This window comes from Tripterygium wilfordii, chromosome 12 (assembly GCF_013401445.1).
Source record: "Tripterygium wilfordii isolate XIE 37 chromosome 12, ASM1340144v1, whole genome shotgun sequence".
Lineage (NCBI taxonomy): Eukaryota > Viridiplantae > Streptophyta > Magnoliopsida > Celastrales > Celastraceae > Tripterygium > Tripterygium wilfordii.
In genome coordinates this window covers 5,826,840-5,898,928 of record NC_052243.1, presented here as the reverse complement: position 1 = coordinate 5,898,928, position 72,089 = coordinate 5,826,840, and the positions used below count along the sequence as shown (strand labels likewise).

At 38.0% G+C, this 72,089-nt stretch overlaps 5 protein-coding genes and 1 pseudogene across 6 annotated transcripts; 2 read left to right on the top strand and 4 right to left on the bottom strand.

The window, feature by feature from the left end:
• The first annotated feature begins 17,877 nt into the window (after positions 1-17,877).
• LOC120010046 (probable ribose-5-phosphate isomerase 3, chloroplastic) lies at positions 17,878-19,164 on the top strand. Its single transcript, XM_038860729.1, has one exon. The coding sequence runs from the start codon at positions 18,032-18,034 to the stop codon at positions 18,899-18,901; it is 870 nt and encodes a 289-aa protein (XP_038716657.1). The 5' UTR covers positions 17,878-18,031; the 3' UTR covers positions 18,902-19,164.
• A 2,360-nt stretch (positions 19,165-21,524) lies between these two features.
• On the bottom strand, positions 21,525-23,241 carry LOC120010506. Its single transcript, XM_038861296.1, has 7 exons — positions 23,148-23,241; positions 22,894-23,052; positions 22,460-22,540; positions 22,247-22,372; positions 22,025-22,108; positions 21,802-21,868; positions 21,525-21,636 (listed from the first exon to the last, which is right to left on the bottom strand). Exons 1-7 carry the CDS (start codon positions 23,239-23,241, stop codon positions 21,525-21,527), a joined length of 723 nt encoding a protein of 240 aa, XP_038717224.1.
• Positions 23,242-26,419: 3,178 nt separating this feature from the next.
• Positions 26,420-26,519, bottom strand: LOC120011610 (annotated as a pseudogene).
• A 1,100-nt stretch (positions 26,520-27,619) lies between these two features.
• LOC120010436 (deoxyhypusine synthase-like) lies at positions 27,620-31,836 on the bottom strand. 2 transcript variants are annotated; one of them, XM_038861234.1, is made up of 8 exons: positions 31,681-31,836; positions 30,126-30,349; positions 29,845-30,012; positions 29,195-29,413; positions 28,648-28,734; positions 28,348-28,453; positions 28,020-28,255; positions 27,620-27,792 (listed from the first exon to the last, which is right to left on the bottom strand). In XM_038861234.1, exons 2-8 carry the CDS (start codon positions 30,318-30,320, stop codon positions 27,700-27,702), a joined length of 1,104 nt encoding a protein of 367 aa, XP_038717162.1. In that variant the 5' UTR covers positions 30,321-30,349; positions 31,681-31,836; the 3' UTR covers positions 27,620-27,699. The 2 variants fall into 2 exon arrangements, with proteins under 2 accessions (XP_038717162.1, XP_038717163.1); XM_038861235.1 differs by having other exon boundaries at positions 29,845-29,968.
• Positions 31,837-32,745: 909 nt separating this feature from the next.
• Positions 32,746-36,085, top strand: LOC120010505 (protein FAR1-RELATED SEQUENCE 5-like). The gene is made up of 7 exons (XM_038861295.1): positions 32,746-33,481; positions 33,527-34,471; positions 34,532-34,929; positions 35,025-35,031; positions 35,487-35,565; positions 35,685-35,763; positions 35,876-36,085. The coding sequence occupies exons 1-7, from the start codon at positions 32,746-32,748 to the stop codon at positions 36,083-36,085; spliced, it is 2,454 nt and encodes an 817-aa protein (XP_038717223.1).
• A 10,930-nt stretch (positions 36,086-47,015) lies between these two features.
• LOC120011127 lies at positions 47,016-48,534 on the bottom strand. The gene is made up of 6 exons (XM_038862185.1): positions 48,245-48,534; positions 47,982-48,140; positions 47,813-47,893; positions 47,589-47,714; positions 47,429-47,509; positions 47,016-47,335 (listed from the first exon to the last, which is right to left on the bottom strand). Exons 1-6 carry the CDS (start codon positions 48,336-48,338, stop codon positions 47,259-47,261), a joined length of 618 nt encoding a protein of 205 aa, XP_038718113.1. The 5' UTR covers positions 48,339-48,534; the 3' UTR covers positions 47,016-47,258.
• Positions 48,535-72,089: the final 23,555 nt, after the last annotated feature.

Here is a 72,089-nt window from a genome sequence, read left to right as displayed (position 1 = left end):
CCTAGATTGAGACCGGAAGGAGATATCTAGGGTTTGCCTCAAGCCATAGATGACATAGGGTGCATGAACCATAGGAATATAGGTTTGTGACTTATGCAATTGCTAAATGATTTCCATAGTTCGTAATGAGTTTTTGATATATTAATCCAATTGTTAGGAATAACAGGGATTTATATTGAAAATACGTTTGATGTATCTAGGAATAGAACATTGAATAGGTTGAGAAATCGATTGTCATTATTGAGAGATGAATTAGGGATTAAGGAATCAAGGGAATTGAATTGGATAGGTGAGGTGAAGTTAAGTACCCTAGTGCTTTCCATCCTTGATTTCATATTTGTGTTTGATTTGTTTTTGTTCTTTTTAATTAGTTTAGTAAAAATCAAAACCAATCGCTAATCATTTTCTCCAATTTACATAATTGTAGCTTGTTTGACATTGATTTCTTTTGCCAACACATCCCTAGTGGAAACGATAATTTACTCATCTTTATATTACTTGTGCGATTTGTGCGCTTGCAATTAAATCCATATCAAGTTTTTGAGAGAAGAATACTAGTGTTGAGAGGACAAACGAAGATGGCTAGAAATTGAGAACAGCCTCAAAAACACCGAGAAAGGAAGGGTTTTAGGGAGAAAAGAAAAAGGCTACAAAGATCGCAGCAAGCACGAGAGAGTAGAGAGAGCAGAGGAGATGAAAACGCAGAGGAGAGAAGATTGAGACAGAAGCAAATTGAAGGGAAAAATCGGGAGGCTGCTGCAGGAGAAGGGAATCGGAGAAGGTAATAACCGACACTTTTTGGTTCTATTTCTCTGCAATTTTCTTTGGTTCCATTACTGGTCAGCCTCTGGTGTTGTTCTCTGAATGCTATGATATATATGCTTGGTTTGCTCCCGGTATTAGCTCTACATGTTTCGATACATGTTCCTAGTTTTACATCTGGCTGTGTTTCTTCAAAGAATGCATCTAGTTTTATCCCTGTTGGGTCTTGTTTTCGGTAACTGTTTCCATCTCTGCATCACTTAGTTATACTTCTACTAGGAAGGCAGTAGCATACACCCCTGGTTGATGTCCGACTTGATATATTATCCAGGTGTTAGATTATTCAAATCAGGTTAATATACTGTGTTGTACATATCAAGTTAAATACACTATGTCGATGTCAAGCTTTTAGTGCCCGGTTGTAATACATTGTTTTTGATGCTTGGGTTTTTGATGTTTTGATGTCAAACTTTTAATGCACGAGATCACTAGAGTCATTTCGGCTTGGCCAAAAATGTTTGATGAGAAATTCCACTTGGAGTGGTTTTTGATAAAAAAAAAAAAAGAGCATGATATCACTATGACCATTCCCGGCTTGGCCAAAAATGTTTGATGAAAAATTCCACTTGGAGTGGTTTTTAATAATAAAAAAAAGGTGCACGAGATCACGATGGTCATTCCCTGCTTGATCAAAAATGTTTAATGAAAAACTCTACTTGGAGTGGTTTTTGATAAAAAGGGTACACAATATCACTATGGTCATTCCCGGCTTGGCCAAAAATGTTTGATGAGAAATTCCACTTGGAGTGGTTTTTGATAAAAAAAAAAGGTGCACGAGATCACTATGGTCATTCCCGGCTTGCCCAAAAACTGTTGGTGTGATTTGGATGAAAAATCCCACTTGGAGTTGGTTTTGAAAAAAAGGTGCCAGAATCACTATGGTCATTCCCAGCTTGGCCAAAAATGTTTTGTTTAGTCTTGGTTGAAAAATCTCACTTGGAATGGTTTTTGATAAGTTTGGAAAAAAGGCTATTTGGATAAGGTTTGATGGAAAATCCCACATTGGAGTGGGTTTTGATGGTTTTGGAAAAAAGATTTTTGGGGACTTGATTGATGCACCAAAAGGCCCACAATCAATGAAAATGATTTAACTTAAGTCATACTTCCAATCATGTTCTTCATGAGAAAAGAAAGAATTCATTTAAGACCCACCAGATGAACCAAATATCTTTAAACTCACCTTTGGGTCCTCAAATAGATTCTCCTAATCCCTAAGAACAAATTTGTGTTCTGGTTCCACGAAATTCAAGTATTCTAAATAAATGCCACTGGTACCCCAATATATTGAAGGTTCCTTGGTATTTAAAAAAAATGCAAGGGTTCCATAATTAATCTTGGTGCACTTATTAAGATGAGACGGCTTGGATTATTCCTACAACTAACGTGTTGCATTTATTTTCATGTCACTCAAAGAATCCTAAAATGCATCTAAGAATCATGGCATAATGTGAGAATTTAAAGTCCTGAGCATGCATTCTAATGCAATCATCATTCACAAAATCAATTTCTAATGTCTATATGCTTCTAGCACCCTAAAATATTTGTGTATGCATTTTTCACTATTTTCGCTACACTATTACAAAGTTTACATCTTTACAATTATACATGACAAATAATATATATATATATATATATATATATATATATATATATATATATATATATATTCAAATGTACAAAAATCCAATATCGCCCACGGGACCCATTGCTCAAATCCGACCTAGATCCTCTAAGTATGGCCTCCGGCTCAAGTGGGGTCAAGCCCAATCCAAACCCAAAAATCAAACACAAGAATGGTCAACATAGATATTCAAATGTATTCAAGAGATCAAATTCACATCAAGTATACATATACACATACAACTTATCAACGTATATTCGATAATACCATATGCAACCAAACCGTGGATACATACACATATAAACACATGTAGACCCAAACCGTGCTATATACACGTACATATACACAGTAAACACCTATGCGATATTCACATATACACGCAGAAACATATAAACTCATATACATATATACACATATACATATATACATATAAACTCATATATATACACATATACATGTCTGAAAGAAACGAAGAAGCCACCGTTATCAAACATCAAAAACCCAAGCATCAAAACAATGTATTTCAATCGGGCACTAAAAGCTTGACATCAACATAGTGTATTAACTTGATATGTACAGCACAGTATATTAAGCTAATTTGAATAATCTAACACTAGCATAATATATCAAGTCAGACATCAACCAGGGGTGTATGCTACTGCCTTCCTAGTAGAAGTATAACCAAGTGATACAGAGATGGAAACAGATATCGAAAACAAGACCCAAGTGGGATAAAACCAGATGCATTCTTTTGGAGAAACACAACCAAATGTAAAACCAGGAACATGTATCGAAACATTTAGAACTAATACCGGGAGAAAACCAAGCGTATACATCATAGCATTCAGAGAACAACACCAGAGGTTGACCAGTAATGGAACCAAAGAAAATTGCAGAGAAATAGAACCAAAAATTGTCGGTTATTACCTTCTCTGATTCCCTTCTCTTGCAGCAGCCTCCCGATTTTTCCCTTCAATTTGCTTCTGTCGCAATCTTCTCACCTCTGTGTTTTTGTCTACTCTGCTCTCTCTACTCTCCCGTGCTTGCTGCGATCTTTGTTGCCTTTTTCTTTTCTCCCTAAAACCCTTCATTTCTCTGTGTTTTTACTGCTGTTCTCGATTTCTCGTCGTCTCCGTTTGTCCTTTCAACACAGGTATTCTTCTCTCTTTGTGGTAGCTCTCTCTGTGTTCTCTCTCTAACGATGACTCTCTTTTTCTCTTTTTTCTTTCACTCCTTTTCCCTCTCACACGGCTGCTTTGTGTTGCTAGTGTTCTCTCCTCTAAAACCCTATTGTGTGCTCTTTATATTGTGCAACCATCTCCCCACTAAAAGCCTAGTTCTTTCAATTTTTCATTTTTACCCCTACTTTTTCTCTCCTTTTAACCAAGATGACTACCCTTTTGGTCTTTTTCATTTTTTTTATTTATTTTTCATTCCCTAGATATTTTCTAGGGCTTTGTTTTTTGACAATCGGGCCAAAACTTGAGCTTATTTTGGAATTAAGTATTAAATTTTGAGTTTATAAGCCCACGGTCCTTTAAACAAAGAAAAGAGTTGGGATTTCATTTTTCTTGTTTTAATTTTATTTCGATTTTCATTTTTCATTTTTTATTTTATTATTATTTTTGATAGGACGAAAATTTGTTACTACAATTACCCATTTGATTGTTCGAGGTATTTGAGCGCCACAGCCTCCGATGAGGAATCTGGTCTGTCATATGCTGCCTTGAAGATCATTGTCTTCATTTGCTCTTGAAGATCATTGGTCTTAACAACTTGATATGTCAATTGTAAAAGTTTAGATTGGAGATTTTCGAGCCCATTATTTACTATCTTCTTTGATAATTAGCTTGCTTTCATTCAAAATACTAAACTTTTAACTCCTCTTGTCCATCTATTCAAAATAAACCTTTCTAGAATTTATGTTATGTCAAGCCTAATGAATACTTTCAAAATATGACAACACAAATCCCTTGAGATTCGAATTTCATACAACTACATGTGATAGAGTCATTGGTGGATCTACAAATTACTTTATACATCTTGTTCTCAGAACCATGAATGTAAACAATATGTTCACTTGTGCTTTCACTATTGTGTATTGGCTTTATTATCGCCATCAATGCAAGATTAAATTTAGTTTTAAAAAAATTAAAAATTGAAGGTGTGTACCTTTGTGATGCATGCCACAATAAAAGAGATCCACCTAATCTCAATGGGGGTACCCTTTGCCTTGCAAAAAATTCAGATTTCAACTCCTTGACCCGCCTTTCCTCCGCCACTCTATCAAATTGTTTAAAGAACTCAGAGATATTCAAGTTAGACTTCAAATAATTTTTCAGGTCTTTATTCAAGCATTCACTTAGTTGTGTACTTCGAATTCCCAAAGTAAAGGCATGCTTCATGAAGTACTTTGCCCACTTTTCTTTTAACTTATATATGCAATTCATGCAATCATTCTCCTTCAAGTTATATGCTTCAAGCATTTTTTACCAATGATCTTCAAATTCTAACTCATCAATATATTCAAACATGCACTTCTTCAAGTGCGTAAAGAAATTAGATTCTTCCTTCATTCTGTAGCCCAAATGTTTGATGCCATTTTGCATCATATTCCATGTGCACAAGCCATGATATGTTTCCTTCACAACCACATTCAATGCATTTGCTATGGTGGCATCTAGATCTGTAAAAATCATTCTAGATTTTTTACCACCATAGGCAACCAGAAAAGTATTAAAAAGCCACTTAAATGACTATTGTTTCATCATACAAAATGCAGCTCCAAATATTACCATCTTCTTATGATGGTTGAAACCGGTGAAAAAACCTAAAGGTCTACACTCCTTATTTGTTCCATACGTGATGTCAAATGTTATAACATCACCGAAGGCTACATAATCAACAATCATTCTCGCATTAGACCAAAAGATATTAGTAACCAAATCATCACAATCAAGTTGGTGAGAATAATAAAATGTTGAGTCTTTCTTCTTTTGTTCATAAGTAATATATAATGCAACCAAGATCACCTAACATCATGTCCCTTCTCTCTTTGATCTTACATAAGTATTTTGTTCTTCCATTATATATCCAAGATTGACCCTACCTCCTACTTCCATACACATTAACTCATGAGTTGCCTTCTGGGCGAGACCGGAATCATGTGTCAATTCAATTGCTAGAGCATCAGACTTAGTAATTTGCCTATTTGATCTCAACATAAAACATGTTTCCCTAGGTTCAAGCTCATGGTTATGTTGATCCACAAACCACTTTATCTTGTATTTTTCACTCTTTTTGTTTAATTTAACAATCAACTTGACTTTGCAATCAATCTTTGTTTCCCATCGATGCACATCACATACATTTCGTTTATCATATGCCTGTTTGACACAGCAACGGATCCACTATTCATTTTTTTTTCCAAATTTTTTATGTGGGTCCCACATAATGATTACACTTTTATTACTTTTTTAATAAAGGTTGGGCCCACATGCATTACAACATTAATTTTTTTTACTTTTTTGTTAATATTTATAACATTATTTTTTATTTATAACATTTTTAACTTAACACATTATCTTAATTAATTTTACATAAGTAATTATTATAATATTTAAAATATTTAAATTTTATACTTAACATTAATTTTATTAGTAAATTTTACTTAATAAATTAAATGTAAGATTAATAAAAATAAAAAATTATTATAAAATCATTATATTTAATATTTAATAAAAATAATTATTTATAAATTATATTTATTATATTAAATTTAATAACAAAATTTGATATAAAAATTATAAAATTTAAGATTATAATACTTTAATTCAACAGCATTTCCGCTAGCATTACTCACAACATATTTTACAGCTTTAAACTCAGCATATTTCCCACAACATTTCTATAAGCATTGAAAATCAATCTATCCGCTTTACCAAACGCACCCCATTTTTTCGTCAGCCCTCGTTACAACCTACAAATGCAGCAATTGTAGCTACTTGATCTTTTGCTATCCTATTAACATAATCCTTAAGAACACCAAACCCCATTTTTTGTCCATACATGAACCACATCTCCCATACATCATCAACTGTATGATGCATACTCCCAACCAAGGCCCAACCCGCACCCAATACACACATGGGCCGGCTGTAACCAAGGCCCGGGGCCCAGTCCTCTCGAGGGCTGGCCCGAAAACCTTGGCTGGAAGATTAAGGTTCCCCTCGCGCATATATAGCACTTCACCAAGCCCCATCTGCCCGATGTGGGATAAGGGAACCTGCAGCCTCACTGCATCAATTCCCCCCCTCCCCCAAGAGAACACGTGTCCCACGTGTGGCACCCCACCCCGTGGACCCACATGCACCCGCACCGTCAGCATGGGCACCCGCTCCGATACCAAATTGATGCATACTCCCAACCAAGGCCCAACCCGCACCCAATACACACATGGGCCGGCTGTAACCAAGGCCCGGGGCCCAGTCCTCTCGAGGGCTGGCCCGAAAACCTTGGCTGGAAGATTAAGGTTCCCCTCGCGCATATATAGCACTTCACCAAGCCCCATCTGCCCGATGTGGGATAAGGGAACCTGCAGCCTCACTGCATCAATTCCCCCCCTCCCCCAAGAGAACACGTGTCCCACGTGTGGCACCCCACCCCGTGGACCCACATGCACCCGCACCGTCAGCATGGGCACCCGCTCCGATACCAAATTGATGCATACTCCCAACCAAGGCCCAACCCGCACCCAATACACACATGGGCCGGCTGTAACCAAGGCCCGGGGCCCAGTCCTCTCGAGGGCTGGCCCGAAAACCTTGGCTGGAAGATTAAGGTTCCCCTCGCGCATATATAGCACTTCACCAAGCCCCATCTGCCCGATATGGGATAAGGGAACCTGCAGCCTCACTGCATCAATTCCCCCCCTCCCCCAAGAGAACACGTGTCCCACGTGTGGCACCCCACCCCGTGGACCCACATGCACCCGCACCGTCAGCATGGGCACCAGATGAAGTTTCGTCTTAAGGAGAAGTACATGCCTACTGATTATGTCGATGCTCTACTTCGCGAGCTATGGGGTTTTAAGCAAGGGACTACCTCGGTGACCTCGTACACGGCCCGCTGGCAAGAACTAACCATCCGCAGTCAGATTGTCGAACCAGAGCGCCAAGCCATCGCCCGCTATGTCGCTGGATTACGTGAAGAAATTCAGCATGAGCTTTTGTCTATATCGTTGACCTCTGTTGATGCTGCCTACCAAGCGGCCCTTCGCATGGAAGCGCATCTTTCTCACCAGAAGCGGCCGTGGCTGACATCTGCCTCAATTCCTACTGTTTCGTCCCGAGGTACCAGTGTCAATTCCAATTTGTCCACTAATAATCCAGCTTCTTTTACAGGATCTTCTGCACCCTTTCGTGCGTCAACAACTCCAACATTCAATGACAACCGTCGACGGGGAGGAGATAGCACGACGGGCAGCTGTTTCATTTGCTGGGGCAAACTATAGCAAAATGACCCTTGCCCCCGCAAGTGAAACAGCTGCCCGTCGTGCTATCTCCTCCCCGTCGACGGTTGTCATTGAATGTTGGAGTTGTTGACGCACGAAAGGGTGCAGAAGATCCTGTAAAAGAAGCTGGATTATTAGTGGACAAATTGGAATTGACACTGGTACCTCGGGACGAAACAGTAGGAATTGAGGCAGATGTCAGCCACGGCCGCTTCTGGTGAGAAAGATGCGCTTCCATGCGAAGGGCCGCTTGGTAGGCAGCATCAACAGAGGTCAACGATATAGACAAAAGCTCATGCTGAATTTCTTCACGTAATCCAGCGACATAGCGGGCGATGGCTTGGCGCTCTGGTTCGACAATCTGACTGCGGATGGTTAGTTCTTGCCAGCGGGCCGTGTACGAGGTCACCGAGGTAGTCCCTTGCTTAAAACCCCATAGCTCGCGAAGTAGAGCATCGACATAATCAGTAGGCATGTACTTCTCCTTAAGACGAAACTTCATCTCCACCCAATCCGAGAGTGGAGGTCTTCCCAATCGATGGGCCTGCTCCTCAATACTGAGCCACCACATTCGAGCGCTGCCTTTCAGTTTCATTATGGCATAATCCACCTTGCACTCAACTGGCATTTTATACCACCGAAAATAATCCTCAACGGAGATCAACCAGTCATGGAAGGTTGTGGGGTTGAGATCTCCCCAGAACTCAGGAACATCAGTACGGACAAGCCGTTTGACATCATCGACAGGGTCAGTACGACGGGCCGGGAAGTTGGGTTCTGGGTTACCCGTGGTGCGAGTGCCACTTCGGTATGGAGGTGGAGTCCTCTCCGCAAGAGACGTCAAGCGACCGCTGCCGGTGGAGGCTGCCAGATCTGGCTCAGCGAGGGGTTCGGAAGTCGAGCCCGACGGAAGTACCTGTTGACACACTAGATCAAGACGCTGTGAGATGTCTTGAACATGACCGCCCAACGCTTGGATCTGTTGGGTAAGTGCCAGGATAGCATCTTCCTGTGTGGAATTAGTCATAGCGGAGTAAGTGCGACCACTACGAGTGCACATAGAAGAGCCTTTATGCACGGTGTGCTGCCTCTGATACCACTTTGATGCAGCTCCCGTGGGAACTGGTCCAGCAACAGCGAAAGACACAGATCTGGAGTCAAGAATAACACTCAATCTCAAAGCTTCACGCTCTCGGTAACAAAACAAGATGTATAAGACAAAGAGCACAATATTCCTTAGAAGATAACAAGCACAAACTACACTACTACAATAATCTCGTAAGAGACTTTGTTTCCAAATTCTGATCTGCCCAACGGCTACAACGAGAACACTTTAAATACCAAATCAAACTAGAGACAACGGCTACAAACTTCAATCAAAGAGAAAAGGAGCAGTAAATCTCTAAGAGAACAACGGACAAAAAGAAGACTCTTTAAGAGTCACGTGACTTGATCCAAGTCAGCTACAACAATGCTTGGTTGACCATCCTCCACGTCATTGGACTTCAACCTTGCATGAGACTCCACTGCATCACTGTATTAAACTCCATTCCAATTTGGGGAATCATATTCAATTTGACATTTGTGTTTACAGAAGCATCCTCAAGACCAATCTCTGGACAATAATCAAATCAGATAGCCATGTAAGTGCTTTGCCCATCTTCTAGCCATATGAGGGTAATGGTAATCCCAGGTTTCTACACTGCTATTTCTCCCACGATAACGTTCACATCCCTTGCTGAAACGGCTTATGAACTGACAGCATTTTCTTCTCTCTTGTTGCCTAATACTCTTGCTAAGAAGTCTTCAAATTCTTGCGTGACAAACCCATTTGATATTCATCTCCGGCATTTTATCGAACAGATTTCGAGCTTCATTTGGCTGACTTATCGAAGACCTTTCTTGCAAGCCCTATTCGGCCTAGTCTAGCAAAGTGAGCAATTAAGGAGCTCGTGAGTTGCAAATGCTTGCCGTAGAGCTTGCTAAGAAGTCTTCGAATTCATGCATGACAAACCCATTTGATATTCCTCTCCGGCATTTTATCGAACAGATTTTCGGCTTCATTTGGCTGACTTATCGAAGACCTTTCTTGCAAGCTCTATCCGGCCTAGTCAAGCAAAGTGAGCAATCAAGGAGCTCGGGAGTTGCAAATGCTTGCCGTAGAGCTTTTGTTTGTGATGAACCTGGCATTAAAGTCTTTCATTCTTAAGCACATGCATAGAAAGTCACTCACAATCGTTGCTATTCATAAATTGTATTAAACATGAGAGTGATAATCCATAAACCCTTTAAGCAGCAGTAGCCTCCGTTTGGTTTGGAGCTCTTGTAGACCCTACGTGCCCAAGCTTGTCCAAGCTGATAAAAACTTGCCTCTAGAAGCAGCTATGGTTTTTTCACTGTGTAGTCCATATCACAGTGAAAAAACTTGCCTCTAGAAGCAGCTGATAAAAACAAATGTAGCCAATATATTTGCTAAAAAAAGATTTTATGTAGAACAACTACGAGGAACTAAGAAAGGTCATTATTTGGATGTAAACCTGAAATTAATAATGATGAGTGTCCCTCTTACAGTAGCTTAAGTCAATAATGCAGCAATGATAGGTGAATAGTAAAAATTGAAACTGTAATTTCTTGGCAATTTTGCAGAGATTTAATAAAGACTGATTTCCTAACCGATTTCTTGGCTCTTGGTGCTTTCTTCCCTTGTTGATTTCCTTTGCTTGTCAATTTCTTATTAGGGTTTCCTTGGCACGAGTCATTGTTGTCGATGAGGGAGATCTCTTCGACTCTTCGTCTGGTCATCAGAGAAAGAAAGCGACGAAGCTTGCGTGAGATTTTTGGGGAGAGAGAAATTGATAATTTTTTGGCTTTTAAAATATCAGCCAAGAGGATCTAATAAGATCACATCCGACCATTCTCGGCCAATCAATAATCAACCATCAATCAACCCACAGAGTCGGATCGATAATGACAATTGACCCATGCATATGTAGGTCGATTGATGGTTCTTAAAATACTCAAATATCGGTTGGTCGATATTATTGACCAACTGACTTTTATATGAAATTGGGCCAAAAGCCTAGAAGTTGGCCTGACTATTAAACTACATAGTCTACATTGTGCCAAAAGCCCAGCATTGAGAAAATTGAGAAGCCCCATAGCCCTTAGGGCTTAGTTATCGACTACATGTCTAATTATACGTTTTTTGTATACACCTCAGTGACCCGACCTCTTTGCTGCTCATCTCGTCTCTCATCTCAATCTCTCTCTCTATCTTTCCTCTCCATCTCATCTCTAGCTCGGCTACTCTTCCTGCGATTAGTTTTTTTAACCCCTTTTTGCTTTGGATATGTGGTTTATAGATCTATTTGTTCTTTCTTCTTGAAATTCCTAGTTATCTACTGGTGGTCCTTGCTATTGGTTGCTTCGGCTTGACAAACATGATTTAAGATCAAGCTTTGACAGAGAAGATCGAGGTTGGCGATGATCTCTGTGTTGTGAATTGTGATAATATCAAGGTTGTCAAATCGAATCAAATCGTATGAATCAATTTATCGAAAGTTTGAATCGTGAATCATAAGATTAACTTAATTTTTGATAATATATTATAAAATATATGCATATTCATAAAAAAAAAAAAAATTTGATGGTGCTAAAAACATATTTATAAAAATCTAATATTGTGCTAGTATAATTCCTGGTCAGCTTAGTATGCTAGTGTAGATAATTCTAGAGGTTGGTTGTTTTTTATTGAGTGTATCACATCCAAAATTCAAATATAATTTGGTTTGGTAAAAATAAGAGTTGGGCCCAAATGTTCAGCTTTAATGGACCGAGAGTTTTAGTCACACCTCACTCTTTACTAAATATACCTTTATTAATAACAACTTAATTTTTTTAAAAATTTTACTAATGGCACCAAAAGTACATAAAATATAAGACATTTTAGAAATACAACCCATGCCCCAAAAAATAGGGGATTTAGTACCAAAAACAGAGCACAACATTCACATCAATAATCACAAAAACAAAGCAACGTACCCAGCATGACAAACATATATAGCCCGACCTTTCCTTAGTACATAATCTCAACAATAGCCATGTTTGTCATCCCCGTAGCCATGAGAAACAAGAACTCCAACTGCTACCCGCACCTCACCAATAGCAGCGTACGTAAGAGTTTGAAGCCCAGAGACATCTGATTTGGAGTCAACTGCAATATAAAGTGTCAAGAGGCCAAGAATTGAGGCTAATCATGAGTAACTTTAGTAAGATAGGACAGGAAAGATAGAGAAATAGGGATATCGGTAAGAGTAAGAAAGTCATACTGCCCTCACTTGTTGAACTTGAGCAATCCAATCTCTTTCTATCAGTGCCAATTATGCCTCCCCTCTAGCATTAGAGCTACCACTAGTGCCTCCCATCTAGCTCTTTTCCTTGTTTTTGTACTCGTAAATGGAAAAGACAATTGTGTGACAAAACATTTAACAAAAAGAACTCAAGGTGGGGGTTCTTGGTGAACATTACCTACATGATGAGAAGATGAAAAGCTCGAGAGGACCAATAGTACAACCAGTGGGGGCAAATATCGACACAACAAGGTTGGGGCAAAGATCAACAGAACTATGAGAGGCAAAGATTGGCACAGCTATATGAACGAAACAAGTTTTGTAGGCCCACTTTAGCAACGGTCGACCATCAAAAACTATTTCGATCATGAATAGTTGCAAACCAACCATACCTAGATCTAAATCTAGAATACCTAAGTCAACTCTTTTATGAAGGTTCAAGAGACAACTCATCTAAAAACTTGTCAATCGACTAAGAGGGAGCTTCAAAGTGGAGAGGTTTCATACCACCAGAGGTGATCTACTCTTCGCCCTCTCTACCGTCGCAATCCTCTAGGCCATCGTAATGCCCTGTTTAGTTCTTCGAATGGTTGTAATGGTTGGAGTGTTATTAGTGTTGCCCTAAAAATGACATAGTCAACGCAAAGTCAAAGGAAGTCGGGGTATAATTAAAAGACTTGTTGAGATTGTTTGTATTAAGTATTTTCATTAACATGGCAAGAACTTTACAGAGACAGATATATATATATACACAAGTTATATGACCGTTGAACTAACGGTAACATTGAACAATTATAGAGAAAGGTTTGTACAGGCAGAGATAGACTAAGTAGGTAGAGATACGTGTCATGAGATCTTGGACTTGTCCTTGTCTGAGTTAGGTTTGCTTTGACCATTGGTTTCTATACGCCCCCGCAAGATCAGGGTCCCATCGTGGAGACTGATCTTGGCACGTAAATCAAGAAAGAGTTGACGAGGTAACGATTTAGTGAGAATATCTGCAAGTTGATGCACAGTAGAAAGGTGACGAACTGCAAGGATACCTTTTTGAACAAGGTCTCTAATAAAGTGTATATCAATGGCGATATGCTTCATTTTGGAGTGAAGAACATGATTGTGACTTAAATGAGTTGCACCCAAATTGTCACAAAGCAGCAGCGGTCTGTGAATAAGAGAGATATGCAATTCACGCATAAGATGAGTGATCCATACAACCTCAGCAGCAGTGGCAGCAAGTGACCGATATTCAGCCTCAGTGGATGACCGGGCTATGGCCTTTTGTTTTCGAGATCGCCAAGAAATGGGATTGGAACCAAGAAAGATAATGTAGGAAGTGACAGATGATCGATCGTCGGGGTTCCCAGCCCAATCAGAGTCGGAGTAGCCACGTAGACTGTGGGAAGTATTGGCACGAAGAAGAATGCCGTGATGAATGGTTCCTTTGAGATATCGAAGTAGACGTTTAAGAGTGTGCCAATGGCTTGTTGTGGGATGTTGAAGATACTGAGCTAAACGATTGACAGCGAAACTGAGGTCTGGACGTGTAAGAGACAGATATTGGAGACTGCCCACCAGTTAACGGTAGAGAGTGACATCAGATAGCTTAGTGCCACTCTGCTGAGACAGATTGAATGAAGATGGAAGAGGAGTATCAACAGGTTTAGAGGCAGCCATAGTCGCACGTTCGAGAAGTTCCCGAATATACTTATGTTGACAGAGAAATAAGGTGTCTTTGGTGCGGATAGCTTCTATACCAAGGAAATAGGAGAGGTCACCTAAGTCCTTAAGTGAAAACTTGGACCCCAAGGCAGCGGTGATCCTGTGTATAAAGGAGAGATCAGAGCCAGTTAATATAAGATCATCAACATATACAAGAACATAAGCAATTACAGTAGGAGATTTGTAAATAAACAAAGAAGTGTCAGCTCTAGAATTAATAAACCCAAGGTGAAGAAGAGCAGCGCGAAGGGCTGTGAACCATGCCCGAGGGGCTTGCTTGAGCCCATATATAGATTTGTGAAGCAGACACAAGTGTTTAGGATGTTGTTGATCAATGAAGCCGGGGGGCTGTTTCATGAGAATTGTTTCAGTGAGAGAACCATGTAGAAAAGCATTGTTAACGTCGAGTTGCTTCAGCGGCCAGTGATGCATGATAGCCAAGGAGAGAACAAGCCTAATGGTGGTAGGTTTTACTACAGGGCTAAATGTTTGTTGATAGTCTAAGCCAGGCCTTTGAAGATAACCTTGAGCAACTAGACGGGCTTTGTAGCGGTGGATAGTGCCGTCGGGATTGCGTTTGATTCGAAAGATCCATTTAGAACCAATAGGTTTGTGAGATGGAGAGGGTGGTACGAGTGTCCAGGTGGAGTGATGGTGAAGAGCATTGAGTTCTTCGACCATGGCTTGATGCCAATGGGGAGACTTAAGGGCTTGATAAACTGTGTGAGGTTCAGGGGAAGCAAGCATCGGATGTAAAGTAGTGTGATTAAGAGTTTTAGGCTTATAAATATTATTCATAGACCTTGTGACCGTTTTGTGTGTGCGAGGAGGAGTGTCCGAGGGAAGAGAGGGTGTAAGGGAAGGGAGTTGTGAGGAATCTGAGATATTGGAATTGGGAGATATGGGAGTTGGACACATGTCATGTTGAGGTGAAGGATTGGTGGAATGAGATGGTGGAGGCGCAACAGGTAAGTCTAGGGTATGTGAAATGGAGAAGTTAGGAGTAGAAAAAGAGACATTGGGAGGAGTAGGTAAAGGACCTTGCATTGGGTCAGAATTGATGGCAGTAGGGATGGGTTGCTCAGAGGTAGGAGAAGACAATCCAGGAAAAAGATGTTCTCTAAAAAGCACACGTCTAGAAAGATAGAGTTTGCCAGTACTAGGGTCATAACATTTAAAGGAACTTTGGGAGGTTGTGTATCCGAGAAAGATGCAAGGGGAGGATTTGGGATCAAGTTTACTGTTGGTATAGGGTTTTAACCAAGGGTAGCATAGGCAACCAAAAGGCCTAAGTTTTAAATAGTTAGGTGGGGTTTGAAAAAAGTAACTGAAAAGGAGAGTATGGTTTGGTAGTAGTTAAAGGAAGACGGTTTAAGAGATACACAGCTGTCTCAAAGGCAAAAGACCAAAATTGTGGAGGAAGGTGAGCATGTGCTAGTAAAGTCTTCCCAGTCTCCACAATATGTCGGTGCTTCCTTTCTGCCAGGCCTACATGTTGCGGAGTATAGGGTGGTGATTGTTTCCAAGAGATGCCTAGCTGGTTCAAAGTTGTTTGAAGTTTGACGTATTCTCCTCCATTGTCTGTATATAATGTTTTGATCTTTGCGTCAAATTGTCTTTCAACTAGTCTTTGGAACTGTAAAAATATATTCAGAACATCAGACTTATGGAACAAAGGATAGAACCAGGTGTAACGTGTAAAGTGATCTATAAATATAACATAATATTTGTGTCCTAATATGGATGCTGGAGAACTAGGCCCCCATACATCTGAATATATAACTTGTAGTGGACGAGTGGTATGAACTGAAGATATGCCAAATGGAAATTTGTGAGCTTTATTAATGTCACAAGAGTTGCATAAAACAGGAGTAGTAGTAGAAACAAGAGGACATAAGTTTGCAGATTTTAACAAATAAGATAGTAGAACTGAGTTGGGATGCCCCAATCGTTGATGCCAAGTATCAAGACTAGACTTGTGAGCCACCATGGCTGACTTGTGCTGCACTGAACCAAACTGATAGGTGCCTTCAACGCATGGACCCCGAGCCAGAACAGTTCCTGACTTCAAATCCTTAATGACAAAACAGTTAGGATGAAATTCAATTAACACATTGTTAGTTTTAGTAAACTGATGAACTGAGAGCAGATTACGTTGAATATGAGGAACACATAATGTATTTTCAAGAGTGAATGTCTTAGTGGGTGTGTGTAAGTGACAAGTGCCGTGATGTGTGACTTGCAAACCTGAGCCATCTCCTATCTTGACTTCGTCTGTGCCTCCATATTCGGAGTTGAGGGAGAGATTGCGAAGATCTGAGGTCATATGATGACTGGCTCCTGAGTCCACAAGCCAAGGTTGAACATTGGTGTTGTTGGATCCGTGGTGACTGAAAGCATAGTTGGCTTGGGGTGGATTTTCGGATGCATAAGCCTTGAGCTTCCTACATGTACGAGCTGAGTGTCCTGGTTTTTCACAGATTTGACAGAAAATCCTTGGCCTTGAACGATTGCCGCCATAGTTGGAGTATCCAGATGGTCCATTGGTTGAGTAATGGTTGTTCTGATATTGGGAAGAAGGTGGACGATTTCCTCCATTGTTGAATCTGTAGTGACCTTGAGACCTGGAGTTGGGCCCTCTTTGATTGTTTCCATAGTTCCTATACTGTTGAGGAGTTTGATTTTGAGCAAGGTTAGCAGTGGCTAGCAGTTGTGATTGTTGTTGTTCAAGTCGCTGTTGATAAGCTTCTTGACTTAGGAGCAACGATCTGAGGGCCTCATAGGAAATGGGATTTTCTCTCCCATTTACAGATTCAACTGTTCCTTTGTATTCAGCTCCTAGGCCATTGAGTATGAAAATGACGAGATCTTCCTCCTCGATTGGATTTCCAGTTAAGGCAAGCTCATCAGCTATTTGTTTTACCTCACTTAAGTATTCTTCAATCTTCTTGCTACCTTTGTGCATATTGACCAGATTTTGTTTGAGTTGAACGATTCTAGATCTTGACTTGTTAGCAAAAAGACTATGAAGTTTTGTCCAAGCTTGATGGCTGGACGTAACATCACCCAAGAGTGGAAGAGTAGTTTCATGTAGTGAAGCAACTATTGCATTCACTAACATGCTGTCTTGACATTTCCAGTGTTCCTTTTGTTCATCTTCAGTGTCGGGTGGACAGGTAAGACTTCCATCCACATATCCCAAGAGCTTGTATCCTCTCAGAACACTTACAAGCTGCAATCGCCAGGCTGTGAAGTTAGTAGTCTTGAGCTTCACCGCTAGTTGTGAGCTCGCATTAATGGCGATGATTGATTTCTCTGTAGCTACCTGAGTTGTAGATGCACCATCCCCAATAAGCCCAGATGTGACTGTAGCCATGGAGGTAGAAGATGATTAAGTTGTTTGGAGTAGTTCTCGAACCTGCTCCGATACCATAAAAGACTTGTTGAGATTGTTTGTATTAAGTATTTTCATTAACATGGCAAGAACTTTACAGAGACAGATATATATATATACACAAGTTATATGACCGTTGAACTAACGGTAACATTGAACAATTATAGAGAAAGGTTTGTACAGGCAGAGATAGACTAAGTAGGTAGAGATACGTGTCATGAGATCTTGGACTTGTTCTTGTCTGAGTTAGGTTTGCTTTGACCATTGGTTTCTATAATAATTAGTAAAAACTGGAGTGTGACTAAAGCTCCCCTTACAAATTTTCTAATAGGCCCGAGACTGAGAAAATATTAGGCCCAAAATTCTAGTCCGGGCCAGGCAGCCAAGTTAGGCTAAGGTAACCCCGAGTCTGTCTCTCTAAAGAAGCTTGAACAGAGAATACCCACATTTGCTATGGCTGAAGTTGGACGAAACTGATAGCCAAGGCCCCACACCAAGAGCCAATCGTCAAATCAAAGAAAGAAAGAAAGAGATCATTTTTGGTATTTCCAAGAGGGAAACAAAACCACACCAACCTCTCAATTCCACCACACCAACCACTTCCACCCAGACTCATGGCCTCCTTATCCCTCCTATCCCCTCCTTCAGCCACCTACCACCACCACCGCAGCCGCCGCAATCTATCCAATCCCCTTATCCTGCGAACCCCTCCCTTGAACGTACGCAACCCCTCTAAAAACTTCTCCATCACTGCCAAGATAGCACCAACTTCCCTCACCCAAGACGACCTCAAGAAGCTCGCCGCCGATAAGGCCGTCGACTATGTTCAATCCGGGATGATCCTCGGCCTCGGAACCGGCTCCACTGCCGCCTTTGTTGTCGCCAAGCTTGGCCAACTCCTCTCGACCGGCGAACTCGCTGACATTATCGGAATCCCCACTTCGAAACGCACCGAAGAACAGGCCAAATCCCTAGGGATCCCTCTATCGGTCCTCGATGACCATCCCAAAATTGACCTCGCAATTGACGGCGCCGACGAGGTTGATCCTGACCTTAATCTCGTTAAGGGACGCGGAGGGGCACTGTTGAGGGAGAAGATGGTGGAGGCTGCATCGGAGCAGTTTGTGGTGGTGGCGGATGAGACGAAATTGGTTTCTGGGTTGGGCGGGAGTGGGTTGGCAATGCCGGTCGAGGTTGTACAGTTCAGCTGGAAGTACAATCTGGAGAGGCTGAGGGATTTGTTTAAGGAGGAAGGATGTGATGCCAAGTTGAGATTGGTTGATGGAGGAGGGGAGGAACCTTATGTTACTGATAATAAGAACTACATTGTTGATTTGTACTTCAAAACCCCCATTAAAGACGGGTATGCGGCAGGGAGGGAGATTTCCAAGTTTGAAGGGGTGGTGGAACATGGGTTGTTCCTGGATATGGCGACTGCGGTGATTATTGCCGGGACAAATGGAGTGGAAGTGAAGACCAAATGAGGTGCAATGTTCTACTTTGTGTCTTGTTCTCGAGGTAGTTGTTTATTATTTTGAGTTTTAGCATTGCAACTTGAATAGGAATACTACTTTGAAATAATTGAAAACATATTGTTTCTTGTTTGAATAATTTTTAGGTCCGTCCAGATGTATTTGACGAAAATCACTTATGTAATTTTTGTTTGCTCTGTATCTTTCTGGTATACATCAAGTTATACACTTTTTATCCAGGGATTATTTAAACACTTAGTGAGTGGCTTCTCTTAGTCAGAGTGATTTTACAGAGATGATTAGCTTTTGTTAGTGTCAATGTACTGACAATTTGAAATTCTTTGGCTATGGATAAAATAATATTAGAATTTGAAGTGATTACACTAAAAACTTAACAAACGTAGATGCCCCTGAACCAGTTACCTCAGTATTATTGTCAGTAAATGAGGTAAAGTGCAATGTCTATTTGGTGCCTTGTTTTGATTTCGTCGTTGTTCTTGTTTATTATTTCATCTAATGATGGTTTTAAACTATAATGTTGGGACTGTAGAGATTTTGTGTTTTGATAGTTGTGGGCTGATCATTTGGATCTAATATGCATATACTACTTTTGAAATAGTTGAAGTAGATTGTTCTTGCTTGAATTATTCTAGGTGTTCTCAGATGGATTGACCGTAATTGCTTGTAAGTTTGCTTCTCTGTATCTTGGTATACTCCAAGTTGTTCACTTTCTATTCCTTGGTTACTTACAGCAGCAGTTTAAATGGATTCTCTCATTCTAAGTGCTGTTATAGTGATGATAAGCATTTGATGCTGTCGATGCAGTGTGTCAATTTGAGAATCTGAATGCTAAAAACTTGAACAAATTCAAATATTGTGTTTATATTTATCTTTCTTTCTGAATGACAACTCTTGCAATATTAATAGATGAATGTCCACATAACCACTTTCTGCCCTTAAGTTTATGTGTGCTGCCAAGGGATTAGTAGCTTGTAAAATGAGCAATAATGTAGGAATAAGCTTATTTTATTAATCATAAACAATGAGACTTGTAGAGTTGCAGGGGTGCAAACTAAAAGTCACTGGTTCAATTCTTGGAAACAATCTCTCCACATATTATGTTAGGAATAAGGTTTGCCTACATCCTGCATGTCCCCTTCGACCCTGCCCACTGTGGATCTTTGTGTATGGGAGTTGTTTATCTTTACCGATGAAGACTTTACCTGTTGGCAGTTTCCAAGTTCCTTGAATAAAAGCTTTGTAAACAAATCAAAATTAGGAACTGTTTTGGAGGCTCTGAAAGGGGATTCTGCAAGAACATAGATTGGCCAAGAATGATTTGATCACTTGACTCATGGATTAGAGGAATTGTTTGATCTGGTGCTTCTTTGGTTTTGCTAGGAAGTCCTGGTTTTGAAAAAACTAAAGTAGGTTGTCTGACAACTATTGCCTAAGCTTTTGTCTAGATAAAATGACTTGATGGTGTGAACATCTCAGAGCTTTGTGATGTGTAGTTCCCTTAAACAGCCATATTATCTAAATAAACGAGACGTGAAATTACTGTCACTCTTACTTATATAACAAATGGTGGATCTTTGTTTTACACAGGAAGCCTAAACTAAATACTTGAGATATGATCAAGTCTTGGTTGCTTGATCTTTGTGATGCATAGTTATCCTTTTAAAGGACATCTTTCTAATTGAATTGAAATGTGAAAACTACTTCATAAATGATATTCAGATGACAAAAACAACAGATGGAATGTCTAAAAGTGATGCTTTATTTTTCATAGACTGATGGAAGCCTTAACTTTATGCTTTAGATTATGAATTACAAGCCTTGTGTGATTAAAATTCACTTGACATGCATAGATATTTGTCCTGATTATGTTATTTTTACTCTTCTCTCTGCTGGTAGAATAAGTTTTATTTGTCTTGTTGGAGAGTCAAGTGGGTATTGACTGGTACATTTTGGAGTTGTGGAGCTTTTCCTGATGATGATGTTCTTACTTTGACTTTCTACAGTTAAACTGATTGAATGAATCAAAATACAAATCATTGTGACTCCTATCAATCTGATTGAGCTACCCTTCAGGGTTTCTTTTTCTTTTCTTTTGATTTTGTTAATACGTCATGTGGTTATATTAATTTCTTAGTTTTTTTTTTTAGAGTGGAATCCAACCTTACAGTTTACGCTACTGATATTGTTTGCATTGGGTAGTACAAATCAAATGATGTCTTACATCTAACAAAAAAAATCAAATGTCTTACATCTAAAAACATCATGGTGATTCATATTAAACTGGTTGACCTACACTTCAGAGTTTTTTTTTTCTTTTTCCTGATACGTCATGAGGTCATATGGTTTTGTTTTAAAAAATTTTGGACAGAGAAGTGGTGTTATTTGATTTGTTTGCATTATCTTAAAAAGGGAGAAAAATTGAAGGCACAGATTTATTACTGAATCAAACAAAACTACTATGTGTAATTAAATTTTACACTAGATAGCTTTCTTATATGATAAACAACAAGAACAAATCTCAACTAAGATTTGCTGTGCATTTTATGTACTGTACTACTATGAGGGATGAACTTAAGAAACTGAGAAGTCATTCTACATAATGATACAACCAAATTTATGAACTGAGATCTTGCTTCAACACTTGGAGTGCTACTTCCTCATTGCCATAGCCATGGACATTATCAACATAGTCATCTGGTGGAACTTCCCTGCCTGAATTGAGATTCCTGCATAACAGATAAAAAAAATGGACACTGTATGGTAAAAGATGATTGATACAAGTGTTATTATTGCTTCAGCAGTTGACAAGTTTTCTGAGCAGTCTCTTAAATCAACAAGAGGTAACTGCATATATAGACTTTCTTTATGACTAGCAGGAGAAGATTACTGACTTGAGGAGCTCGTAAAACAAAATTTCCCGAGAATAAAACAGAGGGACAAGAAATGAAGAGGAAATCACTGGTAGAATTGAATAAATTCTCCAGTTCCCCTGCAATATTAACCAATGACGTCTTGTGTGGACCCTATACTGATAAACTGGTTGCACATCTGTGATTAAAATTACAGGGAAGCTGCAGTGACTTTTATTGTAGGGCCTTAACACTAAATTCTCACCTTGACTCCTTGTCTGACCATTTGTTGTTGTTTTCTGATTTGCCACTTTAATTCCAAGACTTGAACAATCGGATCCAATTGTACCTTCAAAGTAGAAAGTGTTTCAGTCTTGTACAGTTAGTACTACCACTATGAACATACAGTGAGACCCGTATGCCCCGAGTATGGAGAGATAACCAACTAGACATACTAAAAGTTTAAACTGACTGTCTGTTTTCTTACAGTCGCTGTAGCATGGGAAATAAGAGTTGTGGAGAAGATTATAAAACCCTGATTTGCAGGAGCACTTGAACGTATAAGTTCTGTCCTTTGTGCAACTTCCTTCTCCACAATACGCCCAATAACAAGCTGAAAAACAAACATAAAATTATCAATCTAGCAACTAAATAACATGGTTACGATGATAGAGAAGGAAAAGTTATGGCGGAAATCTACGATCAAAGAAAGATATATTCAGTGGAACTTGTGCTTCAGGTACAGGAGGTGGTGCTGGCTGGCATGAATAGTCTAGACTACCTGCACAACCAAATATCATCATCAAATTTGGTAACCAACTTTTCGTGGAAAATTTTTTTTTGGTAACCGAGGAACATCCAGTTCAACATGCCCTTTGGACAGCTAAGTGGGTGTAAATCTCAAGCTGCCAGAACAACCCACATCACGTTGGCGACTAAACGAAGTCTATGCGGGCAGGGTCCCGAAAGTGGGGCAAGCTCATGAAACTAAGATTTCACAAAGAAGTATCCCAGGTAGTTAGTTCGAACTCCCGACCTTAGTCACCGTACGCCCCAAGTCCGAAGGGATAATCAACTAGGCTTTCACCAAGTGATTCATGAAAAAAAGACACTAAATATAAGAAAATTACTAACAATTTGGGATGACACAAGGTAAAAATGGTGCAGCATCATTCACATCATCATATTGAGTTCTCTTCCAACCGCGATCGCATTCACAGATGTAGTTGAATGCATATCCTATACCTGCTTTGCAATTCCCCTTCCCACAGTTCACTTCTTCACACACCTTCTCTGTAATCACCATCATCAACACAACAAACAGTTATTTAAACCAGACTCATAGTGTATGTCAGTTTGTTTGATATACAGGGAGAGGCTTTTAGTACCATAGAAATCAGACAGCCAGTCATCTCCTATAGCAGTAATGGGAAGCAATACGAGAAGCAAAGCTAGGAAAGCTATGCCTTTGGAGGAAGCCATGGTTGTATTCTCAAGAAAACAAAACTTTTTTTCTTAGTAACCAAACAAAAGTTAGAAAAAGACCCACTAGGTGGATTCCCAAGTCTGGGATGTGTAGTTTTTGAACTTCTGATTGAATGAAAATCCTATCAATTATTTGTCACTTATGAAGGCACTAGATATTATTAATGTTATTTTACTATCTTTAGATCGGTTGACTTCATTTTCTTTATCATTGTGACATTGTCAATGAATTAGCCACATATGACATACCATGACTCAAAAACTTACAAAAGTTGTTTAGGGGTCATTAGATACTGACACCTTTGCTTCCAAGAGACCATGAGAAAGAAAAAATGTTTGAGACCCCCAATTTATGACCTCCACTTTTATCTGAGTTCAGGTGGAGTGTTGAATGTTAAATAAACCCTATGATTGGACCTCTATTTTGAGGTTCCAATGTCCTTTAATTAGGATGTTCTAACACTTAGCTAATGTATTTAATTGCATTTTAGCTAAGTTTTACACTTATAAATGTTTCCTTTTGGTTTTGTAGGAATCGAACCTTGTTTGGGCAAGTTGGAGCATTTTTTGGGCACTTTTTGCTGTGAGGTGTCGGGACACCTCCCAAGGTGTCCGGACACTTCCTTTGAAAAATGAAACAGAGCCTACAACAAACTCTTGATGAAGCCCAAGTGTCCGGACCACCTTCCGAAGCCATCCGGACACCTACTGCGGACCTGCAATTTTCTGCACCAAAATTTCAAGGGCATTTGGGGTAAATCATGTATGTAACCAATGGGGAACAATTTTATAAGGGTAGTTAGGTATTTTCCATTATGAAAGGAGGGGAAAACCCCAAGATTTAGGTTTCTTTCTCATTCATACACTACACAACATCTAGCCTCCATAGTTTTTTCTCTCTTTCTCTCTCTAGGGTTTTACTTTGTTCTTGTGATCTTGATTGTAAACATTGGTTTTCATCTACAAAATTGATGTTTATTCTCATTATAATGAGTGGCTAAGTTCCCTTTCTAGTTTCTAGTCCAGAACGGTGGGTGCAAGGTTTCGATTACTCAAGGTATGTTCAAAGGGTCGTAGCTTCGATCCTTCTCTTTTAATTTCGTGATAGTTGTGTGATTGGATACATGAGAATGACGTATTTGATTGTATTCTTGGATTGTCTAGTCTAGGGATTGCATCTAATGTGTTTGATTGAGAATTGTTAAATCCATTGCATGATTTCCTTAATTAATTGAGTTTTCCATTACATAGCTATTAATTATGTGTATTGATGATGGGGTTTTGGGTTAATTTAGGAATGTGCATGGGAGAGTTATGGTTAATTGATCTTTGAGTGTGAAACTAGAGTGTTAGCCAAGTTGAACCCCAAGGGGGAACATTAATCCATAATATTAGGTATTTATCCCTTTGCGTTCATTGTAGATTAAGAGACCCGAAGGCCTACATGTATGAATTGAAGTCTTATATCCCAATTCTCTTTGCATATGCATGATTGATAGTATCACACAATGCATTGTGTATGGTTGTGTGTGTTTGCAATGATACCTTGAGTATGAGAACTGAGTAGCCACCGAGACGGATTAGAGACTGGATTTTCAATTAATTGTTTTAAATCTAATTCGTGCTTACTTTGATTACAAAATTGCTCATGCTACCGAGTCATCCGGCCATTTTTATTACTCGTCTTTATTTTGATATTCATTGCGTTTAGTAGTGTTAGCTAGTTAGTTGCATATCATTCACCTTTAAATTTGCATTGCTTCCTCGTGGATCGATACCGGACTCGCCGGTTTATTACTTGACGATACCCTACACTTGGGGTAAGTATATACACACTTTGCTGTCGGTCAAGTTTTTGGCGCTATTGCCGATGAAGCGAGTGTCAAAGACGGAGCCGGGTGGCTTGTAAATGCTAGCTTTATGCTATTAAACACCATCAAGTAAGGAAGGAACACAGTCACGCTTCAAGGGTAACTCTGTTCCTCCCTTTTACTTGCTTTCTAGTGTAGTTGAGTTAGTGTAGTTGTTGAAAAGAGAGAAAAACAAATTTGTGAGGAGAACTTGGCGGATGGGGCTAACTTAGATTCCTGTGGGCAATGGATGCCACCTTGTTTGTTGTTTTTAGTGATACGTTGCTTGAGAGAGCTTTGCGCATTTTTATTTCTATCAATACTTGCTACATCTTGGTGTGTTTTTGTTCCTAAGGTTGATTGTTGTTCTATTCTTCTATATGCTCTTGTTCTTGCTTGATATTGTTCTTGGTTGTTCATTGATTGAAAAAGAATCTTGTGTTACTTGACTTGGTTGATTGCTACTTTTGTGTGCTACTTGCTATTTTTCCTTGCCATCATGTCTCAACCTAGAGATAATGTTAGTGGGTGTGGGTCTAATAGAGACGGGAGAGGTAGTGATATAAATGCAAGTGATGCGAGGAGTGTTCGTGGGGGTGATATGAATCTTGATGCATTGCGTCGTCTTTTGCAACATGTGAATATTGATGAGTTGATGAATCCGGTGCAAGGGTTAGATGCCCAAGTTGGCAATGCCCAAAATGTGCCAAATGCCCAAAATTTGCCAAATGTTCAAGTTGAGCATGTTTTGCAAAATGTACCTCACCCACTTCAACAAGACAATGTGGCACAATTTGCCCCACAAAATGTCTACCAACCTCCCCCATACCATATGCCTCCCCCATACAATTATGTGCATCCCATGTATTATCAAATGCCACAAGTGCCACAATATGCTCCCTATGGGCAAAACATTCATGCACCTCCTCCTATGGAGTACATTCATGCCCAAGCCCAAGAGCATCGCACTTTGAGAGAGCTTACACATCCCGCAAGGCAAACCCAACCTTCTTGCATCATCATGCCACCAAACCAACAAAATGTGAGCCTTAAACCATCCATGTTCCAAATGATTCCCAAATTCCATAGAATGGAATCGGAACGACCATATTCACATGTGCGTGATTTTGAATCGGTGTGTACTACTTTTGGTGATGTCACATGCACACAAGAAATTTTGAGACTCAAACTTTTCTCATTCTCTTTGAAGGATCATGCAAAACAATGGTTTGAGAACTTGCACCCCCAATCCATTGCGACTTGGGCGGCAATGCAAGAAGAATTTCTCAACAAATATTTTTCCTCCCACCGTACCATTTCTTATCAAACACAAATTATGAATTTTCATTGCAAAGAACATGAAACCTTCTTCCAAGCATAGGAGAGGTTTAAAGATTTGCTGTTTATGTGCCCTCACCATGGATTTCAAAATTTTCAAATTGTGAATTTCTTCCACAAATCTTTGACTCCATCTTTGAAGAAATTGGTTTCCACAATGACTCAATGTGACTTTTTGAATAAGGATGCTCATGAGACCTTTACTTTCTTTGATGGGTTGGCGGATGAATCCCGATCTTGGGAAGCTCCTCCACTAACCCGACATGATGTTGTGCCAAACTCTAGTGACAAGTTTGTTTTGAATGAAAATGATAATGTGCATGTTAAACTTACTTTGTTGTCCAAAAAATTAGAGTCCTTAGAGTCACTAAAGGCCCATATAAATGTGGTTGGTTTTGATGAATATGTTGCTTTCACTTTGTGTGAAAGTAGGGATCATAGGACGGATGAGTGTAATGCTTTACCGGCTTGTAAGGAAGTCTTATTTGGGCAAGGTTATAATAAGAACAATTCTCAAAACTTTAGGAAGCCATACCCTACCAATAACCAAGGCAACAATTCTTACAATGAGCATTACCCTTGGAGGAATTATCCAAATTTTGGGGAGAGGAATGATGGGAATGATCAATCTAAATCACTTCCCAATCCACCCCAACAACAATTGCCTCCTCCAAGTATTGAACAACCAACGCAACAACCTTATATTCCACCCCCCAAGAGGTCTCTTGAAGACACTCTCAACATTTTCATGCAAGCTCAAACTGTGGAGAATCAAAAGGCCAACAAATTTCAAGAACAAACCAATAGGACCATTGAGGATATTAGGAGTCAGATGACCAAGGTCACACAAGCTCTCACCACCTATGAAAAGGGGAAATTTCCGGCTCAACCTTACCCCAATTCTTTAAAGCAAACCAATTTGATAAATTCATTTAGTGGGAGTAGGAAGGTCAGTGGACATGAGCAAATGCAATCCATTCTTACTTTAAGGAGTGGAAGAGTTGTGGATAGACCTATACCCTTTGAGAATAGTGATGAAAATGATGTGGTGCAAGACTTAAGTAATGGTGTGAAAGAGAAAGAGGAAGAGAATAGTGAAAATGAGAAAATTTTGCTTGGTGAAAAAAGAGTTAAGCAACAAAGAGAGCTCGAGGATAAAGTAGAGCCAGTTCAACACCATTAGCAAATTAACATCTTGATTGAAAAATCTTGCATTTAGCTATTAAATGGATCAGTATTGCCAAAAGATTGTATTACACATTTACACCTAAGCGTCAAGGCTTGAAGGCTTGCTCCTTGCCCTGGACGCAAATGTTTCTGCAACCAGTAGAGGAAATGCAATAGTTGCGTCACAATGTACCTGGAAAAGATAAAAAAAGAGACATCAGTCAGAATAATATGTTAAAAGAGCAGCTGATTTAACACATGAACCGGGATAATAAGTAACGCATAACTCATACACGCAATTGAAAATAAAATGGAGATACAGCAATTGCTGTTTATTTATGAAAATGTTAATATAAGAGTCGTTGGTAATATAAGTCATGGAAACAGACAAAGCAAAGACGAGGGATAAATAAATCATACCTTGACAATTTTAGCAGAACTGCGTATTTTTCCCCAGGACACAGCCTCGTCAGGATGGGCACCAGAGTCACTCCCATCAAACTCTTGTGCGGTATTAACAAAGACAGCATAATCTGCACCATTGCGCATCATGTTGGCATTGCAGATGTGATGCTTAGGAAGCCCCCCACCAAGAATTATCATTCCAGTTTTTTTTGGGCTTGCATGGACAGCTTCACCATTCATGGCCCTAATATCTGGTAAAAGAGCTACCTGTTATAGGTTTCAATCCACATCTAAAACTCTAAAACTATCACCATGAAAAAACATGTAAGCAGGAAACACTTACCTTGCACTATGTCAATAATTAGACCTTCACTACGGAAGGAGTGAAAATAAAGCATGTCACCAAGAGATCCATCAGTTAACCCAGGACAAAATACTGGAATGTTGTTCTAGAAAATATCAATAAAAAGTATCATTGGATCTCCAGATTACAATCCCAGTATCCATTATAAAACCATAAATGCCACAAGAGAATCAAAAGATTTGAAGTCGTGACACAACAAAACACAAAGGGTTAGGTCATGGTTCAGTGCTTTACTTCAATCGAAAACAGCCATTTTAAATGAAGCTGGTGGAAGCTTACCTTGTACGCCCAATAAAGATAAGAACTCTCATTATTTATTTCTCTTCCCAGGCGAGCAATTACTTTGGATGGTGTCCATGAAACATTCTGTGAAAGCAAAAGAAAGAAGGGGGGACAAACTAAGGTCACAGCTAGTATTATAAGATCCATGTTCCTTTATATATCAAGACTGCAAAAGCAAGCTCAATTATTCAAGAGCTTTGGAATTTATATCTCAGTATACAAGGAACTCAAGGATCCTCATCCAAATACAAAAAATTGCACAAAGATAAATCCTATTCGATCCTCTGCAACTAATAACTAATCAGTTGTGGATAAAAAAAATTTATTGAAGGCCAAAAAGTGTAATTAAGTTTGCAAATGACTGAAATTTAAATCTCGGTATACAATGACCTCAAGGATCCTCATCCAAATGCAATCTATTACAGAAAAATCCTAATTGATCCTCAGCAACCAATAAGCTAATCATTGGCCGTTAAAAAAAATCATTTAAGGCCAAAAAATGTAATTAAGTTTGTGAATTAGGAACTGTGAGGGGAAAAAGTACCTGCTCAATTTGATCTTTCAACATTTGGTCAAAAATTGGAATGATCCAATCCTCAAATTTGCAGTAGTTGTCATTAGGAACCAACAAGTTCCCAATACGGTTCAATCCTTTTGAGCGCAGCTGAGCTCCAGGAAGCGAAAAATCGCCTTTGTAAGTGGGTGCAAGGCACTTTATAAGATCCTCTTCTATACCACCAGCTGTTGTAACCACTACATCAACCTATAGTTGCAAAAACATGAAACATAACTGCTTTGAATAAATAAATTGTTCAAGGTATTACCTGCCAAATTTTGCTGGCAGGAGGGCAGCCATACTTGGTACCTAAGTATCCAATCAAAAAGCAGGCACACGACTAAAGATGGCAACAGAGGCATTTATAGTACCTCAATAAAGAGTGCAAACCAAAAGAAAATATGAAAATCTAAGCATGCAAACACAGTTGTAACTTACTCCTTTCTTAGGTTCATCATTTTTTCAGAAGGCATTCCAGCAGAGCTGGCCTTGCTATGAACAAGAAATTATGATTTGAGAGCTCTTCATTTCCACAACAATATACATATAAAAGGACAATGTAATAATCTAACTACATGCCCTCAGACAACTGGAAGACAATTATATAAACAGTGCATGTATTGCTAATTGTATCTCACCATATGATGCCGAACAAGATAGCAAATTGTATCTCTAACGCCAGAAGAAATAAGATTGGAAGTAAAACCCAGGAAAACTTTGCATCTCACGGAGTCTCTATAGGCTGAGTCCCTTTCCTCATCGCTGCAGTTTTCAGTTATATTCTCATCAGCAAGCCTCCAATCAAGCTTCATTCCCAATTACCAAATAAGTTATCATAAGTGATAAGGAATAGGTCGAAGTCAGATGTCACCAACCATGAATCTTTTATATAAACAGAAAGAGTGTTATAGGAACTAACCATCTGATTAACAACTTCAATTGCATCTCCAAGATTGGAAGCCTGAAAGCCGGTGGAGACCATCGATTTGAGAAGCTGAGGATAGTTAACTCCCAGGTTGAAATCATAACCCTCAATCTTGATGCATCTGCCTTCCAGAGTTTCAGATTCTTTAAAAACAGTGGAGTGTATGGATGCCAGTACATTCTCTTCCATTGCTTATGTTGTTAACTTATTAATAGAAACTGCAGGAAGACATAACACAGCATTTGTAACAAAATAACAACTTGTCCTCCACAATCCAATATTCCATATCATAGCAACATAATATTCAAGAAAAAAGGTAGTTGGGTAGGAGACACCAAATTTGTGATGGTGCTAATCCATTTTTACTATAATAGAGTCAAAGATAAAAGTACAAAAAAAGGAGGAAAAAAAAAAACTCTGTTGAGCACCAATAAAATATTTTTTTCTGGCTGGAAACCAAATAAAACCAATTCATTTCATAAACAGAAAAACAAAATCAAGAGTGTAGATGAAGCGCTCTTCCCTGCACAGGATGCCATTGGTAACCCCCCACTCACCCAGTTTTTAAAAAAGGGAGAGAAAGCGAAGCTTCAAAATCCAAAGATGCAAGCCCAAGGAGAAAGGTATAGGCATAGTTACATTTCATCTACTATTCATACAGGCAAGACACCCATTTATTTTCCTATGCAATGCAAACACATGCATATACGTAAAGAAGTAATTTCTGGCAGCATTTGAATCTGGCTGGCATTGTTAGAAAGCATAGCCAGAAGTGTGATAGGAGGGGTTTGATTTGCTTCTCTGACTTCATGGAAACTGAACATCACAAGCATTATGTCCCAAATCCAAAACATCAAGGTTGGCATAAAAATAATTTGAGATTCAATGGATTAAAATGAAGGTTGAATTGGATAGAGTTTCTCACCTTACCAAGAACAAATCTTTATTACGAAAAAAAACAAATGTACAACATGACAAGATAGTTAAATTTAGTTAACTACTGTCACTACTATCCTTCTATAATCTATGTTAGAAAATAATGTATTTTGCAGCACAGTAAATGGCCATATCTTGTTCATTTTCTATATTAAAAATTCAATCTAAACTTATCATATTTGCTCGCACTCAGATGAATAGAAAGGAAGAAACTATATTGGTCCAAAGACAATAAAAAAGAGAGAGAGCATGTAAACCATTAACACAATCAAGGACAGAGAAGAAATTAACAAAATATGGCATAAAGAATGAAATTTTAATGATGAGAATTGAGGGTTTCTCGCTCCATGCGTGATCAGAAACAGTAGCAGACGGGCATGGTTCTAATATTGCGTTCTAGGACTTGGAAAATTTTCGATATAAGTCCAACTGTGTGACTTGTTCTTCCATCTGCAAGTCTCTTCATACCTTGCTTTGCCAAATTCGAATGAGAAATTTCTTTTGACATCAACATTTATGGAGTAAGCAAAATTATACAGCAGCAGCGCGGCGGCAGCCAAATTGGAAAAAGAAAAATGAATCAGTTCATCAAATTATGTAATAAGGCAATTACCTTAATTAGGGCAGCTTTTGATAGAAGAAGACCTTTGATTGTTGGATAGATGGCCAGAGAGACGCTAGAGAGCGACACTGGCAGGCTCTAGTGGTCGTCCGCCGTCACGGACTCTCGGCCGCCGTCACAGAGTCTTGGAGAAGCTAGAGAGTGAACTATTTTGATCAGTATTATGAACTAAGGATATATTTTATATTTGAAACAAAAAGCAACAACAAATGTAACTTAAAATGTACGAAAATGTTAAATGATCCAAGTTATTTCAACCCAACAAATCTCAATATGATGTGACGCTGAGTTGGAAGTCCAGTCATGAAGCCAGCATGGATTTACATAGGTTTTCGAGTCTGGCTCAATTTGTTTCCCACTTATATCACGTACGATTCTGCTTCTTCCATTTTACATTCCCCAACCTAGTTTCTTCTCTCACTTCTTCCCTTAACGATTTCGCAACATTTTTTCACTCTCATAGTCTGTAATGTAGTTATAGTTCACTGCCTCAAAGAGAAGACACATCTCGAGAAGTCGATTTGCAGCTGGAGGGTCATTTAGCAGATTTTATGGGTTTCGTCGATGCGGTATGTGTTCAATGTTGATTGTCCTCTCACTGTATTCCGTGGGTATGATATGTTTTGCATTGTTTTGTATGGGTATTTTTTAGGTTGCTCACACATACCAATAGGAGCTTGGCTACTGCCTTTTAAGGATTGCATTGTTTATTTTCACAGGGATTTATCGAATGCATTACATTGTTAATTGGGAAAATCATTGATGTCTTGTTAAATAGGATTGTTTTGGTAGGTAATTGAGCTGTTTTCTATGGAAATGTTAGGAGTTAGTCTATTTAAAGATAAATCGGTGAATATCTCCCTATTTGGTCATATGCATGGTTTATGTTATGATGATTGCAGTGCATTTATTGGTACATCGATAGCTCGTGCATTGTTTATCTAGTTCATTGCGTTGTTTTTTACATTGGGATTTACTGGTTCATTTTTGATATGAATCACATTGTTCGTTTTACAATGTAATTGCAAATTTTGGAAATTTTGATTTGGTCTAGTAATGGAAAGGCATGATAAGGCATATCATGGGTGGGACGACCAACAGATTGAGGGATCGAACATGGTCATGAACAATGATATATCTAGTTCAGATGATAGTGTTGAAGGTCTGGGAAATTTTGTTTCAGAAGAAGCTGAAGTTCCGTTGATTGGAATGTTTTTTGAAGATGAAAATCAAATGTTCCAGTATTACAAGAGATACGGGCAACGGACGGGATTTCCTATGAAAAAAAGGACTGTAAACAAGGATAAGGATGAATTGGTTAAATATTTGACATTCACATGTGACACAGCAAATAAAAGCAGTACACATACTAACAATTTCATAAATCATCGGTCAAATGCGAAGGTTGATTGTAAAGCTAGGTTGAGAGCCCGTTTATCTAAAGAGTGTAAGTGGGAAATTACAAATTTTATCGATGAGCATAACCATGTAATGAGTCCATCGAAGTCGAGGTATTTTAGTTGCAATCGGTTAATTAACCCTCATATTAAAAGGCATCTGGAGATTAATGGCATAGCTGGGATTAGAGCCAATAAAAGTCACAATGCCCAAGTAATTGGTGCTGGGGGCATGAGAAGTTATTGTTTTTGGAACAATATACTAGAAATTTACTTGCAAAAACTAGATGATTGCGACTTGGCGAAGGGGATGCCAATGCAATTCAAAGTCATTTCAGCAAGATGCAATCACAAAATGATGGGTTTTTTTTCACTAATTGATTGGGATGAGAAAGGTAGGTTGAAAAATGTTTTTTGGAATGATGCAAGGAGTTGAGCAGCTTGTCGTGAATTTGGGGATGTCATTACGTTCGATATGACATATTTGACTAATAAATATGACATGCCATTCGCCCCATTTGTTGGTGTCAATCACCACGGGCAGTCAATATTATTAGGGTATGGGTTGATTTCAAATGAAGACACGGACACTTTCATATGGTTATTTCAGACTTGGCTATCATGTATGCATAATGTTAGTCCTGCTGGGATAATAACTGACCAAGATAGGGCAATAAAAAATGCAATTGAAGTTGTGTTTCCTGCAACTAGGCATAGATTATGTTTGTGGCACATCATGAAGAAGGTGTCTGAGAAGCTTGGTTCGTATAAGGAATATGAGAATATTATTTATGATTTGGGTGAAGCTGTTTATGATTCACAGAGCACATATGAGTTTGAAAGGTGCTGGGAATCTATGATTGCTAAATTTCATTTGACAGATAATGGTTGGTTGAAAATAATGTATGATCTTAGTGAGATATGGGTTCCAATATATGTGAAGAACTTCTTTTGGGTTGGTATGTCGTCCACTCAGAGAAGTGAGGGGGTGAATGCATTTTTGGATGGTTATGTAAACTCGAAAACTACTCTTAGACAGTTTGTGGAGCAGTACAACAATGCATTAAGGGACAAAGCTGAAAAGGAAAGTAAAGTGGATTTTAATTCATTCAACAAGCAACTCAAATGTGCTACTTCGTATGGAATGGAGAAACAAATTCTGAATCTGTACACTCAAAACAAGTTCAAAGAGTTTCAAAATGAGTTGACAGAGTTGATTTATTGTGGCATTAAATCTGTGGTTAACAATGAAAATCTGGCACATTTTTATGTTGAAGAGGATGTATTCTTTGGAGATAAAGGAAGGAAGAAAGTTGAATACAATATGTGCTATGACAGCACTTCATCGATTGTCTTTTGTACATGCTGCAAGTTCGAGTTCAGGGGTATATTGTGAAGACATGCTATAACCGTGTTGGTTCGCAATGGACATGATCTAATCCCAGCTCATTACATCTTTAGGTGTTGGAGAAAAGAGATAAGGAGACCTTATTCTCGAGTTAAGGTAAATTATGATGGAATGGAGATTACAGGCGACCAACAACGGTATGATAAATTGTGTAACATGTTCACATATCTGGCAGATTTGGCGGCTGATAGCGAACACAATTTCAATTATGTTGCGAACTTGATTGAAGGTGCGATGAGTACTTTTAGTGCGTTGAGCACTGCCACACCTGTTAGTGCATTGAATGTGGCTGGTTGCTCGAATGATCCGTTAATTACAAGAGGCAAAGGACGTCCTTCATCTGTGAGGAAGAAAAGGATTTTCAAGAGGTCTGCTAGGAGCAGCAAAAACAGCAATGAAGTGCTGCCAGCATCAACTGGAACAAATGGAAGCATGGTAAGTTTTCTTCGATTTTTTAGTGCCAATTTTTTCCTTCAATGTAATATGTAATTCATTGACCTTTTATTTTTTTTGGGCTCTTTGATGTGCAGGACACAAGTGAGGTGGATGGGTCAAACTTCATGTATTGAGGGGATGAATCAGTTTATATATGTTTATGTTTATGTTGTTGAAGGAACAAATACATTGGTGTTACATAGACTATTTATATATTAATTATGATTTCAAGGAACAATGTGGTGGATTGCATTATTTTTTTCCTAATGGTTTGTTGGTTGATTACAAATTTATTGGTTTATTACGTTTGCATTGTTTTTTTGTTCATGCTTTCGGGTAGGATTGGACACTCAATTGATAAGACCACAAATTTTGTGGACATTGCATTGCTTTTACATCACATTGCATTGACACATTGATAAGGGATTTTTGAGGTAACCTACAACCTACTCAAATTACATGTATTCATTGGTTAGTAATTTCAGATGACACATACACCCAGAAGTGATGTAAGAATTTTACAATTGCATTGTTTTTTTGGTCATGCTTTGTGGTAGGATTGGACACTCAGTTGAGAATACCACAAATTATGATGGACATTGCATTGTTCTTAGCTCAAATTACATGTATTCATTGGTTAGTGTGGCCAAAATGCCACACTAAAAACAGTGCAATTGACTACATTAGAGATGTGGACATACTGCATTGTTTTGCATGATGACTTACAAAAATTTTTTGGTCATGCTTTATGGTAGGATTGGACACTCAGTTGAGAATACCACAAATTATGATGGACATTGCATTGTTCTTAGCTTAAATTGCATGTATTCATTGGTTAGTGTGGCCAAACTGCCAAACAATAAACAACGCAATTGACTACATTAGAGACGTGGCCATACTGCATTGTTTTGCATGATGACTTACAAATTTAATACTTCAACTGTAGTACCAAAAAAAATTTACACTTCTTGTAATTCCTAACCCAACCTTTTCTCACCATCCCCCATACATGGCCTTTGTCATTGAGAAGCAAATGAACAACATGAGCTCTAAACTTACGAATATCTTCCTCTTTCAAAGTCTGCGGGATTGGTTTGTTGGTGAATATGCACTCCATTATGAGCATGACAATGATGCCACAATCGACGCTATTTAAAAAAAACTGCAATTAAAAGAAGATAATTATTAAATTGCATTTAAGTTCAAGTTCAATGCCTTACAATTTGTTGGAGAACTTACGAAGATGCTGGTTGTTGGGGTGCGTCCCTAACTGTTGAGAATGATGACTCTGTATTTGATGAGACATCGGATGGGAAACATAGTAGTAACTAATCTGTTATGTAAAAAAAAAAATTAGGTACATAAATAATAAAATAGATACTGTGAAATTAAGTAAGTGTACCAATAGGTTTGCGTCTTCGAAGAATGGATCTTTTTCGTTTTTTCGACGCGGCAGTAAGGAATTGTAATGTTTCCAACTTCGCTCTTCAAGGTTAAGGACAAGTAATGTCCAATGATTTGCAGTTGCATGTGATCCCGTGCTATGAAGTGGAAAGAGTATCTTCTTGTAATCCTTAACTTCCCTCACAAGCTTGTCTGTCAACTTTTGCTTCACAAGCTCATCATTGTTTGTTCGGATGTATGCCTGAGTATAATGCATTTGATACTTATTGACATTGTTTTAATGCATGCATTAAAAATCAATTAAATTGCCTACCAGACAAGAGCTGGTCACTGCCAACAGTCGCTCAACAGTTTCATCATCTACTTGTTCCCTTGTTAGCAACTCAGACAATGCATCAATAATCTATAAGTTTGAATGAGATATGCCATCAATATAATCAAATCAATGCAAAAACAATGCAGTTAAACTAAATAGTAATTCAATCAGTTAAAAACCAATGCAATTCAAAATAAACTGATAAACCCACTTGTTAAATGGGTGTGCAAAAACCAATGCAGTTCAACTAAAAAGTAATGCAATTCAATTAATAACCAATGCAATTCAAATACACTGATTGACTCACTTGCTAAATGGGTGTGGAAAAAACCAATGCAATTGACATTCATATACTTATACTTACATTATTTGATGCTATGCCACTCCCCGCCAAGGATAGTAATTCAAAGAACCAAATTTCATTCTCCCCCGCTCCAGACCATACAATTGTGCTGCAAGAAAATGGCGTCAATCAAATATTAAGCTTGAAACCAATGCAAAAGATGAAACTAATTAAAAAGTAGGTTACCCCTCTTTCGCATATTCTGAAAGTTGGGCAAATTTTTTTTGCTCTTCATTTGTCAGTAATGGTATTGTTGACAGTGGGGCTTTCTTCATCTTCTTAGTAACATTGTTTAGGGGTACGAAACCTTCAAGATCTTTACATTCATTTTTGGCAACTTGTTCCTCATCAATCACCCTCTTTGTTGTGTACAATGGATTATACTTCTCTTTGTACTGAAAGTCTGAAATTATCAATGGTCTTCTTGATCAAGTCTGCATATTTTTTATCATAGATCTTGTCTTCTCCTTTTGCTTGCAAGCCCTTTCGTTCCTGTTTCTCTTTGGTGTAGGAGTTAGAGTTGATGGTGCAGTTTTTTTCTTTTCTTGTTTAGCCCTGTCATTTAGACGCTCAACTAGCACCCGGTTTACTTCTCTTAGATGCCGCAAGCTCCCAGACATCTCATCAATTTGTTTTTGTTTTTCTTTGTTATCAGTTCAATTTTTCATTTTCATCTCTCAAAGCATGTAAGCGAAGGAAAACATCCTTCAAAATATCATTTTTATCCTTCAAAGTTCGCTTCAATGTAGCTTCTTCATCATTAAGCACATTGTCATTTCTTTGATCTCCATGTAAAACTAGAGGTATTAAAGTAGTGCATTGTACACCACTTATCTCATCAATGCAGACTTCAACATCTTCATTAACAATGTAATCATTCACAATTTCTTGTTCATTGTCATAGATGGTTTCATTTGCATCTTCATCATCAACTACTCCCTCGAATTCACCTTCTTTGGTATCTCCATCAACTGAAACATTCCCAGAACCCCCTTCATCTGCATATTCATCATCTTTACCTTCATCATTTTTCACTTCCTCATCATCCACTTCATCTTCCCCTTCATCATCGCTTGATTCATAGCTCCCAAAGCTAACTTCTTGCTTTGAGGCTTCAATTATTATTGTCTCCTCCTCAATACGGACTAGTTCAGATGGATACACCTGGTATAGAACAATGACATTGTTCTAATTTAAGCCTCTGACATTGAATACAGGATCAATGTAATTACAGAATTTGTAAATAAATAGAGGTAGTGTTACCTGTCCATGCTTTAATTTGATGATGTATTGAATTTTGAAGTCCTTTGGAAACTTCCTCACGTCCCACTTCAGGAATCTTGGAAATAGGTCATTCTCAATTGGAGTGATAGTAATCGTGTGCTCGCAATACCAATACTGCACATATGCAAATAATTAGTTCAATAACTACTTCATATATATGTATAGGCACATGATTTTACTTACCGACATAAGCGTAACACATCCATTTACTTTTTCAGGAGCATTGCCACATTTTCTAATTGATTCCATCAAATAATTAGCAATGGCCTTTGACCAATTGAAATTCTTCATATACTCTAGATCTTCAACGTATAGGATGAACCCCCACGACAATCCATGCAAGAATGTGGAGAAGAATAGTGTCAAGCATAGGTATAGCATTATCAACCTAGCAACATCCTGCGCATCGACTTCACATACACCTTCTATTGCTTTATGTATTGCAGACTTAAGAGTAGTTGCTTTCATAATTTTTACTTCCTTTGCAAAGGCCCTTTTCACAAACTCTGAATCAATTAGTTTCCCTTGTCTAGCAATGGCCATCTCAATATCTCCCGAGCATACCCCAAATATAAGTTCAACGTCATTCGCAGTAACGTTTAACTTCTTTCCCCCCAACATGAAGACTTCTCTTCTGCTGTCATATGTACGAATGATATCACAAATTATATTATCATTCTTCCTCATCTTTACTTCTGGTGTTCTTCCCACCCATTGCTTTAATAAATTCCAACATGGTGTCTTTTTCAACCACTTCTTATACTCCCTTCGCAAAGTCAAATTCTAAGTACCGTTGCTATTGTCCCAAGATTTGATTTGTACTGAAGCGGATAATCTTTGACCATGTTGATTTGACAGGTTTGTAAAATAAAGATGTTAATGAGATCACATTGTCATTTAGAACAATGCAATAAACATTTCCATGCAATGCAGTAAGTTATATTTAAGTCATTGGAGAAGCGTAGCTTCGTGTGATGATCCACCTAAAAAATCTCTACCCTACACATTTACATGTACTGCAATTCAAGTTAAATGGGATTGTAAAACAATGCAACTAACAAAAGGAACAATGCAAATCAGTCAATAAGTCTCCCTAATTAAAAATTGGTGGACCAAAAATTGGTGGACATGCTCAGATAGGTCTGAGTTCCCTCAAAATCCCCTACCAAAATCAACACTGCAGTGCAATGCAATTTTAGTGAAATGGGGCAGTAAACACTGCAATTGACAAAACCAGCAATGCAAATTAGATGAAAGCTTACCTTAAAACAATGCAATTAAGTACATAATCAATGCAATTGAACTTAATGTTAAGGCCATGCTAAGAGGGTTGTGAGTTCCCAAAAAAAAAACACTAACCAAATAAACATTGGGGTGCAATACAATTCACTGGAAAAACTCATTTTGGTGTGACCACCTAGAACATTCCTACACATTTCCATGCAATGGAAATCCATTGAAATGAGGCTGTAAAAGCATAAATGTGTGTCTTATCAGTCAAGAAGCTGCCCTATTTAAACAATGCAATTAACTAAACATTCGTGGACAATCTAAGATGGGTGTGACTTCCCCAAAAATCCCTTAGCCAAATCCACAATGTTATGCATCAGAGAAGAAAGCCTCCCGTGAAGAACAATGCAATGATTTAGTGAAGCACATCAATGGTTGAGAAATGGTTCATCCACAAATTAAACCCTAAACCTACACAAAAAAACAATGCAAGGCAGTTCATCTTGGTTGATTATGTCAGCTTCAGTTGGCAAACATCGAAAAACCATACCCATATTAACAATGCAACACACAAAATTGATTGGACAATTTCAAATTGGTGTGACCACCTAAAACATTCCTACACATTTCCATGCAATGCAATTCCATTGAAATGAGATTGTAAAAGCATAAATGTGTGTGCTATCAGTCAAGAAGCTGCCCTAATTAAACAATGCAATTAGGTAAACATTAGTGGACAATCTAATATGGGTGTGACTTCCCCAAAAATCCCCTAGCAAAATCCACAATGTTATGCATCAGACAAGAAAACCTTCGATGAAGAACAATGTAATGATTTAATGAAGCACATAAATGGATCAGAAATGGGTTCATCCACAAATTAAACCCTAAACCTACACAAAAAAACAACGCAATGCAGCTCATCTTGGTTAATTATGTCAGCTTCAGTTGGCAAACATCGAAAAACCATACCCATATTAACAATGCAACACACAAAATTGATTGGACAATCTCAGATGGGTGTAGGTTCCCCCAAAAATCCCTAACAGAACAAGCAATGCAAAGAAAGATGAAACAGCTGAATAAAACGTATAACCTTGAAGTTTTTTCATCGTTACCCTTATTTTCAGCTAAAAATGCATCTACGTATAGACACGAAAGTCATCAACGATGAAGAACCACAAGTATCTTAAGGTTATCACTAAATATATCACAATACCTTGAAATTTTTCTTCCCGTTGCACTGATTTTCACCTGTATAACAACCTTTAAATAAGGACAACGACTCTGATCATCTCCATTAACATAATCGATGATGAAGAACACAAGAAAGAGGAGGAAAAGCTTCGAAAAGGGCAAAACGGGAGGAAAAGCAAATGGGTTTGGGTTATATTTTCAATGTAAGAGTGATTCTGGGTATTAAATGATCTCCCCGATTCTCGAGCTTCATTTCAAATTTAATATTTCAAATTTGCATTGTTGGAAAGCTGACTAGGATTGCCACATCGACTTGGGCAATGTTGGGACCAATTTACTTGGGCCATTTAGCAGCTCCGTAAAATGTATAGTGGGGCTCCTATATGCAGGCGACAGACCCTTATACTTTTGATAATTTACTGGCTAAAAATCTCAGCCGTTGGATTAATCTAACGGTTGAGATGAACACCACTATTCAAAACCAAAAACCAGACATTCCAACCCAAAAACGAGACATATTTCAACTAACAAATCTACAAGAAAAAATCTGCAAGCAACCAAGAAATCTACCTTCTCTTAACCAACTTAACTCTACAATTTCTCTTTGCATTTGGCATGCAATTACAGTGAGGGAGAAGAAGGAGGAATTTGTCTGGCTTTTGCGCGAGGAAGAAGGGCTGCGTACGTATAGGTTGAAATCTGTCTGGTTTTTGTTTTAAGTGATGGTTTTAATCTCAGCCATTGAAGTTATCCAACGGTTGAGATTTGCAGCTCAGAAATCATCAAAAGTAAAAAGTCTGCGTATAGTAGCCTCATTGTATTTATATATATATATATATATATATATACACACACACATACTTCACACGTACGCACCAACTTTACTTACTTGCTTTTCAATTATAGATGCAGCGAATTGTGGTTGATGGTTTAAAATCTAGGAGGTAGTTCCCAAAAATCATGACTGTCTGAGATTCAGTGGCCAAAAGGCTACAAATCAAGAAATTGTGGTTTAGCGAATTATTCTTTTCAAAAGTGGTTCCTTGACGGATAAACAAGATTTCAGCAAGATTATCTCAAAGAGAGTCCAAGAGAAACATGACTCTGTTAGCCGAACATTTCTGATTTCTCTAAATCTGTTTCCAGCTAAAACACGATGCTATGAAGCTTAAGTCACGTTTGTCCTATACATCAAACAAGAACATATTTTTATACGATCTTTCATGCATAAGCATCAACAGAATGGCTGTTGTTAGCCATGTTCCTACATATTCAGGCATAAAGCCAAAAGACCTAAAAAGTGGAGACAACCACGACCTCCAAGAATGCCAACATCTTCCTTGAAGAAGACGCATGTCCAGAGAGAGGTTGCCATGATCCCCACATCCAGGAGAGAGTTGCAGTTGAAGACCATGAACTTAGCAATTCAAGTCAATAATCTCATGGTAGTTGTACCACGATCCCCTCGACAGGAGTTCATGGAGTAAGTACTAGAGAAGCAAGAGTAAGACATCACTTGAAACTATAAAATAAGAAGAAGAAGAATCAACACAGCACCCCGCATCAAACACGGGACTCAACGTCTTCAATCTTTTATTGCTTTCTTAGGCATGGCTCCGGCTACTTATCTTTTTTACTTAGCATGGCTCCAGCCAACTAGTTCTAGATTTGTCTTTCCTTTCCAAAGCCTCTGCTGCTATGTCTTTATTTTAGCTTATAAAGTATGCCTACATCCCAGGATGTATCCATTTCCAATGAAACTCTTGATGCATTCCAATAACGTGTACTTTTTTTATTTCCATTCCATAGAAGCCCTTTCATTCCCGTGATAGTCTTTTGTTTCTTGCTTTTTTTGAGATTGACACTCTACGAATTTTATGTCCTTTTTTTGGAAGGCAAAGCTCGAGCCAACAGCCTTGTGTTCATTTCATTGTGCTCAGTCTGTTTGGTATAGAGGTCAGACTCGGTGTAAAATCCTATCAAATCCTTTGGGCTGACAGCAAGCCTTAGCACACCTGCAAATTCATCATATACATCCACAAAACTCCTGTCCCTAACAACCGAAATTGTAAAATCTCTGATCCAGAGCAGAAGATAATCATCATATTTTTGGCACACCCGATGGGACGTGAAGTGTCAATTACTTGTAGTCATGACAAAGAAAGCTGAAAAAGTAGCAATAGGTGAACCAACAGGAGACCAGTCTCTACCACTTTCAACAAGAGAATCACACATGGAAAGGATATGGAATGAAGTGATGAAAATATCCCAGGATATAATGACAGATGTGGCGCGACATTGCATAGCAATAGCACCAACCTATCAAACCAACACAAATGCAAAACATCCTAGAGAGGACATGACAAAGTGACTAAAAAAGGCCCAAAAGGTTTCTTAAAAGCATAGTAAAATTTTATGCCCCAAGTTCCACAGGAAAAAGGCACAAGAGGAACAGGCAAAAATATCCTGAAATCATACGGCGGAGGTGGTGTAATATTACATAGCAATGATGCCAACCTATCAAACAAATCCCAAACCTGAAAAGTCCTAAAAAGGACATGACAAAGTACGTAAAAAAGAGACACAATTTCTCACAAGTATAGTAAAATATGCAAACCAATAAACCTACATAACCCATAAAATTTAAATACCCAAAAACAGGAATATCCCAACTGGTGTCCAAAGACCACATATGACATAAGACATATTATCTATATGAGATATCCAGAATACCCTCACATATATCAAAATATGTACTACAGTAGAAATAATCAACAACCTAGTAGACAATATAGTTCTACTAACAAAATTAAAGTATAGAAAGAGTAAAGTGGACTATGCTTGCATCACGTGCCCTGCAGTTGCTCCTCAAACTACTCACTTGAAAAAAAAAGATAAAGCAAGAACAAGGAAAAAAAGGGTGAGGCAAATGCCCAATAGAGTATAGAAAGCCAATGACATGTTTAAAAGGAAAATAAGTATAGAATCCCAAAGACACACGAATAAACTGGATATGATGATCCAAGAATGATAATAATGCAACAACATGATTTAATCAAATGCACGCTCAAATCCAATGCAATACTTCAATGAAATAAAATACATTTTTAAATAATTACCGATCACCGAGCATAAAAATAATAACTCAACTGGTCAATCATTCTTTAGTCAATTTGTGATCCCCTACCACACTTTCACCGAAAACTGATCACAAGTTATATAGTTATACTTGTCGTGATCCTCCATCAAACTTTCACCGGACACCCATCACCAGTGATACTTGCCTTGATCCTCTATCGGACTTTCATCGAACACTGATCACCAGTGATGCTTGTCGTGATCCTCCACCCATAGTTTTTAAATTCGACTCGTGCATCGACCCATCAAGGCTGAAGGTTCGAGGTTCAATCGTTACAATAAAGGTTGAACCGTAAGTTTTTAATAAATAACAAATATTTAGCTATATAGACATATAGACAATTCCATATCGAGTATAATCGTCTATGAACATGATGAAATAAATTGCCCCATGCATAGCTCTTACATTCATTGGACCATAAATATCAAAATGGATTAATTGAAATGGATCTTCAGCTCTGGTTCCTTTTTCAAATGGTTTTCTTGTTGTTTTCCAGCTAGGCAACTGCTCACACGTGGGCAAATCAACCTTGTCAATATTATCCAATAAAGCCTCTTTGGCTAATCGATTCATTCATTGTTCGACAATATGACCAAGTCGATCATGTCAAACATTTACATCAATATTAGAATCATTAGAATATGTAAATAGTGAATAACTAACATTAACAACATCATCACAATTGTATAAAACAATAAAACCATCTAGAAAATATCCATAACCATAATGACTTGTTCTCAAAGACAAGACAACCCATTGTTATGATAGTGTAATTCCAAACCTAAGTTTAACAATACTAAGATAGAGACTAAGTTTCAACGAATTCCAGGGCATATAACACATCATGTAGGAATAGGGATCGACCACCACGCATGTCTAGACAACAGATGCCAATCGCTTTCACTTCCACTTTGAAATTATTTCATACATAGACTCATCTTGTTCTATGCAAGACTCAATGAAACTCCACAAAGATATGCCTATCTTTCGCTACGTGGTTTGTGGCACTTAAGTCTACAATCCACAAAGGATGAGATTCAGTTAGAAAGACATAAATAGATACAAAACTAATACTCTCAAGTGCACAAAGGGTTTTTTACTTTCTTTGGCTCATTGCAGTTACAAGCAAAGTGACCCTTTTTGTCACGATTATAGCATTTCACCTTTACTTTTTTTCTTTCTTTTTATGTAATGCTTGGATTTATCCTTCTTGTATCTCTTGTCCTTAAATCTACCTTGGTGCTTGTGCTTGAAGCCTGAAGCTCGTTTAGAGCTTGAATTGGTCACATAGATTTCAATATTAGGTTGAGCCACTTAAAGGTGGTCTTCTTCCAGTTCAAGATGACGCACAACATCATAAAAAATTTTGAGGTTTTTTTTTATGTGTCAGGTGGATCTTCATATATTCCTAGTATTGAGGCAATGAACGAATAACAGCTTGCAATTACTGCTCATCAGTTAGGATATGACTAGCTTCTTTCAACTCCCTTATCATATTTGATATATGTCTCAGACGCTGCTTCATTGTCTGATCACGAGGCTTTTTGTAAGAGTCAAACATTATAATGAGCTGACAAAGTTTGGTTACGATCATGCCATCAAACTTCGCACCTAAAGCTTCCTATATTTCCTTTGTGTTTTTAAAATGCTTAAACTATCTTATAATATCATTATCCATACTACTCAACAACGTAATGTGAGCAGTTGAGTTCATCTTTTTCCAGGCAACGTATGCCTTTTTGTCCTTCTATATATGTTGAGTAGTAGTGCCATTCTTGTGTTCATCCATTGTTTTATTCAAGGCTTCAAGAGCCTATTGTTCTTCCAGCACATACTGAATTTTCATACTCCATAGTTTTTAGTCATCACTATTCAGTTTTTCTCTTCTGTTCAATTCAGCCACTATATTTTTGGATGCTGAAGCCATCAATTAACTAAATTATTTAATAAGTTCACAGTAGATAAAGATGACATAATTGATTCCCATGTGACTGATTATTACAAATTTAATTAATTATGCAAAGTCTTGGTTCTTCGAAAAAAAAGTTACACAAACTTTATTGAACCTTGACATAATTAATATTCATCATTCATAATCACAAAGATTAATGTACTAAAATAACATCATATATATCATAATATCTTGAGTACAACACAACAGGAAAAAAAAAATACAATTTATGTACTATAAAACAACTCATGTGCCAAGACAGAGAGTGGGCTCCATCCACCACTTTCTAGGCCATCGTTCGCCATCACATTTTCACACCCGATTAGAGTTGTCGTTGTAAATTTAATAGTGTGTTTGGATTTGTCAAAAAGCAATCGTGGGTATGACAATTTCACCCACCCGAGAATGGGCTTTGCATTTTGTGTCTTCTCCAACCTTAAGAAACCCTAATTTTTTGAATTTTCTAACTGTTTTCGAAATGATATTTCACTAAATTTGGAAGCCCATATCTTACTCATTTTGAAGTCCAAATCTAACGTATTATATATAGTTGGAAAGCTTGAAATGTATATCTAAAAAATAGGACTCAAAGTTCTCTCTTTGGTCATGTTGCTGAAATTTTCAAATTTCAACCAAACATGCTTAAATCAATTTCTTTGTTTCATTATCTATATATACAAGTTATATAGATGATAATCACCAAAAAAAACTTGCTAGAATACCAATATAAGATGATCTAAGCATCAAATATAAGCAAAAACCAATATTTGACAATTTTCCTAGATCAAAATGCATGTTAATCAAAGATACATCACTTGAATGGAGTGTAGCTTGGTGGCCAAAGATTAATTACAATCTTTACATGAATTTGGAGAGAGTGCCTTGAGATAGAAATTTCTCTTGTGAAGTTTTTTTGTCTTTTTTGTTGGAATTGAGAAGTTTCCATGTTTGGAGGGTTGTAATCACTCCATGAGGAGTTGTAGTTTCCATGTTTGGAGGGTTGTAACTACTGCATAAGGAGTTACAACTCCTCCATATCTTCGTATCAACGTCCCATGGCTGTTGAGTACGTAAATGGGTCGGATTGCCCCTTGACCCATTTCAAACCAACGGTTTACCATACGTTATTCAAGGCAGAATTGCGTGTTTTGATTTTCGATAATGATGTCTTCATTGACCTTTTTTTTTGTTACTTTAAATTTTGTGAACCATTCCAAACATCTACCTCATCAATATTTGTAGCATAGCAAATAGAACAAACAAATCCATAAAAGTCAAATATTCAATTATAGCATGTATAACAAACAACAATAATGTTGTCCACCTAGGTATATGCTCTGCCTTATTCATACCAACTATAAGCACAAGAATCTGGAAGACAACAATAATAATCATAAAATATCAATTCCATAACGAAACGCGGATGCTCGAGCTGGCTGGACTAATTGCATCAAAACATGGTGTACTAATTCTTCAGAAACAAAGCCATTGACATGACCAATATGATCATCCAGTGAAACTTCCCTGGCAGGATTGATGTTGCTGCATACACAGAGCAAAATTTGACATCGTGAGTACGGAGTATGAATACTTCTTTAAAATCAATGCACATAACATGTTCGATAAAAGTTCTACCTTGGCTGCCACCACTTCCAGGGGTTGTTTCTTGATTTGCAACTTTAATTCCGAGACTTGAACAATCCGATCCAATTGTACCTTCAAAACCCAAGAACAAGATTAGACCTTTTGTTTCAATTCAATCGAAGCTTGCAAGTTGTGCTTATTGTGTTCTTACAATCGCTGTAGCAGGGGAAGTAAGTGCTGTTGAGGAGATTAAAGAACCCGGATTGGCAAGAACATTCGTAGTTGTATGTTTTGTTCTTCGTGCAACTTCCTTCTCCACAGTACGCCCAATAACAAGCTATATATATCAGAAACACAGAATTTGTCAATTTTGAACCAGTAACAGAACACACATGATAACTGAAGACAACGATTTAAGAGTTTTGGTTATTTTACGATCGAAGAAAGATATGTTGTTTGGAACTTCTTTCGCTGGAACCGGAGGTGGAGCCGGCTGGCACGTGTAATCCAGAGTACCTGCATAATCAAACATGTTCTTCAATCGACGAGGGCCTTTCACAGTGGATGTAAGTCTCGAATCAATGAGAGTAAAAGAGAGGCTTACAGTTTGGAATCACACAAGGAAGAAATGGAGCAGCTTCATCGACATCGTCGTATCGGGTTCTCTTCCAACCAGGCTCACATTCACATATGTAGCTGAATGCATATGTAATGTTCGCTACACAAGTCCCCTTCCCACAATTTACTTGTTCACACACCTTGTCTGCAACAATCAATCACACCAAAGGTTGTTAGCCACAAAAGAGCTTGCCAATAAAACAGGTTTTTTGCTGACGGAAACGTTGCCAAATAGAGAGGCTTTAGTACCATAAAAGGCAGGTAGCCAGTCATCTCCCATGGCAACCATTGGAAGCAATACAAGAAGCAAAGCTAGGAAAGTTATGCCTTTAGAGGAAGCCATAACAGAATATTTTTGTTTTTCTCAGTAACCTAAGAGAAAATTTGAGAAAGACCCACTAGTTGAAGATTATGAAGATGAGTGATTTCTATGGTTCTTTATATAATGACCACATCAAAGAATTGAAGGTTTACTGTATATATTGAAGCCTTCTGCTGACTTAGATCAATCCCACATGCCCTAAAAACCCAATAGTCTTTGGTTTCTTGTTCTTGAGTCTCTAAGTTTTATTTTTTTTATAATGACAAATGTGTGTTTAACTTTGATTGATTCCAATCAATAGAATATTGTTGGTGGATAGTTTACTTGATTTTCTAAGTTCTTGTGACAGAAATTGCCTAACAAAAAATCAGAAAAAATTGGGTCTTCCAACCATTATGACAATTGTGCCCTCAGTTGTTGGATTAATATATACTTGTAAATATGTAATAAACATACATTTGAAAGGGTAGTTTAGACAGTTTGGAACATCAGAATTAAGGTCAACAAAGAGTAACCGTTGGTTTTTGCATACCGTGGAAGCTTCCTAGATCATAATGCCAACATGCCTGAAGATTTACTTAATAAATATTAAAAAATTCCTATATAAAATTGAAAAGAAACCGTAGTTGAATTTTCAGTAATAGTGACACCCCAACATAGGGTTTCTTCTTATCTCTGGAATTATTTTCAATTTTTGTATTGACTTTTTGATAATAACTGAAAGAGAAAGATATGGATTAGTAACATAAAAGAAACAAAAAGAGATATTGAAAAAAAAAAGAAAGAAAAAGAGGAGATGGGGCATGAAGGCATGACACATATGCCACTTCCCTTGCACGTCTTTGTGGAGGAGATTTTTCAAAGCAAAAAATGTCTTCATGTGGTAGGAAAGGGCCGAAAAAATTGAATTAAAAGATTAACGACATATAAAAAAATCACATCTTTTTATATTTCTTTGAAATTCAATTATTTGGAATTTGTAAGATGGTAACTTAATCGGTGTGGGTTTGGTGCTTGAGTTCAGGCATGCCAAAATTCTATTCGTTCTTGATGATTGAATTTGTTCGACTCGTAATAAATTAAGTTTGCACATAAGAGCAACTGCAACAATCCCTTTTTAGTGGTCTATGAAGGCATTTTATTGTCCCAACTAATGATCCATGGAAAAAAAGTGGTGCAATGGTGTTGATTTATTGGGTCAATTTTGTTGTCGCAAATATGTAGCCATGGACATTGATTGGCTCTTCAAATGGCTTGCTTTTGCTTTTCAAGTGGGTCCCACAATAAAACACACTCACATCTATACCAAAATCAATATTGGAACTCACCTATATTACATCAAAAATAAAGCCAACAAATTTACACCATTATACCAAAATATTTTGTTGGCGCAGTGACATCAACAAAATACCTAACCACATTAGTATAACACGTCTTCTAATACATTTTGTTGTCCCAACAAAAAACCATCATCTAGTTGCTCTAAGTTATATGTCCAAAATCCAAATCCAAACACAAAATTTTTGTCCAAATTAAAACCAAGCCTAGGTCCCAGTACAAATATCATGTCTGGTTTACTTGTTCGGACTCTAACTCAATTAGATTATAGTCTGGTTTACTTGTTCGAAATTAAACCAATCCAGGTATGGTTATTTAAGTATGTCCGAAATCCAATTTGGGTTAGGTTATGGACATGTAAACTTTACGTGATGTTGTCCGATCCAGAACCGATTCGGAATCGATGTTTTGTCACCCATACTTGAGTTACGCAATAGTATTGCGAATTCTATAATCCATAAGACATAAGTTTGCTTATTGGGTGCGTTTGAAAATGTGTTTGCACCTGTTGAATGCACCGTTTTTAGCTTGAATACACCGTTTTCAAACTAAAAAATATTTGGTTGAGTGATATGTTACAGTACCATCGCTCCTTGGTGATGTCGAAGCTAAAGATGCTTTCACTCCGACTTCCGTGTTTCCCCAGGCCCCTATGTTAAATTGATAATTTAAAGATACTTTGCCCTCAAGAAACTTGCACAAATTTTATTTTTTATTTATTTTTTGCCTTAAGAATAAATAAATAGTTCTATCTAACTCCAGGAAAAGTCAAAAAAAACAAAAACAAAAAAAGGTTTTGGGATTGAAATACTAGTGTCTATCTGCAGAGGCAAGTTTGTTAGCAGAACTTTAAAGAAAACGAGGTTCTAGAAGTGACAACAAAGTCGATGTGAGCTTGCAAAAAGTCAAAACTTAGAAAGTCTCATGCAATGGAATGAACAAAAAATATATTGCAATTTACACTATTTTTTTAAGTAGTTTAATTTCCAAGGCTTGACAAATTATGCCAGATAATGACATTATTAATTTGTTAAAATTATTGAAAAAGTCTCATGCAATGGACATTTGAACGAGATATTTCCTTCTTTCATTGAAATTTTTTTGAGACTCATCCATATTGTGTCTACCAAAAGTGACCTTCCCTCACCAGAACACACGTGGCAACATGGAGCCCACCTTTGTACACTCTCATTCAATCATCTGATGACACGTGGAGAGGCAAGAAGGCTTCACACTAATTGTTTGTTCGTTTTGCAGGGAATTTGATTTTATATAAGCGAAATTCAAGACCCTATCGTTAGAAATCAAGGTGTCTAGGGGAGTATTATCCAAAATAATTAAAATTCGGGGATTTATTTATTAAAGTCGTTTCTTCTATTTTAAAGCGGTTTGTTACTAAGTAGGAGTTATTTTAGCTGGATAAGCTCAAGAAAGTTCACAAGATCACGGAGTTCAAAGCCCACACACTTTTAAAATATTTCAAACACACTCCCAGCTTTGGCACGATGATCATTATCTAGAATTGACTTCCTCCTGCACTTTGAGGGTCAAGCTATCTTCTCATGTTCATCGGCTAAGAGTAACCAATAATGACAACCATTAGAATCTTTCCATCAACAAGGATGAAGCCTACATTCCATGGGAGTGGAATGAGCTACATGTTCCTAGTGCTCCAACAACCTCCATGAAGAAGAGCCATAATCTGGATCCACCACCATGATCCACAAAACTTGAAGATGTTGTGGTTACATGGGATTCTGGGATAGTAACACAAGTAGCAAGCAAGCAGTTTCCCATGAGCTATCATGACAGGATTTGTCAAGATCATGCCTTGAAAGTAGTAGATGATGACCACCATTGAAAATCATGAAAACTATAAAAAGAAGAAGCAAAATTCACAAATACCCCTCATCAAACAACGACTCCACGTTTCTGAACTTTATCTTTTACATTAGCATGACTTTGGTCAACTAGTTTTTAGCCCAGTTATCTTCTTTTCAAGCCTCCATGACTGTAACTTCCGTAGCTATTATGTCGATTTAGCTTGTAAAGCACTTTATTTCATACATTACAGGATGCATTCCAACAATGTGTTTTTTTATTATGTATAATAGAATAACTCTAATTTCGGTGTTTGTCTTTTATCTCTTAGTTTTCTCACTTGACACTAGATAAATTTTAAGTCCTTTTTTAAGGAAGGCACCGTCAAACTAGCAATTTTGTGTTCTCAAACCATACACAGCTCGTTTGGTGACAGGTCGGATTGGTGCGCAAATTGCATATCAAAATTTTTGGATCGACATCAAGTTCTGGCACGCTTGAAATACATATCATCACGTCTCAAACTCAAACACTCCTATCCCCAGCGGCTATGATCGACAGATCTCTTGTCCAGTGTAGTACACAACCGACACTTATATATGTAACTATTTTGCACCTTCAAAAACTTAAGGCCCGTTTGGTTTGTTTTATGTTTTTCTCTGTTTTTAGTGTTTTATATTTTTTTGAAAATATTTTTTATTTTCAAGTAATTTTTCGTGTTTTATGAAACGTGCAACTAAAGTATTTTCAGAGTTGTTTTTTGTTTTTCAAAAAATGAAAATAGAAAATACATGAAAAAGAAACATACTAAAGTACCAAAGTTTTTAAACCCGACTTGTGCATCGAACAGTCAAGACTGAAGGTTCAAGGGTTTCGAGATTCAACCGTTAGGATGGAGGTTGAACCACATATTTTTAATAAATAATAAATCTATATTTTATAACTTTGCATTAATATAATATATAGATATATATAAAATTTGTATTTTGTGTTCACAATTCACATCATTTCAGGTGATCACACGCAAACCCCACACAAACTCAACTTACAAGACAAGAACCATCACCACACACAACCCACACTGCCTCCACTCCTCTTTCTCTACACCTACTACAAGACAACCCACTAACCCCGCTCCTCATTCTCTGCACCTACTAGGCTACTACAACACAACCATCAATTCAAAGGGGCAAACAAGAGTAGACAAAGAGTTGGGTTGGCTTATAATTTCCTGACCTCTAAGCAGGGCCGGCTCCAGGGGGAGGCCAAATAGGCAGTTACCTAGGGCCTCTCATGGGAGGGGCCTCACTTTTTATTAAATTGTATAGTTTTATAAGAAAAAAAATCATAATCTTTAGCAAATTAAGAAAACAAGCCCATTAGCCCAAACATAAAATGACAAGGTCATAATTGTAAAATAAGAATTAAAGAATTGAAAAAACCCTAGTACAGACCAAAGACTAAGAGAACATGTTCTGCACTTCTCCTGTTTGTCGTCTACGGTCTACTCATCTTTTTGAAAAAAAAAGGTTTTGAGAGTTTTGAGAGAGAGTCAGAGATTGAAAGAGAAGGGAAGCCACAGGTAAATCACCTATCATATATTTCTATTATTTTGACCTTTTTTGGCACACTTAATCAGAAATTGTAAATTGTTATTTGTTTCTCTAAACCCTAATTTCCTTTTTTCTGTTTTTTTTTCTGTTAGGTTTGCGCGTGATTGGGAAATCATGACAGGTAAAAGAAAGTTCGAATCGGGAAGTTCGAAGAGGAAGAAGAAAGAAAGACAAGATAAACTCACACAATCTCTCACGGGATCTATGAATAGGTATGTAAAACCTACAAATATGCTGTCAAATTTAACTGAGAGTGTGACTGTTGGTGAAAGTTTGCCTGAGAATGTGATTGTGAATGCTGAAAATTTGAGCTCCGTGGATGTTGATGAAAACTTGTCTGAGAATGTGATTGTGGATGATGAAAATTTAAACCCTGTGAATGCTTATGAAAATTTGACTGAGAGTGTTGTTGTGAATGATCAGACTCATGTAAATGACAATTGCGAAGGGGATGAAATTGAAGATTTGTTTGATCCGGGAAATTGGGAGAAAAATATGCCTCAAGGAAAAGTAGATTTGTTAGTAGAGAAGGGCCCAATAAGAGTTAGAGATGTAGTGTATCCGATTAATGCCCAAAATAGAAGTTTTAGTGATAAACACTACACCCGTTCTTTGCCAAATGGAGAAAAACTTGATAGGTCATGGCTAGTATACTCTCGGAAGAATGATAAGGTGTTTTGCTTAATTTATTGGATATTGGTGATAATTTATGTGTATTCAAGAACTAATTATATTGTATTTTGGATTTATTAGATATCTTGGATTTCAGATTTATAAAAAAAAAATTATTTTGAGGGATGAGGGCCCCATTTTCTTAACTTGTCTAGGGCCTCCCAAATGCTAGAGACGGCCCTGCCTCTAAGCACTAAATCCCTGAAAGGTAACAACACAATAGCATCAACTTCTCATTAATATCAATGAGATCATACCTAAACGGCACGAGAATTATCCATAACTCACAAGTAATCCTCAATTTCGTTGAGAAATTCCAAGATTTACCGATGCTATCTTTAGCCCTCTCCAATCTCCCCATTCAGATGTGAAACAATAATTAAATCTAGTTCAAAAATCTATGACCTGCACCATGATAACTTATCAATAAAATTCATTCATTAATGCATCAAAAGCTCAAAAAAAAAAGAAAATCCATGCGACGTTAAAAACTACATCAATTGGGATCAAAGAGAGATTCCAAGCAGCCTACTACGATTTCTCTAACCAAATCTCAAAACAAATCTAAGGAATTTCAAAAATCTGAATCCCCACTAAGTACTGTGCCTTGACGAAAAGTCCGTACAAGGAACAAAATCATCATTTATGTGGCATCTCTCGAGAACATAAAAGAAAATGAACTAAAGACAAATTTTAGAAAAGGAGATACATACATAGTTAATTTCAATGTTGCTCACCAAGAAGATTTATGTTGCTCAACCTCCAGGGTTTGTTGAGGCAGGAGGAGAAGAGAAAGTTTATAAATTAAAGAAGACTTTTTATGGTTTAAAACAATCTCCAAGAGCATGGTATGCTGAGGTGGATCAGTTTTTTAAAACTAGAGGCTTACTGAAAAGCAAGAGTGAGGGCACACTGTACACTATGCAGGAAGGAAATTCTATCTTAATTATTTCAATCTATGTTGATGATTTAATTATTACAGGGAATAGTGAGAAGCTGATTCAAGAATTTAAGCAAAAGATGATGGAGGCATATGAGATGAATGATCTAGGCCTATTGAAATATTTTTTGGGGATTGAAGTTGATCAAACCACTTCTGGCATATTCATTTCCCAAACTAGTTATGCTAAATCTGTTCTTGAGAAAAATAATATGCTAGATTGTAATTCTGTTGTAATTCCTTTGATTGTGACTCAAAAATTGTGTAAAGAGGACAAGTCCCCCAAGGCAGATGCAGTGGCTTACAGAAGTTTCGTGGGAAGCCTACTGTACTTGACAAATACAAGACCTAACTTGTTGTTTGCTGCTAGCCTTCTATCTCGTTTCATGCAAGATCCTAGTCAAATTCATATGGGCACTGCTAAGAGGGTGTTGAGGTATGTGCGGGGAACTTTGGACTATGGGATATTGTATGAGGCTGGAAAGCAAGTGAAATTGAGTGGTCATTGTGACAGTGATTGGGGAGGAAGTTTGGATGACTTTAGAAGCACTTCAGGTGTGGTGTTTGGGTTGGGAACAGGTAGTTGTACTTGGGAATCCAGGAAGCAGAAAAGTATTGCCTTGTCAACGGCTGAGGCTGAATATGTTGCTGCTGCAAAAGCTACTACTCAAGCTGTGTGGGTTAGAAGAATTCTTGCTGACATTGGTTTACCTCAAGATGGTCCAACTGAGATTTTATGTGATAGTAAATCTGCCATCGCCATAGCTAAAAACCCAGTGGATCATAAATTAACCAAGCATATTGCTCTTAGGTATCAGTTTGTTAGAGATTGTATTGGAGAAGGAGTGATCAAACTTGATTTCTACAGGAGTGGGGAACAGTGGGCTGACATCTTCACTAAGGCTCTACCTCGAGTCAAATTCTATTTCCTAAGGAGCCTACTTGGAGTTATCTCAAAATCACAAGTGATGGGGAGTGTCGGTTGACTTGTTTGCTTAGTTAATTAAAATTATGTTTCTTGTTCCTGTTTTGCCCTTGTGCTTAGGGGTCTTTTTGTCTATCTAAATGTTTTCTTCAGTAAAAGTCCTTGGTGTGCGTCTCAATGTGTACTACCTTCTGAATACTTAACCAAGAAGTTATGCAAGTTTCTCTGAACCAGTGAGACCAATGTTGATCAAGATTCAAGCTGTTCTGTGTATCTAGATTGTATTACAGGTTGTGTATTCTGCAAATTTATTAAACATAAACCTTAACATTTGGTTTGGAAATTAATTTTTTCTTATGAACTGAGTTCAACTGGGGACTCCTTCATGTCATTAGATGTATAAGTGGCTCTCCAGAGTTATTTATGTCACCCATAAAAATAATATAATATAAGTCTGATTTATTGTGAAAACAATATAATAAGAGGCTCTAACAATGTAATAAGTAGATGAAATAATGTAATAAAGGATGAAACAATATAATAAAGGTCCGTTTTGACAAAAAAATGAAATAAGAGTTTGAAATAGTATAACAAAGGTCTGTGTTGATAAAGAATAATGTAATAAAAGCAAGAAATAATGTAATAAAGATCCATTGATAAAAAAAAAAAGTAATAAGAGTTTTAAAACAATATAATATTTTTTATGTTATTCAAAGCAAATACATATTATTGTGAACCACTGATATGGATTGAGATTATTTTTATATGAAATTTTGATAGTGCTAGTAAACTAATGACATTGTTTATGACAATAGTTGTGTCCATTGGTATGGACACAGTGCATTATTACGCTGTCCCAACTATACACATTAAGGTCCTATAGGCGTATTCAAATTCCGGCAACATTTTCGGCCGAACAAAGGGTGGGTTATATACTCCTTGTCAAGATGGGTTCATTGGTGGTGTCACTTTCTTCTAAAGGTGTTCGGATTGTCCAAATCGGATAATTTTTCTCGTGGTGGTAGCGGACTTCCGAGCAAGATTCTGACAACTACGGTGGACGAAATTCATCGCGGTTTGTTGGGATATGTTCTTCATCTCTTTGTGATTCTTTTGGGACTAGCCTGCTTCACGAACGGTTGTTGGACAACAAATATGCCATGTGGATAGTGGTCGTGTGAGAAGAGAGGGATGAGAGAGAAGTAAAGAGAGAATTATGGAGAGAGATAAAATACAATATTTAAGAGGAGAGAATGGGAAACTTAAGTCATGTTTTTAATTTTTTTTAAAAAATAATTTGTGTCATTCCTATGTGGCCGTCCATGTTCTTTATGGACGGTAATGGATAAACAAGTTATGGATATAGAGCATTTTCGCCATCTAATATAGATATATATAAGTTAACTACGTCTCAATTGGTAATGTTACACTTGTTGTAATTATGTTTTCTGCTGATAGACATTTTATAAAAATATAATGTGGCGTACCTTTGTTTGACTAATACGGCAAAAAAGGAAGATACGCGTGAAAGATTTTGAGTATTTAATATTACACACACTTACACTTACGCTTACAATAGATAGATAATCAACTCCTAGAACAAGCAAGTAAAACATGCAATCTTTAAGGTTTTGAAAATACAAAATGACAAGGGTTTTCGAGATTTTGTCTATTATGTAGGCGAATACTCATATGTACCGAACAACTATCAAACCCAGAGTTCTTAATGATAGACCTAGGCGTACACAAGAGCGGGATGAATTGTGTCACAAATTTCAAATTAGGAATCCCCTTTAAAATTCAGATTATAAATTAAGATAACAACACCAAGTAATCAAGTATTTTATCAGAACAATAATCAATACATATATATATCTCAAGGTTCAACTAGTCACCTAAGGTTTTCTTGGATCAACTAAGGGACTTAAGGTTTCAATCAAACACAAATAAGCTCAGCTAGCATGCAAGTCTCCCCAACAAGCAATGGTAGGGTCTTAGGCCAATATACTCAATTTAAATAAAAGATTTAAGCACAAAGATCAAGTATGTCAAATATTGAGATGCACCGCAACAAGTTTGATTCCAAACAATGAGTTAAAACAATCAAGAGCAAGCAATAGCAAGTAAGAATAAGAACACATCAATTTAGAGTGGGTTGGGTCACCTTCCTACATCCACTACCTAAGCCCTCAAGCCTAGGAATTTCAACTTTCACTAAATAATGTGGTTTTCACAAGCTTCCGAGAAGATTTTACACAAGGGCTTCAAGGTTAGCCCCAACCTAGGGATTTAAAGGATTTACAACTCTGGATGCTCATAGGTAAGGATTTAGACAAATAAAGCTCTTAAATTCTTTAGCAAATTTCGAGCATGAATGCTTGAGAATGATGAATATTTCAGTAGTAAAGTTCAGTTCTTAAACTTGGGTAGAAGCTTGAAGATTGATGATGATATGTTGAAGAGATGGATTTCAAAGATTGATTGAAGAAAATTACACTTTTGATAATAGCTTCTCCAACTGTGAACTTCGGCCAACACCTTGTTTTGCTAGAGATGGGGCTTGTCATCATGGCCCTTGGATCTTCTAAAAACAGATCAGCACCCTTCATTGTAGCTTCAATTTGGACCGTTGATGAAGAACAAAGATTAAATCTCAGATGTTCAAATAAAAGCCATTGGTCTTGATAAATGTTACAGAGAGTACTAGGTGCTAAGTCATGTTTGGAACAACACCACAATCATTCACATTTGCTCAAATGTTCTCTTAATGGATGCCAAACAAGACCCATGACACATCCGGTAAAAGCCACAAAATCAGGTCTCCCTTTCACCTTTTTGGGTAAGAAGACGTGGAGCAATCTCCACCAAATAATTTAACTTAATTGATCTTAAAACCTTTAAAACTTCCCTCCAATGTGAGAGATACCTCACTTCAACCTCAAGGCTTTATAAAGTCAGCTCATGTCTTCTCTCCAAACATCTAGGATGCTACAACTGATATTTTTCTTTAATTTCCAGCTCAATATAATCACATATTTGATGCAGCCATACCACAAATATGTCAATCGGGTTCACCAACTTCAAGTGCTTCTCACAGATAAAATCATGACTTGCACAGTAGAATAGAAGTTTCCATAATGTCCATAAAAATGTTTGTCATAAGGCTGATTCCCATCAACAAAAAAGTCTTTAGTGGAAAGCTTGATGAACTTAGGATTTTCATAGCTTACTCTAGGACCAAGTCCATTCTTGGGCAGATACATTCCTCCTCAGAACTAAATTCTGGACATAACTTAACTCCCAGTTGATTGTACCTACAAAGAATTTGGTGTACAAATACTTCATTTAGCTTGTAAGGTTGTAAAACCTTCATGCCTTGCACTTAGGTCAATCATGTAGAAATAGGATTCAATAAATTCTAATTTATGTATGATAAAACCTAATGAGCACATTAAAATGTTTGTGTCAAATTTCACAACAAAATTCCTTCATATGGTCATTCAATTTAGAAGTAAAAGCTCAACTAGCACAGTTTTAGGTTTTCACAGATGCAGCAACTTCGAGCATAAAAATGAACAGAAAGGAGGTGAAATTTGATCATTTACTCTGAATATGATATGTTCATTTATGTCTTAACTACATTTTAGTTCAAGAAACACATCAATCGGACTTCATATGGCTAAGTTATTCCATTTGGAAGTTAGTGTGCACAAAGTGACTTTTCAACAGTTTTAAGTACACGAGACATAGCAGGTTTCAAATCACTTAAGTCACTTAAAATATGATGAATCATTATTATAAATGTATGTTATGATGTTCAAATATGATTTCATGATCATCTTAATCCAATAGTATATTTTTCAGGAGTTAAGCATGATTACCAATACATATCAAATTCACTTACTTGACATATTTACAAATTCATTAAATAATCAAATAACATGAGATGGTTAATAATCAAAATTATAGATGTAGGACGTATGGTCCAACACTTAAGAGTAGCCCAAAAATAATTGACTAGGGTGGCGAAGATTCGAATTCATAACCTCTAATTTGTAGTGATAGGCAGCTACCAATCAAGCTAATCCCATTAAAAAATTAATGGTTTGTTTACTACATAGTTTTTAAACCTGGACTAGTCCATCGGTTCGACCATAAAACCCGTGAACCTACGATTTCTACAGTTTATTTCCTTCAAATGACATTTAAGCGTTGAACCGGCAAAAATCGTGAACCAAACCGTAAAACTCGTCGACCCGTGAACCGGTGGTTTTGATGAAAGCCCGCTGATTTGCAAAAACACCTTAATAAACACAAAACTTTTCTTGATATCCACGGCGGCAATAAAGACGTCATGATCACTGACCACCACAACGATACTCAACTTGACCGATGAAGACGGCATCGAAGAAGATGGATCTCGCTCTATGTAGCTGGAGTCGAAGATGAACCACAAAGAAAGAAGAGTGGAGTTTGTGTGAGGTTTCTTGTGGGTTTCTCAATAGATATAAAATCTGTGTAAGGATACATCATTAAAGAGAGTGGATGAGTTGGGGTCATAGCTATGGAGAGTAAAAGAGAGGTTGTCAATGGAGATACTGGAGCGTTTGAGAATTTTGAATTACTAGCATCAAGCCATCAATAATAAGGACTAGAGAGATTTGAAAAAAGACTTCCTCAAGCTTGCCATTCAAGAAGGCAGACTTGACATCCAGCTGATGTATTTTCCACATATTCTGAGCTGCTACTGAAATTAAAAGTCTTATAGTCTCCAACCGTGCTACAGGAGCAAAGGTCTCATGAAAATCTACACCTGGAATCTGAGTAAACCCCTTGCCACAAGCTTGGCCTTGTACTTCTGTATGCTGCCATCGGGATTTAATTTCAACTTGTATATCCATTTCACACCAACCACATCCCTATCTGCAGGTCTGGGAACTAAATCCCATGTATCATTCTTCACAATCATACTCATTTCATCTTGCATTGCTTTATACCACATTGGATCAGACTTTGCCTCATCAAAATTTCCAGGTTCTGTTACAGCCATGTTGCATGAAACATATACTTCACTGTCATCTTCACCTTCACTGTCATCTTCACCAATCAGAATATTCAATGGAACAGTAATCTCATCTGTTGAAGCATATACCTCAGACAAATTTTTCATTCTTCTTGGAGCAGACTCAGCTTCATCTTCACTATCATCCAATTGACCAGGAATCTCATTTGTTGGTACTGTATCATCCTGTTCAGACGATAACTCTGACCTGCCAACCACAAGGTTACCCATATCATCCTCTTTCCATATCTTGTCTTCTTCAAAAACCACATCTCTACTAATCAATAATTTCTTGGTCTGCACATCAAATATTCTATAAGCTTTGGAGTTTGTGCTATACCCCACAAAGATACCTTTGATGCTCTTCTTATCTAACTTGGTCCTCTTCTCAACAGGAATGTGAACATAACAAGGACTACCAAACACTCTGAAATGATTTATAGAGAATTTGTGTCCAGACCAAGCTTCTGAGGGATTCATATTTTTCACAGCCTTTGTAGGGCACAGATTCAAGATATACACTGCTGTGTGCACAGCTTCTGCCCAATATTCTTTAGACAGATTTTTGTCATTCAGCATTGCCCCTAGCCATCTCCATAATAGTCCTATTCTTCCTCTCTACCACTCCATTTTGTTGAGGACTCTAACCAGCAGTCAACTCTCTCTTAATACCCTCCTATTGACAAAATTGTTCAAAAACAGTTGATGTATACTCCCCTCCTCTATCACTTCTTACCCTTTTTATTGATCTTCCACTCTCCTTCTCAACCAGGCTCTTAAACTTCTTAAATGTAGAGAAAGTTCCAGACTTCTCTTTCAGGAAATACACCCAGATCATCCTAGAGTAATCATCTATAAACGTCAAGAAATATTTACGGTGATTGAATGAGAGTACCTGCATAGGGCCACATATATCAGTATGTATTAATTCCAAGGGTGCTTCTGCTCTTCTTGCTCCTTGCTTTGAAAAAGAATGTCTGTGTTGTTTCCCCATCATACAACTCTCACACACTTCAACCAGTTCAGTAAGTTTTGGCAAGCCAACAACCATCTCTTTTTGTTGTAGAAGTTTGAGATCAGCTGCATTCAAATGGCAAAACCGTCTATGCCACAGTTTGGTCACTTGATCTTGCTCGGTTCTTGCCTTCAAAGCCGTCAACTCATCAGTCTTGAAATCAACAAGAAAATTTCTTTGATCTTTCATGGGAATAAACATCATCTCCTTCTCTTGATCATCTATGTCATATATCCTGCAGCCTCCTTCATTGAAAACCAACTTATAACCATTTTCCATCATTTGTCCTACACTCAGTAGATTGTTACGAAGTGCAGGGACAAAAAGAACGTTATTGATAAACTTTACTCCATAAGCAGTACTTATCCTCACCTTGCCTTTGCCTTTAGACTCAACAACTTCACCATTTCCCAATCGTATATTGGAAAGAACTTTACTGTCTATTGTTTCAAACAACCTTGCATCTCCTGACATGTGGTTGCTACAACCACTGTCCAAAAACCACACATTTGTTTGAGTTGTCAAAACAGATTGATTTGCATAAAACAGATTTTCTTCTGACTCTGAACCGGGGCTAAAATCCATAAAGTTTGCTCTATTCTCTGTTTTAAGGCGGCAGTTTTTCTGAATGTGCCCGAACTTCTTACAATGATGGCACTGTGGTTTACCTTTAAACCAACAGTCAGCAGTCACATGACTTGGAAGAAGAATCAGAACTAATACCTTTGTCTGGCCCTTTCCAGTTTGGAGTTGAGTCAGACCCTTGCCAAGTTGATTGTTTACCCTTTCTCACATCTTCTCTGAATGAAAGTTTAGCTTGAAAGGCATATTCAAGGGATTTACCATGCTCTCCACGTCTGAGTCTCCTTTGTTCATGAACTTCGAGGGATCCCACCAATTCCTCAGTCTTTAGAAGAGTGAGGTCTTTAGACTCCTCAATCGCGGCAACCACTACATCATACTTCTCAGGAAGACTAATAAGCATCTTTTGAACTACCTTTTGTTCAGTAACATCTTCACCTAACGTTCTCATCTGGTTAACTATGGCTATGACCCTAGTGTAGAACTCCTTCACCTGCTCAGTATCAAGCATCATCAAATTTTCAAACTCCCTTCGCAGATTTTGAAGTTTGATGATGATGGTCTTGCCTTCACCTTCAAACTCCTTAGCTATAATATCCCATGCTTCTTTTGCGTGAGATGCCCGAATAATACGAGGAAAGATTGTAGCACTTACACCATTTTGAAGCCTAGTCAAGGCTTTAGCATCCAACATCCTGAGACTCTCAAGCTCTTTCTTTTCAGCATCCTTAAGCACACTCTCATCTGTGGGTTCCTTGTACCCACTCGTCACTATGCTTCATAAACCTTCAGACATTAAGAAAGTTCTCATCTTACCTTCCATGACACGTAATCATCACCATCGAACACAGGGATGAGAACACGATCACTCGGCGCTGCCATTTTTTTAAAAAAAAAAAAAAAAAAAAAACAATTCACAGTCCCTATTCACGACTGCTCCGATACCATGTTTAATAAATTTACAGAATACATAACCTGTAATACAATCTAGATACACAGAACAGCTTGAATCTTGATCAACATTGGTCTCACTGGTTCAGAGAAACTTGCATAACTTCTTGGTTAAGTATTCAGAAGGTAGTACACATTGAGACGCATACCAAGGACTTTTACAGAAGAAAACATTTAGATAGACAAAAAGACCCCTAAGCACAAGGGCAAAACAGGAACAAAAAACATAACTTTAATTAACTAAGCAAACAAGTCAACCAACAGTTTAAGCATGACTTATTACAACACCCATGAAAATTCATACCGAAATCTTAGAAACTCATAAAAATCCAAACCAAAATCTCAAATACCCATGCAAATTCGGACCAAAATCTCAAATACCCATGAAAACCCAAACCGAAATCTCAAAAGACCCATGAAAACCCAAACCCATACATATCTCTCCAAATCTAGATCTCAAAATTAAACTTGGGCCACGGTTTGATGGAGTAGGTTGGGTTGCCAAGATTCCTTGCTTCATTGTCATCGCCTTCACCAGTCCGACACTACCAAGATGATAGAAAGAGAGAGTATAATGGGGAGAGGTGGAGTGGGTAGAGAGAGAGTGAGGAAATGGGTGGAGGGGAGAGAGGTACTGAAGAGATAATAAAGAGATATGACAAAAGTAATTTTTTACTTTTAAATCTTTTTGAAATTGTCATGTCACTTTGCTTATGTGGGACTGCCACATAAGGTATGGAGGCTTATTTTGATGTTTTTTCTATGAATGTCTAGCACTACTGATAATATGGTGTTTGAAAAGAAAAAGTTTCTCTGATTTTGTGAGTTGTGGCTCAAAAGAGCCGAAGTATCCGAACACTTTGAGGTGGTGTAGTAACCGGTTTTCGTCCGGCCAAAAACAATACAAAAATTCAAAAGCCCGTTTTTGTACCCACATGCCTATAAAACTCATTTCTTTGGCCCATGAACACACAAATATTCATAATCCATTTCTTTGATCCATAAGCCCATAAGTTCCCAAAATTTTGGTCCAGCCCACTAATGAATCATAACTCTAGAAAATATTTAGGAATAAAAGAAAACAAAAAAATAAACATAAAAATAAAATAAAATAAAATAAAATTAGGAAAAAAAACAAGACAATGATAGGAGAGGGAGGTGGTGTGAAAAATAAAAGTCAAAAGGAACCAAAAAAGAGGGAAGAAAATCGTGGGAGGACAAAAGAAAAAGAAAGAGAAGACAAAAGAGGAGACGGTGAAAAAAAAATGAAAAAGAAAGAAAAGAAGAAAAGGTGGGAGAGAAAGGGGGAACCAATAGAGAAAGGTGCGGCACAAATTGAAAAAAAAAAGAAAGAAAAAAGGAACAAATAAGAAGACTTTCGGTGATGTTTGAAAAAAGACAAATAAGAGAAGACTATGTTTTGGTGGAGGGAGGGGTGTCGCACACTAGTAGAGAAAAGGAGAAGAAAAAGAATAAAAAGGGGGGAGAAGGGAGCAAAGAAAAGGAGGAGACAAGAGAGAAAGCCAAAATCAAGGGAGAGTTGTGGAGAAAGCCTTTCGTCACTCAAGGAGAACTTTGATTCTAAGAAAAGGAGGACTTTCTATTGCTCTAAGAGGTAATATCTCATATACACTTTGGTTCTTTGGATTCACATTTGTACTCGATGCTCCATGTTCTTAGATCCATTTTTTGATCCATGTCCTTAGATCCATGCTTCGATTCCTATTTCGAGTTCGATGTGCCGGTTATATGTTAATGAGTGATTGAGATTTTGTCTCTCTTTTGGATCTGTTTATATGGACTCTTGTTTATATCAAGCTCTTCATATGGATCGTTCCTGTTTATATATGTGTATATTGTTCATGTTTTTAGAGGTGTTTATATGCTTATATTCCGTTTATACTGATGATGAACCACTGAGATGTTGTTTAAGTTTGTTTTGATCTCTTTTGCGTGTATGTGTGGTGCATATATATTTATATATCGTGTTTGAGTGCACATTATATTCATATATGGTGTCTGTGTGTGAATGTATATGTTATATGTATATATATGCATTTGTCAGTATATATGTTATGCGTGTACGCATAGATTTGTGTGTGTATTATAAGGTGTGGATATATGTATATATATTGTATATGTGCTTGTGTATGTATATATATTCCAATTTGTATATTTGTATATATGAGTTGCGTGGGTATGTTTATAATATATGGACTGAATTTGATTTGAGTTTTTATGGCATTTGAGCACAATTTTGACCCCCCCCCCCCCCCCATTATTTTTGTGTTTGATGTTGGGCTTGGATCGGGCTTGACCCTACTTGGACCGGAGGACATACTTAGAAGATTTGGGCCGGAGTTGAGCAATGGGTCTCAAGGGCAATATTGGGTTTTTGTACATTTGTATAAATTTCGTTTTTGTCACGTATCCTTGTAAAATGTAAATCTTTGTAATAGTATAGTGGAAAATAGTGGAAATGCATACATAAATGTTTAGGGTGCTAGAAGCATATAGACATTAGGGGATGATTTTGTGAATGATGATTGCATTAGAATGCATGCTTAGGATTTTGATTTTTCACACCATGCAATGATGTTTAGACGTATGCTAGGATTATTTGAATGTCATGAAAATAAATGCAACGCGTTAGTCATTGGATTAATCCAAGCCGTCTCACATTAATAAAACACATCAAGATTAAATTATGGAATCCTTATGTTTTGTTTAAATACCAAAGAGCCTTCAAGATATTGGGGTTCCATTGGCATTCATCCAAAACATTTGGATTTCGTGGACTCGGAAAGCAAATATGTTTTTAGGGATTAGCAGAATTTATTTACGGATTCAACGGTGAGTTTAAAGATATTTGACTCATTCAATGAGCCATAAATGAATTCTTTCTTTTCTCATGAAGAACATAATTGTGAGTAAGGCTTGAATTGAACATTATTCCTTGATTGTGGGCCCTTTTGGTACATCAACCAAGTCCCCAAAAAATCCTTTTTTCCAAACCCACTCCAAGTGGTACCTTATCCAATCTTTGGCCAAGCCGGGAATGGCCCCAATGATCCCGTGCAACCCCTTTTTTCAAATATCCAAACCCACTCCAAGTGGTGTTTTCTCCAATCCTTGGCCAAGCCGGGAATGGCCCCAATGATCCCGTGCACCTAGTTGTCCAAACCACTCCAAGTGGGTTTTTTTCCATTACCTTCCAATAAGACCCATCAAAATGGGATTTTCAAAAACAAATCAGAGCCAAATAGGAAAACATTCAAAGGTAACCGTTTTCGGGAGTTGTGGGGTGCCTAACACCTTCCCCATGCTCAATAGACCCCCTTGCCCATTTTTCTCGTAGACCAGAACGGATGTCCAATTGCATCCTAAAAATCAATTGGTGGCGACTTCATTGTTTTTCAAGCCGGTTGCTTCAGCTGGCGACTTCACTGGGGACAATGGTTGTTGTACCAAAGGGGTCGGGCCTTGTTGTCTTGGTGTTTTCCTATTTGGTTGATTTGTTTATTTTGTTGTATAATAGTCTTTCAACATTTTGAGGAATCTAATGTGTTTGTTCATGATTGTAGATAAAATAACAGGTTTTTGGTTTCATAAAATTTGAGTGTTTGAGTGTTTGTTAAGGATACGGTATGTTCCCCCGCACACACATCACTATTCACATGCACACAAATGGCCCATAAAAACCGGGTCCTACTAGTGATTAGTGAGGGTTGATCTTTGCTTTTGATGGATTTTGTCCTCACGTAAGCAAGGAAAAACATCCTCCTGGATTGACGTCCCTTCAAGATATTGGGGGATGGGTTCCACTTCCAGATATGGGGTGTGAACTAACCTGATCCAGTGGCCTCTCGCGTAGCCGCGTTATGGTTAGATATGCCACCCATATGCACATTAGATAAGCCTTAGATCTGGTTCGAGACCTTCAGAAGTTTGTAGGAACCTGATTTTGTTTAGGAACAATGGGGGATTCTTCTATCCTTAACTCTATTTATTTCCTATAAATTTAAATACCCTATACCTTTAATCCTCATTTACATGTTTATATGTACTTGATGCATATATGTATATACAATCATCAAACCACACATGTACATCTTTTATACACTTGCCATGAATGTGTTAGCCTAGGTTATGATCTTGTATATCTGTTAATCATCCATACATGTTCATATATACTTATACATTTGCTAATTATCCATACTTGTTCATATACACTTGTACACTTGTTAATTATCCATACATGTCCATATATACTTATACATTTGCTAATTATCCATACATGTCCATATATACTTGTATCTTTGTTAAACATCCATACATGTTCATATATATATTTTTTCATTTGATAATTACCCATACATGTTCATATACATCTTGCACTCATTCTTTTCATACCCCCATACATTCACTAGGCACATTCTTTGCAATTGGACAAGAGGATGTTTGCGGAAGCAGTGATAGGAACCAGTGACATAAGACGAGACAGCCCGTGGGAAACTAGAGATGCGTTGGAGAAATTACAGGCAGAACTCGGAGATAGTTTAAAAGATGACTTACCATTGGGAATTGTTCGGAAGACGCAGTTTCAAGAACAGGCACCACCAGGGCTAGCCCAGTTTTGGGAGGCACAAAATAATGAAGCACGCAAGAATTTTGGGAAAATTTATGGACATATTGGGCATTTATTAACTGTCAAAACACCTGTAACTCTTCTTCAGGCTGCTATGCATTACTGGGACGCTGCATATCGCTGCTTTACTTTCAATACAACAGATTTGTCTCCATTATTAGAAGAATATGGTCAGTTGTTGAGATATGATCCACATGTGAACAAGGTTTATAATCCGAGGGAGGTAACTGATGGAAGGAAGATTGTTCACCGACTTTTACAGATAGAGCATACCAGGACTCCTGGAAGGGATAAAGGTAATATTTGGGTGTTTCCAATTGACAGACTTATGGGTTTCGCTCAGGGGAGGTTTGCAACTCCAGAAGGGCAGATGGCTTTTGCTCTTGCGGTGTATGGAGCAGTGTTATTTCCTTGTGCAAGAGGATATGTAGAAAAGAATGTGATCAAATTGGTTCACCTTGTCAAGTACGGCACCAATCCAATACCTGCAATCTTATGTGAGACAATCCGATCCCTTAATCATTGTCGTATTCAAGGAGAAGGCAGTTTCCGGGGGTGTTCGCAATTATTAGGACTCTGGTTGGTGAGTCACTTGAAGTAGGAGCTCCGATCATTATATTTGAAGATCACACCCGGATGCTTAGAGATCCTATTCAGAATTTCAAGATGGCGAGGATGCAATCTAATGTACCAACTGTTGACGTGTGGAAACAATTCCTGAAAGAGTTAGAGCCAAAGGAGACATTTGATCGAGCAACATGGTACAAGCCCAAAGGTTTGCTTTACAGATGTGGTAATTACAACTGGGTGCCATTGGTGGGACCTTAGGGAGGTACCGGTCAAGCACCAGCAATGTTCTTGCGTCAAGAGGCTGGCAATTTATGCACGCCAGTTACACATGGCTTATGGGAGTTTGAATTCGCACATGGGGATGAGAAGGGGAAATGTTTATCTCACCAAGTGGTAGAAGCCTGGAAAAGGACCCACATAATGGAGCGCGGAAGGCTTACTGTAGATTCGGAAGGGAAAAATCGATATGTACAATGGCTCCTAGGAAGGAAGAAAACTATTACCCAGTGTGGCAGCTTTACTAGTACGAAGAGGAAGGAGACTATATCTTGTGAAAATGAAAATTCAATTCTAGAAATGCCATCCAATGAGATTAATGAAGTGGTGGACACCCTAATTGAAGAAGAGGTAGAAACAGGGCAAAATTCAAGGAAAGAGAAGTATAATAGATATAAGAACAAATGCAAAAAGCTGAAGAGAAAGGTCCAGGGGGGTAAAGAAGTCGATAGCGGTATTGAAACAGGCTGAGCGCTGGGGGGCTTGGGTATAAGCCAAGTAAAGCTGATAGGATACAGGTCCAAGCTGAGAAACAGGCAAAGCGAATCGCTCATTTCGAGGGTCGAGAGCTGGATGTCCCGAAAAAGACAATTCCCTGGCTTTATGATGGTTTCGTGTTTGGAGATTTCTTGGAAAAGGTCAATCCGCTCAATGCAGAGGCAATTCCAGGGAAATTGATCCTTACTCTTCCGGTTGATCAAGTTGAAAAGAGTCGAACTGGGGCAAATTTTGGAGAGCTGTGTGAGCAGTTTGAAGATTTTCATGTCGCCGTTATAGAGGAAGATCAGAACTTTGCTGCTAAGTCTTATTATGTTGTCCCTCGGCCTCCAGGTTTTGAGCTCAACAACTGGACCAGTTTCGAATTGCCAGTCTCTATCAACAACCTTCAAGAGTAATCTCCATATGCACTATAATCCGTGGTCCAGCTCACGGCCACTGATTGGGTTTTTGTGATGAGCATGTCTTTACTTTATCTTTTGATGAATTCGCATAGTATGGCCTTAGCATGTTCTCATGTTTCAGATGATTCTGCTATGCTTATCATGAATAAAAATCTTTGTTCACAATTCTCACGTCTATTCACTTCATTTCATCTATCACTCCCAAAATTCCAAATTTCTCACATTCCATTTTAACAGGACTGAAATTGATGATAATGAAGAAGATGAACCTAATAAACCAGATTTTGGGGCACCTATTGACAATGTTGAATCTGACTCTGACTCTGAGGATGAATTTGAGATATCTCCAGAAATGTTGAGACAAGTTAATCAAGAAGAAAAGATAATTCAGCCACACCAAGAAATTACTGAGGTTGTTAACTTGGGAACTGAAGATCAGAAAAAGGAGGTTAGGATTGGTGCAGCTTTTGAAGGAGGAAATAGAGACAGATTGATAGGTTTGCTACATGAATATCAGGATGTTTTTGCATGGTCATATCAGGATATGCCAGGACTTGATACAAACATAGTGGTCCACGAATTGCCATTAAAACCAGATTGTCTGCCAGTGAAGCAAAAGTTGAGAAGATTGAAGCCGGAGATGCTTTTGAAGATTAGAGATGAAGTAAAAAAGCAGTTTGATGCAGGATTCCTCGCGGTGGCAAAATGCCCCGAATGGGTTGCAAATATCGTACTAGTCCCAAAGAAAGATGGATATAACCAGATCAAGATGGCACCGGAAGATCAGGAGAAAACTACTTTCATCACTTTATGGGGTACCTTTTGTTACAAAGTCATGCCATTTGGTCTCAAAAATGCGGGAGCTACTTATCAGCGAGCAATGGTTACTCTGTTTCATGATATGATGCATAAAGAGATTGAGGTGTATGTGGATGACACGATTGCTAAGTCAAAGGAGGATGAAGATCACGTGATTAACCTAGAGAAGTTGTTAAGAAGTTGAGAAGGCACCAATTGAAGTTGAATCCCTCGAAATGCACATTTGGGGCAACCTCAGGGAAGTTGTTGGGTTTTATTGTCAGTAGAAGAGGTATTGAAGTAGACCCGGATAAAGTGAAGGCGATTATAGAGATGCCGGCCCCTCACACCGAGAAAGAAGTCAGAGGTTTCTTAGGGAAACTCAATTACATTGCAAGGTTCATTTCACAGTTGACAACTACGTGTGAGCCAATTTTTAAGTTACTTCGGAAGAATAACCCATCAGAATGGAATGATGAATGTCAAAGTGCCTTTGAGAGAATTAAACAGTATTTACAAAATCCACCGGTCTTGATGCCTCCGGTTGTTGGGAAACCACTTATTCTCTACCTGACTATATCGGACAATTCGATGGGGTGTATGTTAGGGCAACACGATTCATCAGGGAGGATAGAGCATGCGATCTACTACTTGAGCAAGAAATTCACCAGTTGTGAGGCAAACTACTCCATGTTGGAGAAAACTTGTTGTTCATTGGCATGGGCTGCGCATAGGCTCAGGCAATATATGCTTTATCACACTACTTGGTTGATCTCGAGGATGGATCCGATCAAGTATATTTTTGAAAAACCATCTCTTTCGGGGAGGATTGCAAAATGGCAGATGCTGTTGTCAGAATACGATATTTTGTATGTTGCTCAGAAGGCAGTGAAGGGAAGTGCAATAGCAGATTACTTAGCAGAGCAGGCGATTGATGACTCTCAGCCTATGAATCCAGGGTTCCCAGATGGAGAAATCTTGTCCTTAGAGATGGAGAGTCGGAAAGATATGGACAGATGGGTTATGTTGTTTGATGGCGCTTCTAATATCGTTGGTAATGGGATTGGGGCTGTGCTTATTTCTCCAGAAGGAAAAGTTACCCCGTTTACTGCTAAGCTTTATTTCAATTGTACCAATAAGGTGTCCGAGTATGAGGCCTGTGCCACGGGAATTCAAGCTGCTATTGATGTTGGGATTAAAAAGCTTCAGGTTTATGGTGACTCTCAAGTGGTGATCATGCAATTGTGTGACGAATGGGAAACCAGGGATACCAAGTTAGTCCCGTATTATCAGCATATCAAGGAGTTGATGAAGTTTTTCGACTGTGTGGAATTTGATCATATTCCAAGGGAAGAAAACCAGATGGCAGATGCTTTGGCCACTCTGGCAGCTATGTTTGATTTGGACTCTCGAGGAGAAGTAGAGGTTATCAGGATTGAGAAGCGTAAAATCCAGGCACACTGTTTGAATATAGTAGCAGAACCTGATGGCAAACCCTGGTATTATGATGTGAAGCAGTATTTGGAGAAAGGAGAATACCCTCCAGAGGCCTCAGATAATGACAAACGCACCATTCGAAGGCTCTCAAGCTCCTTTTTCTTGGATAAAAACGTGTTGTATAAGAGAAGCTCGGGATTTGTACTTCTTCGATACGTGGAT

Excerpts from the sequence above, each read along its gene's own strand:
- LOC120010505 (XM_038861295.1), top strand. The coding sequence starts at position 32,746 with ATGGAAAGGCATGATAAGGCATATCATGGGTGGGACGACCAACAGATT. Across the intron at positions 34,472-34,531 it reads CTGCAAGTTCGAGTTCAGGG|CTCATTACATCTTTAGGTGT; the intron begins GTATATTGTGAA and ends ATCTAATCCCAG. Across the intron at positions 35,566-35,684 it reads CAAATTACATGTATTCATTG|GATTGGACACTCAGTTGAGA; the intron begins GTTAGTGTGGCC and ends GCTTTATGGTAG.
- LOC120011127 (XM_038862185.1), bottom strand. The coding sequence starts at position 48,338 with ATGGCTTCCTCTAAAGGCATAACTTTCCTAGCTTTGCTTCTTGTATTG. Across the intron at positions 48,141-48,244 it reads CTGGCTACCTGCCTTTTATG|ACAAGGTGTGTGAACAAGTA; the intron begins GTACTAAAGCCT and ends TGATTGTTGCAG. Across the intron at positions 47,715-47,812 it reads CAACATATCTTTCTTCGATC|CTTGTTATTGGGCGTACTGT; the intron begins GTAAAATAACCA and ends TGATATATATAG.
- LOC120010046 (XM_038860729.1), top strand. The coding sequence starts at position 18,032 with ATGGCCTCCTTATCCCTCCTATCCCCTCCTTCAGCCACCTACCACCAC.
- LOC120010506 (XM_038861296.1), bottom strand. The coding sequence starts at position 23,241 with ATGGCTTCCTCCAAAGGCATAGCTTTCCTAGCTTTGCTTCTCGTATTG. Across the intron at positions 23,053-23,147 it reads CTGGCTGTCTGATTTCTATG|AGAAGGTGTGTGAAGAAGTG; the intron begins GTACTAAAAGCC and ends TGGTGATTACAG. Across the intron at positions 22,541-22,893 it reads ACCTTGTGTCATCCCAAATT|GTAGTCTAGACTATTCATGC; the intron begins GTTAGTAATTTT and ends TTGGTTGTGCAG.
- LOC120010436 (XM_038861234.1), bottom strand. The coding sequence starts at position 30,320 with ATGGAAGAGAATGTACTGGCATCCATACACTCCACTGTTTTTAAAGAA. Across the intron at positions 29,414-29,844 it reads ATCTTGTTCGGCATCATATG|GTTGATGTAGTGGTTACAAC; the intron begins GTGAGATACAAT and ends TTGCAACTATAG. Across the intron at positions 28,256-28,347 it reads AATTATTGACATAGTGCAAG|ATATTAGGGCCATGAATGGT; the intron begins GTAAGTGTTTCC and ends CTCTTTTACCAG.